This window comes from Cyprinus carpio, chromosome A21 (genome assembly GCF_018340385.1).
Source record: "Cyprinus carpio isolate SPL01 chromosome A21, ASM1834038v1, whole genome shotgun sequence".
Lineage (NCBI taxonomy): Eukaryota > Metazoa > Chordata > Actinopteri > Cypriniformes > Cyprinidae > Cyprinus > Cyprinus carpio.
The window spans coordinates 7702558-7768403 of record NC_056592.1 but is presented as its reverse complement, the minus strand read 5'-3'; the positions used below and the strand labels follow the sequence as shown (position 1 = coordinate 7768403).

Genomic DNA, 65846 nt, shown 5'->3' with positions numbered 1-65846 from the left:
AAGCATATTCAGTGTTGAAGATGAAGTGTAGAGCTGCGTTCACATTGTCTATTTTAGCAAACCTACCTTTACAATGGTTGCCATATTTTTGATGGACTCCTGGTAAAATGATCTGTTTTCTTACTTTGCTGAACCTGCAACAAATTTAATTTTTTTCTTCAACATTAATCAAAGGTGATCTCTTTTTTTTATTTGTTTTAAGCACATCCTCTGCCAGTCTTTTCTCTCAAGAACTGGTATTTGGTAACAACGGCTGAAGACAACTTGTTGTGTTCACCTGTTGCATGCCTGAAAATAGAGAAAAACATTTCTACCCTCATCATTCTCTAAAATGATAAACTTACTGCATGGAAATTACCATGTATATGCTCATTTAACTAAACAGACCTTGAATTGTTTTTGATCTTGTTTGCTTTGTCCTGTCAAAGAAAAAATAAAAGTCTAAAGTCTTTTTTATTATTATTATTTTTATTATTATTATTGCTACAAACAAGCAATATGTAATATGTTGTCTTGAGATTGATTCAGGTGATATATCAACAGAAAGTCATACTGTTGGACTGTTTTAACTTTACACAATTTGTGAATGTTCCTACACATTGCAAAGGCCATACACTTGATTTAGTTATGGCAAATTATGCTTTTGGGTCGAATATCTCCACTGTAGATGTTGGTCTCTCTGATCATCTAGCCATCCTTTTTAATTTGGAGGTATCAAACACTTTAAAGTCAGTTTACACGTACTGTCTCTTTTCGTAACTGGCAATCAGTCAACCCTGTGGCTCTTGCTAATTCTATTAATGGAAGTCTGGGTGATTTTTCTTCTGTCCCTTCTGAGCATAAAATCATTTTAACTTAATGATGCTCTTACAATTTACGTTCAAAGAAGGTGGAAATGTCGCAAACTGGAGCGTAAATGGCATGGTTCTGGTTTGTCATTTTTTTTTTATCAAGCTTGGAAAACCTGTTTGGGCCAATATAAAGCAGAAATTGACACTGCAAGGTCTTCATATTTTTCTCAGATTATTGACAATAATCATAATAACCCTAGGCAGCTTTTTCACATTATTAACAGTCCATTGAAAGTAAATGGTGCGAATACCCAATCTGCATCAGTTCAGATGTGCAATGATTTTCTTAAATTCTTCACTTTAAAAATTGATAACGTTCGCAAAGATATTCTTAGTTCTTTTAGTCATCATGCTTCTACAGTCAATCTGCCAAGTTCTTCCTGTATACCCTTCTTTAATTTTTCCTTAGTCACCTTTGAGTCTCTTTGTGCACAGGTGTCTGGTATGAAAGCTTCCACTTGCATACTTGATCCCCTGCCTTCTACTTTATTTAAATCCTGTTTTGGTTATTTGTGCCCTGCTGTTCTTACCATTATTAATGACTTCCTGGCTACTGGTGTTGTGCCAACAGCACTTAAAACTGCTGCTGTCACTCCCATGTTAAAAAAGCCAAATAGTGATTCGAACAGTCTTGGTAACTTTCGTCCAATTTCTCATCTTCCATTTATTGCTAAAATTTTAGAGGGTGTTGTCTCGTCTCAATTACACAACCATCTAACCATCAACAATATGTTTGAGCCCCTTCAGTCTGGGTTTAGGAAACTGCACAGTACTGAAACAGCCCTGGTTAAAGTTGTTAATGATTTACTCTTAGCTTCTGATTCTGGCGCTCTCTCGATTCTCATTTTTTACTCGATCTTAGTTCTGCCTTTGACACTGTTGACCATATGCTTTTACTGAATAGACTGGGAAACTGTCTTCGGTTTATCAGGAACTGGCCTTGAGTGGTTCAGGTCATATTTTACAGGTCGCACTCAATTTGTTTTTATGGATGGTTTCAGATCTGATGTGGACCCTGTCTGTACTGGTGTCCCACAGGGCTCAGTTCTTGGTCCCATGCTCTTCAGTATTTATATTTATCCTCTTGGTCAGCTATTAAGATCCCTTAACCTCAGCTATCACTTCTATGCTGACGATACTCAGATTTATATAAGTTCTCAACCTTGTCAATTTGTGGATGTCCCTCATCTTTCCAGCTGTATTTCTGAGATTAAGTGTGGATGGCTAAAAACTTTCTCTGTCTAAACAGCTCTAAAACTAAAGTTATGCTCCTTGGCTCTCCCTACCAACTGCGAAATGCTACTTCAATAGATCTTTCAGTTGATGGTGCTGCCCTAGAGCTACACAGTAAACTAAAAAATCTTGGTGTTATCTTTGACGCCACTTTGTCATTCGAGCCTTTTGTCCAGAACACACGGTAAAGACCGCATTTTTTCATCTTAGAAATATTGCACGTATTCGGCCAATGTTGTCCTTTTCTGTAGCTGAAAAATTGATTAATTCTTTTGTTTTCTCAAGAATTGACTATTGCAATGCTCTCCTTGTTGGAGTGTCCAAATCCTCTCTTAATAAATTGCAATACTTGCAGAACTCAGCAGCTAGAATTTTAACTGGGGCTAGGGCTGGCGACCATATAACTCCTGTTTTGAAGACATTGCACTGGCTGCCTGTTAAATACCGTATAGATTTTTAAAATTATAATGCTTACATATAAGGCTCTGCATGGACTCGCTCCACAGTACTTGGCAGATCTTTTAACATCTTACACGCCAACTCGGAATTTACGCTCTTCTCAGCACGGTCTCTTAGCTGTCCCCAAAACAAGGCTATGATCCAGGGGGTGACAGGGCCTTTTCTTCATATGCCCCCAAAACTGTGGAACTCTCTCCCAACTGACATAAGGGTTGCTAATTCTTTAGCTGTTTTTTAAAATCTTGCTTAAAACATTATTTTTTAGGGAAGCTTTTATTTGATTGTTTTGTACTCTATCTTCTTTTGCATTATTGCTTTGTATAATATCTTGTATTTTATTGTTGTGGTTTTTTTTTTATGTAGTTTTCCTGGACAGCGCCTTGAGAAAGTAATTTTTAAAGGCGCTATACAAAATAACTGTATTATTATTATTATTATCATTTCTCCGTTTGACCATACTGACTGGCAGGGTCTTCCGCAGAATTCTGAATGACTTAAATTTTCCTATGGCCCTTTCCACATAGATTCTTACTCGTGACATTTTTCTATGTCGAGTGTGTCACCTCTAATCCTGTCAATTGTTTTTTTTTTCCTTTTGTAGATGCTGGTACATGAAGACGACACATTTGTTGGCAAAATATTTAGGAAAATTGAATCCTCTATCAGCCATTACATGGTCTCCTTGTTCGAGAAGGTCAATCAATCCAGAATTTTTTGTTATAACTTTGTTGCTAGCACGACCACCCCAGACTTTTGATAAAAATATAATAGTTCCTGTTGGACTAATACCAACAAGGAACTTCACAATATTATTGTGATTTGTAGTGGGAGTATGTGATTGCTCGGGTTTGCAAACTAGTTGGCCTCTCAGTGAACACTTCAGTACAGTCTATTATACATCTAACTTTATTGAAACCTGTAGTCTTGAAGAGGGTGGGGAGATTTCTTCTGATTTCTTTTCTGGATGGCCACCGGACAAGGCATTGTAATTCTTTAGCCATCACATTGAGCCATTCATGAAAGATGTTTGAGACAGTTCCACAGCTCACTTTGAAGCTAAAAGCTAGGTCTTGATGAGTTAAGCCTAGACTAAGATTTATTAGGACCACAAGAAACTGCTCGGGATAAAGGGTAAGTATGGTTGATGATGCATTCCATATTGATGTCAGGTAAGTGAGGAGGGTGAAAAGCAAGTAGATGGTAGACCAGTGTAAAAAATGAGTGTGCTTGTCATCATTTAAAATAAAATTGGACATACGGACAAGCATATTGTTTTTCTTGAGATTCCAGTTTCTTCTCCAGTGAAGCCATTTTTCTTTTAATTCAATGTTTTCATTCTGTAGCTGGTTGTTTTTCTTGAGATTCAGATCTGTACCCACAGCAGTGCATCCTTCTCCAGGGTCAGCCTGTGTGACCTCTAAGGAAGGTGAATCCATGGGCTCAACCACAAATGATCTCCTCTGACTCCTCTGGTATCGCTCCAACTTCTGTGAACCATCAGTGCTGTTTTTGTGTGCGAATATTGATGGAACATAATCAGGATGGCATAGGTCCACTGATGATGCACCTAAAATAAAACAAGTGACAGGAACAGTTAGTGTTGACAGTATTGCACCTTGCTGAGCATCATACATCCTTTGCATAATCCATAAATTTTCTGGTTACATGCACATTTTTGTGTAAAAAAATATTATATGATATTGCTTAAAAATGATTCAAACATATTAGTAGCCTACTATTACAATGAAATTAGATATAAGTCAAATTTATTTGTAGCACTTTTCACAATGCACATTGTTACAAAGCAGCTTTACAGATAAAATGTATCAGTGATAATGTAGTAAAAGTCCTAATTTAGTAATTCATTTAAAGCTTCATTAGAAAAGCTATGCATTATTGTATGTGTTATGTCCCCAGGGAGCAAGCCAAAGGCGGCTGTTAAATACTTGTGTTTTTTTTGTACAGCATTGATGGAAAATCATTGTGGCTCTTATGTTTGAAAAATATCTGTCGCTTATCATGAGTTTGTTACCTGTAACGAAGTGTGTGTTACAGATCCTTGAATTCTTGTCTCTTCGCACAGCGGTTATCCGTTCTTGCCGTCTCGTCTGGTCTTTAGGAAACCGAGACATTTTTATCTTTGACAAGGTGTTTGTTCCAGATGTCAGGTTGCATCCCACAGCACAACAAGCTGAGCCCAACTTCGGTCTACTCATCACCTTAACATTAACTGCGTTTGTAGTCGGCGCCATATTACTAGTGAGACCACTGATCCATATATAATGACTATATAATATTATATAATTATATTATAATAATAATAATATATTATAATATAATTATAATTGTTATATACAGTGAGTCTGATCGATAAACAAACACAGACCGGAAGTTAACTTAGGGCCAGACGCGTGACCATGGCAACGCGCGTGCGTTTTCGATGAACCCGACTGAACCACTGATCTATTATATATATATGTATATATACTATATATATATATATATATATATCATATATATATATATATATATATATATATATTATATATATATATATATATATATATATATATATATATAGATCAGTGGTCTGAACCTTTAAGTTCAACCTTTTTGATAGCTACAAGTTCATTTTTGCACTTAAAGGTTCTTTTTTGAACTCTAAAGGTTCAATCTCTTCTAAGAGTGTAGAACTATTCGAAGCTACATTCGAATATTGTGATAACACATCAAATCAAACAGCATGACCGTTTTTGTTCATGTAAAATAACTGGAAGCGAATGACACCGGAAGTCTGGCACACTCAAGTTACAAACGGCTGCGCTCGCTCTTGTAAATCAGGATAATAAACAATAATAGATAATAATAGTTGGATAAATAGAACAATATCTGGGATTTGTGTGATACGCAAGTGTCAATTGTTATGATTGCTGTTCTTTTCTGTGTCCATTAGGGGGCGTAGTAGGCAAGTGTTTAGAACTCAGGTAACGCTTTGAATAAGCCTAGAAATGTTTCAAGTGTTACTGATTTCTCAATTTAGTTTGAAAATAACTGTATTTGTTAAAAAATAAAAAGTTTACTCAAATGTAAATAACTTTAATAATTTAATAACTTAATTTATTAATCATTATCTCAGTCTTGTTTTCCAGTAAAAATATCTAAACCAGTGCTTCCCAAACTGGAGGACCCCTTGCCCTGCCCATTTTGTATGTCTCCCTAATCAGACATCCAATGTAGTTCTTGCAGTCTCTACTAACGAGCTTTCAGGGGCGTCAGACTGGGGGGTAAAACCAGTACTGATTACCAGGGCCCCAAAGGAAGGGGGGGGGGGGGTATGGGAGATATACAAAAGGTGCAGGGCAGGCAGGCCTCCAGGACAGATTTGGGAAGCACTGATCTAAACATCCATAAAACATTATATTTAGTAAAGAATAAAATTTGATATATTCCCCCCATTTAGAATAGACCATCTTTAATACGTATGTTGCCTTATTCCATAGGAAGATTGCTTGTTTAAATCTCATAAAATGACTGTTAATTAAAGGTATTATTATCTATTATTCATTGTATTATATATTATACAATGTGTTTATAATTAAATATATTATCTGTTATTATCTTACAGCTATTCTTGCAGTGAAACTTTCTGCAGTGAAAGTCTGATGCTCAATGCGATAAATGATGTTGGTTAGCAAATAGCACACTGATTTTCTACCTCTTTCACACAAGTGTATTAGAACAAATACCAATTTTGACATAATTCTTTAAATCTCTTGTGTGACGTTAATAAAGTTGCAATTTTTTTCTGTTATGTCCACAAAGCAGACGTCTCAGAAAAAATAAATGCTGTTGTCAGCAGGCACAGGAGATGAGTTTAAAGGGGCTTCTATTTTCAGCAGATGAGTGATGTGTTGAGCACAGGAGTGTTCAGTCCCCATCATGAGGTGAATTTATTATTCCCAGAACAATGGAAGAAGGGATGTCTATTCAGTTTTATCAATGCTTGTGTCGCCAGACAGATGGAGTTATGGATTTTTGCTGATTTGGTTGGTTATGGAGAAAGTGCAGCGTGGTGCTGTTAGCACATTTACATCACAGCAGTATGTGGGTCAGTGACCTGACACTCATTATTTTGCTTTTAGTAATTCAAAAATACACAAACTCAATGCAATTCATACAGATTATTTACTGAATACATGTTTTCATATTCTAAACAAATTTGGAAATTTTTTCAACACTAGCAAATCAAATGATAAAAAATGAAATATATAAAATGAAAATCATCAGAGTAATGAATGCTTTGGATGTGCATGACAGTCTTTCAAGAATTAATGCAGTTGTAAGAATGTTGTAAGAAAAATGCCTTTGCGTTCAGTTTTTTGTAAGTTTATTAGCATTCAAAGGAAATATTAAATTATGTCATCACACGATTGTTTGAAACAACCTTGGGATCATAAAGAGCAGGGGGAGTCTGACTATCCCGATGACGTCAGCGCTCTTGGAGGGGCGGAGAGATGAGAGCCGCAGGTGGGACGTGAAACTGGCCGCGTTTACCCCTTAGTTTTACCGACGATCTGATTTTCCGTGAGTGCTTGAGTGGTGCTTCTGAACGACATGGGGAAGCTTCAGGAATTCGAGATTACTTTCACTAATAACAAAGTGGTCTACAACCCCGGGGAGTCCATATCAGGAACTGTGAGAATTAAAACAGGCCACTCCTTACAGTTTAAAGGTAAGCGACGCTGTGTATCTTACATATGCTTACAATAGGAAAAATGATTTGCATGGACAGCACAGCTGGCAGGCTTCGGGGTCTCCCCGTTCAAGTAAAATGAGGGTGTTAAAATAATGCATGTCAACATGGACGTGTCGCTATATGAACGTGTTGCATGTTTGCATGGTGACATTCAGCATCCTTTGCTGCTCCGTTTCATATACAGTGCAGTACAGATCCATATATATTTATGAGAAATAGTAGCTGTGATCAGAAGGCATCAACATCTGTTTTAATGAACGTCAGTGTACATCCTGTTTCTCCTGCGTTACTGGTTTCGGTTCGATTGCTCAATCTGGATCACATCTGGATCGTTTAAGCCTATTGCATATCGTGTGCGTTTCAACAAGTGGGTTTTGATGTTTGTCATCACTTGATTTTCATCTTTAAATGTCCACAAATGAGCGTACATTCAGAACTGACAAGCGAAAAGGTCCTATCGTTCGTTCAGGACGCGTTCTTGCGTTTAAAAACGCGTGCGGTGACCAGCTAAACGCAACTGAATGTAGGCTAAATGTAGGCTACTCCAAGCAAAAAAGCAAGAATGCTTGAACGACCGCTAATTACGCAAACCTGTTTTTCAAGAAGTTCACTGAATTATGTCAGTGGTTTGGTTATACTGATGAACATCACACATATAGGAAGATAAGTTGAAATTTTTAAAGTCGTCATAAATGTGTGATATGCATTCAAGGACGTTCAGAGTTAAATTGCCTTGTGGCACCCTTTAAACAGTTTAGCTCTTGAATCAAATGTTTTGTGATATGTGAATCTCTAATAAAGTGCTAAATAATCACAGTGTTTTGATGCTCTGTCTCAAGCGGCCCTCGTGACTAATGTAGGCTACTGTTTGCGAGCGTTTATTTAACGCACTCTAATTTATAACCAAACTTTTGTTGTTACCTAAACGAAAATAGGGTTTAAGCATTATATAATAATACATTTAATTTATAATTTATAAAATCGCCCCCTCCCCAAACCTTTGTCTTTACTTAGGGGCCTTATCAACTTTAAAACCTTAACAAGGGGTTAGGCTTTAAAGACCCAGTTGTAACAACTCCCTTAAGTTAAGAAAACGTCTAAAAGAAAAGTTCTAAAAGTGAGAAAATCAAAACCCTGGGCAACTCGCTCCCCACTAACCACAATTTAGCATATTGCTGGTCACTGGGGAAAGAGATAAGAAAGTAGGTTATACAAGGTGCTTTACACACTGAGTGAATGTGTACAAAGAATGCATTGTGTTTTCACTGAACTGTTTTAGTGTGTAGGTGAGATTCATGGAGTGACACGCGAGAAAAAAAAAAAAAAGAGATTCAGATGAAACAACTCTATAAGCTTATTTTCCTTTGCACTGTTTCTCTTATTGGGAAAACACAATTGAGACTGATCTGTTGCATGAAGTTGTTGTGCTTTTTCACTCAGTTGTAGAACCCCTCCCTTATTGTGGCACTTATGAAAAATGATCAACACTTTGCGGTCATGTTTCTGTTCCTCTCAGTTGTTCCTATCCACAGCGAGAAAACAGCTCTTCGCGTTCGATCACACTGTGGATTGGAAAATATTTTTGTCTGCTTTAGTGTCTATCAGTTGAATGCGTGACAGATGACATCACTATTATATGGGATGGTAAGGTCATGTGACCGGTGTGATTAGTAATTCTCTGCTGGCACTTTAATTTATTAGGACTTCCCGCATTGCCAGTACTTTGGGAATTGGCTCAGTGCATCCTCACCTTGACTTAATGTGGAAAAAGCTCCTCTAATGTGACAGACATTGTGTATTAGCATAACAAAACTGCTTGCTGATTTGAATCGTAGGTAACCTATATAGTCATTTTTTTTTAAAAGAATAGTTCATCCAAAATGTAGATTCTGTCATCATTTTCTTGCCTTCATCAATTTAAACCTCCATGAAAGAAAAGTAGATATGTTTCTCATCAACGTCATATTACACTACCCAGAATGGACCTGAATACTTGCTTTAGAGTCTTGCTGCGAAGTGGAGGATGTGATGTTGTTACTCCGAGAACAGCTGTGCTTTTCAATCCACATTGCTCAGTATGTTTTATTAAAAAGCAGCTGACTCATGCTTTGGCTTTCTTATCTGTCTTTTTTTTTTTTAGTCTGGCTGCTTTGATAAAAAGTCATGTCGTGGACCTGATGAGTATGAGAGACAATGGCATTTTTTTCAGCTTCCGCATAACTTATTGGATGAAAATAAAAAGCATGTTTTGAATATTAAAGTGAGTCTCTTTCAGTGCTGAGACATCCTTCTGTTGAAAGATGTTTTTTTATTTACATCACACCCTGTATTCAGTGTATAGGGTTACTAGTTAACAGACTTAACAGGCAAGACAGTCTCAGCTTTGGCAGAAGTCATGTATAATCTCTCGAAACTATGAAAGAAGGGCTTTAGCCTTAATCAGTCAGTTACAGAAACTCATCATAAAAAGATATGATTGCTTGAATCTCAAATAGAAACACTCTGTACAGTCTAGAAGTACATTAAAGGGATTGTTCTCCCAAAAACGAAAATTTTGCCATCATTCACTCACCCTCATGTCGTTCCAAACCTGTTTGAGCAACAAAACAGTTGCTGACTTCCATTGTATTTCCCCCCCTACTATGAAAGTCAATGGCTTCCTGTTTGGTTACCAGAATTCTTTTAAATATCATCATGTGTATTTAGCAGAAGAAAGCAGTTCATGCAGGTTTTGAACAGGTTGAGGGTGAGTAAATTATGACAGAATTTTAATTTTTGGATGAACTATCCAAAATTAAGATGAAGTTTTTATTTTGACGCTTTGAGACCTGTGTGATTTGTGGAGAGAAAATAGGCCTATCCTTAGTGTTTTGTTTAGGATATAAATATTGAATTTTGTCCCAAAGAAAAGTGGTTTATATGCAAAGGCTGAAATATTGAAAATACCCAAAAAGCCCCAGGAAGAAATCCATGTTTACAAGTTGCTTAAAACATACTTTTAGCTGACACAGGAAAACGGAGACTTATTTTGTTTGCAGAGGCGTATGCAAATTTCTGTCCAATCAAATTCTCTAAAATGACAACAGTAGAAAAACAGAAAAGGTTTTTGCCAGGATGTGACACAAGCTAGACTATTAGCAATTAAAAAAGGCAAGACCTTCTAACTAGGCTGTCCAACTAGGGCTGCAGAATTTTGAGAAAAAAAAATCTATTTGCTATTTTTCAGATAAAAATAAAGATTTTTTTAAAAGCTCTAGGCTTGGTATGCTGAAGGGCTTGGTACGCTGAAGAGCTTGGCAAAAAATGTTGTGTTTATATATCAATATTGACGTATAATAATAATCATCATCATTATTATTTTTATAATGTGTGCAGCATTTACTCTGAGCTAACCTGCTCTGAGACTCTGTTAATGCATGTGTGAATGAACACATAAAACAAGCAACACATATGTTAATTTCATTAAATTGAAGCCTTTGCGATTGGATAATGAGATTTGGGTTTTATTTTGATAATCATGCAGCCCTATACATCCAACTTCCTGTTTCAATAGGACAAATGTCAACAGATCATGATAGAAAGCATGTTCTCTTTATATCCAGCCTGGTATCAAATGCATACTAATGATTGTGATAAGCTTGTTTGTAATGCTTTAGAGCCTTTTGTCTCTTTGTATCTCAAGAGACGTTCACATAGACAAGCCCGTCTATTCATTAGCAGTGGACTGACTGGCCTGTAAGGCAACACCACTGATATCAGCATGATGCTATTCTGTCCCACACTGGCTCTGTGTGAGTGTTTGTGAAGAGACTCACTCCTGTCCCTCACTATAACAGGGCATTCAGCACATTTACAGGAAGTACAGTACCTACGCCCTTGTTTGTGTTGAAATATTTGACACACTATTGAACACAAACATTAAGTTCAGCCCGAAGCTGTTTGTCCCTTTAATAACGGGAATCGCAGGCCTCAAACATCATTATTTACGAATGAAGCATGCTTTTTTTTTTTGAGGAGTATTCACCCAATATGATACCTAATTACTGTTCCTAAGTATTCAGGATGAGTTTAGAGCAGGTCTCCTGAGAACCTTCTAGGGACAGAACCTGGTGTGTTTAGCTTTAAAAGAAAGTTTGAATATGTAAAGCTATTTTGGAGACGTCAACGTTTTAATTTCAGTTTCATAGTGAAAACTATTTAACAAACCCTTCTGTTGTTTAAGCAAGCCAAGTCCTTTTTGACTCCTTGTGCTTTTGAATTAAAAATTTCTGTTCATTCAAGGCCGGAAACTCTGACATAGCTGTGTCCCAGCAGGTATATAGGCATAGTAACAAGAACTCCATGACTGCATCTGCCATCTGCAAATAGCAAATGAACTGAGTCACAGTGAGAGTACGCTTAGGGCATCCAACTCCTAATGTGTCTAGACTTTAGGATGTTTTTTTCAAAATAGAACTACCTGCAAACTGCAATCATGAAGTTTCTTTTTGAACGTAAAAAAATTTGGCTTTCTGTAAAAGAGCATCACCTGAACATTTCTGGTCCTTTTCAACTGTTAATTTCTATTTTTGCTGCAGCGCAGTGTACTAAAGCAATATTTTTCCTTTAATACACTGATATAATGTTGATTACCACTAAATTTTGTTTGTACTTTTCCCACCTTTTCTTTTTTTTAAATGGTTACAGCGAGGAGTTTACAATGGAATTTAAAACAGAAAAGTGAAGCTTGTAATTTTATAAAAGTAATTGTATTAATTATTCTGTAAAAACTTCAATTAAGTCAAAATGATTAGATCTTTATTGTTTGAGCTCTAGCTCTGGAAGCTGATTTTTAATAGAATCTTAATGGGTTTATGGCATTGCGTTGTCATGGTGACAAAGTTTTAAAATGGTTAGAAAAAGTAATTTTTCATGTTAAAATCATATTTGAAAATGTACTCACCCTTATGCCTTCCAACATGAGTTAGTTTCTTCTTAGTAACAGATCTGGATACATATGACATTACATCACTTTAGGGTAGCCAGAAGCAAACATTTGAAGTTAAAAAATGTCTTGATGGATTTGTTTATTATAAACATGTAGCTTTTTGTTGTACAAGACATTAATTGATGGACTGGAGACATGTCAATTGACTCTCGTTCTGACGGCACCCATTCACTGCAGGCTGGTGAGCAAGTGATGTAATGCTAAATTTCTCCAAATCTGTTCTGATCTTGGATGGCCTGAAGGTGAGTAAATTCTAAGCAAATTTTCATTTGGGAGAACTGTTCCTTTAAAGAAAAGTAGGGATAAGTGTAAATGAATTTTTGTGGTTGTCAACATTGTCACAAATACTGTTGATTGAGCTTGACATGACCAGTATCTGGAATATTACTTTAAATCAAACTTGTGATGAATAAAAGCTCGTCTGACACTAGAGAAATTTCTTGTAAATGTTTAACCTCCGGGGTTGTTAGACCTTTAAGTGATTGTTATAGTGAGAGATGTAGATTGACACTTTATTTATCTCGCTGATGCCAGTGGCACCCATGTTGGCACCTCATACCTTGCTTTTTCCTGATTTCGCCTTCCAGCGGTCCTGCCATGCCAGCTGCCCTCGACTGGGCTCTTTTTTTTATGGTCACAGCGTCACGTGCCTGGCGAAATGCATTCTCTCATTCTCTTTATGTGTCTCTTCCTGTTTCTTTCTCTTTCTTCCCAGGAATGAGGAAGAGTGAACATGTCTATTTCTGGGTTTTAGATAAGACAGATTTGTCCACACTGTCTAGAATGAGGGATGCAGCTGTAGCATTTGAAATGGAGCTACGGATGGGATAAATTTACTCTCTTTTATGTTTGCGACTAATGACGTTCTTGATTCTTTTAGTGACTGTTTTTAAGTGTAAGCTTTCAGCTCATTCTCAAGCAGTAATGATTAATGTAGGACATGCGGTACATCTGGCCTCACTGAATGTATCTGGTGAAATATTAGAGTGCTCACATTGTCTTATTAGTTTCAAAGGGAACCAACAAACCCTTCTGTTCCATAACGGGAATATTTCATGCAACTGATCACATGTGAGAACAAAAGACTTCCAGTCTCTCAGTGTACCGTTTCCTGTTTTAGTTCCTACTGTTTTATATATACACTTCCAATTTTACATGCAATCTTCGGAAAGCATGTTCATTTAAAGGGATAGTTCACCCAAAAATGAAAATCCTGTCATTTGCTCACCCTCATGTCATTTCAAAATCTGGCTTTCTTTCTTCTTTGGAACCCAACAGAAGATATTATGACGAATGTTTCAGTTGTTGCTGACAAACAACTTTGGAGCCCACTGACTTTCATTGTATGGAAAACACACACACACACACACACACACACACACACACACACACACACACACACACACATACACACAAAACGTTCTCGTGTTCCACAGAAGGAAGTATATTATGTATCAGTAGTGGTAAAGCTTTTAGATTAAAACCTCTCGGAAATTCCACGCTTAACCTTAATGACCTTTCTTTGTCCTTTCTCTTTGTCTGAATAGCCCTCAACTCGATGACTGTAAGAGGCCACACTTACCACATTATTCCACACAGTGGAATAATGGCCTTGCATGGAGGCTGGAATGTCACACATTTCTCACAAATGGTGTTAAGAATCTTCAGATATTCTTGAACAGCACCCAACTGTCTAATCACAGCCCTTATTTACTTGCTAACCAAAAGCTTTTGTGGTGAGCTTTGGAATTTTGGAATGTCCTCTGTGATATGTTTGTTTGTTAGTGTGCGCATTGGAGCGAGAGTGTTTTATTGAGGCAAAGATGAGGATAGCCTTCACCTGGCGGCAGGTTTATGTCTGTTATCGTGCATATCTTATAAGAATGTGGTTGCTAGGCCACCGACATTCAGAAGTACTGGTCCCAGGAGACGTATGGGGTTTCCCAGCCCCGATGTCCTTTGTGTGCAGGTGCCCTCTCTATCATTCATACTCTCTCAGAGGACAAAGACGCCTTTACCTTCCTTACAGAGCGAGCTGGTTTGATTGTGAGGGAGTTTAAGAGCCCCATGGTCTTAAGTATGGACAAAATAGTTTCAGGACTTGATGTGCATGTGGTAGGGATGCATCAGTATTAAAATTCTGGCCGATTCCAGCCAGCTGATAATTATTTTATGTAATTCCTGATAGCTAATAAATGGCTGACGTAGAAATTAATGTATTAATCTTTTTAAAGACAATCTTTAAGTGAACATTAGAAGATGGAAAATGTAATAAATGTAAAAATGGGGAAAAGGGAAATTAAACATGCACAATTAAAGGGATAGTTCACCCAAAAATGAAAATGTGATGTTTATCTGCTTACCCCCAGGGCATCCAAAATGTAGGTGACTTTGTTTCTTCAGTAGAACACAAATTATGATTTTTTTTATTTATTTATTTATTTTATTATTATTTTTATTTTTTTCCATAATATGGAAGTCAATAGCTACCGTCAAATGTTTGGTTACTAACATTCTTCAAAATATCTTCTTTTGGGTTCATCAGAAGAAAGAAACTCCCAGGAGAAAACAAGTGGAGTGAGAGTAAATGATGGTAGAGTTTTCATTTTGGGATGAATTACCCCTTTAAATATCCAATATTATACAATATAAATTGGTTAGAAAAGTAATTGCACACCTCTTCTCGACAAGCTCCAAACATCTGTGTGATGTTGTTATCTGAACCATCTCAACTTGCATGTGCTCTGAAACACTCTCGTTAATTAAATCAGGTAGTTAAGAAATGCTACCTGTCCTCCCAGCCCTGAGGATATAGAGTAAAGAGAGGGGCCGATTTGTCTGTGTCATTGAGAATTTAATTACAGATCTTCCATCTGGCCGTGGCCGCCCAGAAAGGCTCTTTTTCCTTTCCTCTGAATGGAGGAGAACACTCATGATTTTCATTAGCCTATATATTGAGTACTTCGATATGCCTTCATTACGAGGCTTTTTCTGCCCGTTTAAAAAAATAAAAAATAAATCAAGAGCATTTCAAGTCCAAATACAATATTAATATATTTGAATGTCTGTTTTTTTGTTTTGTTTTTTTTGCTGAAAATCCATTTTCCATTTGGACAACATAAAATTCACGACTATATAATATACCAAAAATATCAATGATGGTGATGGTTGACATTTCAGTGCATATCCCAGAAATAAGGACACAATAGGCCTGCTTTTCCTCTGTATTTATTGAAGCTCATTAGAAGCTTATCATCCTTCAAAGGAAGGACTGTACTTCCTCTTTTTGTATGTATACTTGAACAGACCATCATGTTGTGAGCTAGACGAATGTAAATGATGTAAGATTAGTTTCTAGGCAGAATTTACCCTCCAAATGAAAATGTCCCTGCTTTCTCTGAATGAGAAACCTTGTAAATACCATTGTACTATATATGAATATATTCATCATTCTGTACAACAGTATGTATTTATTATCTGATGCCATTATTTTTGTGCCATGGAACCATCAGTACTTGCAAGAGATGGGTTTGCCACTGCCTTGCATCATAGTTGTTGCATTGTAACGGTTTAATTTTTATTTTTTATTATTATTATTTTTTTTTAAAAAATGTGTGGATATATATATATATTCATATATATTAAAATTACATTTAATATATATATATATAATATTATATATATATATTTATGTATATATAGATATATATATATATATAATATATATATATGTATGTATGTATGTATATGTGTGTGTGTGTGTGTGTAAAATATAAAAATACAAAAGAAGATATATATATATATATATATCATTTGTCATTTTATATACATACATATTACATGTAGTATAATAAATGTTTTTGTTCATCATCTGTAGCATAATTATGATTATGGATGCAGCTCTCTTCCAGTAGTATTTTGAGTGATTATGATGTAAAATAGTCGGCACGTAATCCTAATGACAGGATCCCATACAACGAGTAAACAAAGCCTGATAATTATTTCTGTCTCGTATTGAAAATATAAATTAATCCACTTACAGCTCTTACTGCAGTGCTGTTGGGGTTGTGTCTTCTGAGAACCTGGTTTTTTTTACTAAGCGCGAAAGCGTCCATAAATATAGGGAGAACAATCTGTTTAAACCAACGGGACCTGTCCTCTGTTGAAATTCTCAGTTTGCTGCACTAATCTGCCTGTTCTCTGTCAAAGCAGATGTGTTGTTACCGTCCTGGAGTAAATCTCCTTCTGAATGCGCATCCGGCTTCCCTGTGACTTAAAGCTTGCTCATAAATTCTCATGTTTATGTAAAGTTTTCATGTATGTGGTAAGCAAATATCAGTTTCTTGTTATCTTCATGACACACCCTGCTAATGCATCAGTCTTTACAGTCTGACATCTGCATTGTCTGGCCCAAAGGGTAATGTGAAATATTCTAAAGCTTGGTTACCCCGCTCAACATTTACGTTGAAAAAAGCTGTAATGTTAAATTCCCTTTAGAACTGCAAACGAAGGAGAGAATCCTTTCTCTTTCTATATTGAAGTTGGATTCATGTTCCCCCCACTTCCGTTCTGATTTGACCAAGCCAAGTCATAAAATCAGAGTATACAGATATCTTGAGTGTTTATCTTTCCCTCTCTGTGGCTTACAGCTTATTTGTCAACGGTGTTTGTGATGCGTCATTGCCATTACATTAAATAACCTAACGAAATTTAGAGTCCCTTTTCTGTGGATGCCCAGATCACTGATTTCTCTGTGCTGGCTTACGAGATCTCATTTGCTTGGTGATGTTAATAAAGCTTCAGGGAAGACTCATGGCACCGTGGATTATAGGTAGGCTCATGGGACAGGATGGCGCTCTTGTGCTGCTAATTGGTGGGAATGGTATTGGGGTTCAGTGGGGTCAGATTCCTATACCTAAATGTGATATTAAATTTCTTGCTTCTTATCTTCGCTTGTTCTATTAACTAAATTCCATAACAATGTTATTAATCATACAGTTAGGAACCTGTAATTCGTCTCCTGTCATATCATGTAAAATTACAAAATGTAGAATTTGGCAATAAACTTATAGATTTAATGTATTAATTTGTTTCATTTTGGTTGGATTTTTTTGTATCAAGAATTATTTACCAACTTGTGTTGTCAGATTATTTTTACGTGGTTAAACTAATTAGTGATTTCAATTTGGGAACACACATGCCACCCTATAAAGCTTTTTCCCTAGTAATGAACAAGAGTCTTTATTCCTTATTTACTCAATCATATTTGAACACATTTTAGATTATGTTTTGGGACTACAAATCATCAGGCTTATTAATGACTGTTATGCCATGGTGTATTATCCGGTAGCGTAAACCAAAACTAAAAAACGATTGCAACATACTGTTTAACTAAGCAACTTATTTTGTATTGCAAGGTCAACATTTTTCTCATTTTAGTTTCAAGTTTGAAAGTAATCTAAATAAGAAATAAAAACAAGTAAATACACTACCTCAAAAATTGTTGACTATTATAGTCATTAAAAATAAAAATGTCACGAAACAAACTGCGCACACAAAATTACTAAACCTTAAAAAAATTGAAACCAAACTTAAAATGAAAACATAATCATACAAAAATAAAATTTAATTGCAAATATTAACAAAACTGTATCAATGATCTTAACTTCCCCCACTTGCTTTAAGGTAATTAGAACATACATACACGACACATTCCTTTACAAACAACATCGTTAAGGTTTAAATAGAACTGACCAAGAAATATATTATTTGAAAATGGCAATATTTACATACCTCCCCATTAAGCAATCGCCTATGGGTTTTCTGTTGATTTCTCTGTCCTACTAGATATGAGGCCTGTGCCAACCATACCGCTTTCGTGGGTCCATTCTTTACCATGCATTTGAAACGTTTGACCAAGGATTGTGGATGGCCGCATGTAGTAGAGTCGGTCTTTAGTGGCTTGGTGAACTGGCTATGTAGCTCTTGGGTGCCAGTGGTGATTTAATGCGGGTAGTAATCTTATAAAGGGAGTCGTGACGGGGTCAGTGGCGAGGCTAGACTGTAAGAGGGTAAAGCCAAGAGTTTCTACTTTGCTCGCTGAAGTTTCTTTATGATGACATAGGTAGGTGAGGTTTTAGCCAATCCAAACCCCTCAAAGACGCATCAGGGATGATGCGAGGCGCCTCCTCATTATTCCAGTGCGTTAGTGATTAAAATGTGGTTTTTAGGTTTGCGGAGTCCATCAGTACATTCAGTTTTTTTTTGGTAGTTCTTTCGAAAAAGGCAAAATATCTGCCATCACTTTGTATCTGATCCATTATGATTTGATTCTCTTGTGAGGATTGCGTCTCTAACGTTCTTTTGCTTCATTGTTGTCGAATGTTGCCCTTCTATCATGATTTGGTGGATTGGTGAAAGGCAGAATCAATCTGTGGTTAACTTTGACACGTTACCATGAGACACATAATGTTTTTCACTTAATGGTCATCCATTGCTGTGCTGGTGTTTGGAATGTATTTTTGTCGAAGTTGGTTTTTCCCCAAGTAGTATAACCCCCGTTCAGTGCTTTTCCTCGGGTTGAAACCAAACACTCGTATCCAAGTCTGACTTCTCAAACATACAGTTTGACTGGGTTCTATTGTATCTTCTCCCCTGCACGTCATCTCACCATGACGCTTTCTTCTTTTTGAATGAAGCATAGAACTGTCCTTCCTCTGCTGCCTTCCAGTTAATTGCCTGTGACCCAGTCCTGACCAATTGTGTTTGACCCTAAGCTTGCTGTTTCAAGGATCTTCTTGCCGTGGTTGACCTATGGGTTATCTAGGGATGTTCCAAATATACCGTTGAGCGAAACACCCAGACCAGAGACCAACACACTGTGGGCTCTTTGGTGCTGTCTCCACTGCCTATCTGCGGCTGTATCCAGCCCCAGAACCAGGAAAGTATCAGTCTCTACCCAAACCCAGGTGTCCATTTGCTATGCCAGTGCCAGTCGGCCCTATCATTGCTGCTGCGACTCAACTGGCTGCTTTTGCTCCCATGTCCACAGGTATCCAATTCTCTCATACGAGTTTCAGAATTCTGGCTTTGTTTTTTTTTTTTTTGTTTGGATTTGTTTTTTGTTTTTGTTTGTTCTGTGTTGTTCTGTTTTGTTGTGTTTTTGTTTTGTTTTTGTTTTTTTGTTTTGTTTTGTTTGTGTTTTGTGTCAATTCTATTAATTTGTTTACATTTTAATGCCCAACAAAAGTGTTTACATTTATGAATCCAATAAAATGAATATCATAAAACAATACATAAAGAAAATAATTTTATTTTAAATAACAGAACGCCCATCAAGAAATTTTACATTTCGTAACTAAATTAAAACAGATAAATCAATAATAAATCTTTTCTTATTCTTATTAATTGTTTTTAAGACATAAGGCCCAATGCGATTTTTAACCTTGCTGAATAATAAATCATATAGATATTTTTCTTTGTTATTTAGAAAATGTGAAAATCTAATTGGGGTACTTCTTGGTACAAATGTCATCTGTTTTTAATGTATGTTTGAAATGTGTGCCTACAGTTAAAACAAAGGAGTCAGTTATGCAGAACTTAGTTTTCCTTGTAGTATAGAGATTAAAGAAGATTTAGGGTTTAAAACATTGCAGAGAAGGCTTTCAAAGGCCATTTATGCATATAACCGCCGAAAAAAAAAAACTTTATAATTGTATTTCAAACAGAAAAGAAATCGTTCTGTAGAGAGATTTTTTAGGAGACTTTCTTTTGGTTGGTTATTAACAATTAGTATTGGTGTGTGGAAGAGTACCAGAATAGTTCTTTAACTATAGTATTCTTAGATATAAATTCATGATATAGACGGGGTGCGCAGTTTCTCACAGTCGTCTGATGACTGGCAACAGTGGTTGCTTACCGCTTGCATGTGTTAGAAGCAGGTTCAGCCAATGCTGTCCTTCCCCTGTGGAAGGGTTGTGATAAACACACAAGACCGCTCTGGACGCCCACTGCAGTGTTTCTCTGACACATGCCCTGAACTGTATAAGCTGCCAATAGGGCTGGATAAGGCTCCAGCATGTCCCCTCTGAGTCAGATCGCCAGCACACAGAGTACATCTGTCGAAAATGATTTTCAATCCAGAAATTACTTTTCTGTCATCATTGGAAAAAGAATCAGGGTATGATTTTCTGCTCCTCAGATAAAAACACAAAGGACTGAATTTTTATAAGATTCCTGTGTTGCTCTTTTCTATGCAGGTCTTGGCCATGCATGGGAACTAAAGCCGTTTTGAAAGCTTCACAAAAAACAATGCAAAAGCATCATATAGAATATCGTAATAAGTGATCTATAAGATACCATGGAGAAAATTACGGAATTGTTGGAGTTGGCAATTTCTACTTCGTGATTTCCGTTATCTTAAACTTTGTATATCCCATTAAAGAAAAATAATTCTGGAATTGGTCAAGAGATATGGTAATTTCACAAACGTGTCCATTTGGAATGCTTGGGGGGTGGAGTCATGGCGGTGGAATGGAAGGGGGGCTGGCCGGTCGGTTGGAATGTAGTTTGGTGGGTGTTTCTCACTGCAAAGCTATAATTATACAGCATAAGTCATATATGGACTCTACTTTTGTTACGGTTTTAAAGGGGTTGTTCCAATCCGTAATGAATCTTGAAATCCCAGTGACCATTCATGTAATAAATTCTTCAATTACACTTGTGTTCCTCAGAGGACTGAAAACAAAGATTAGTTTGGCAAATTGATGCTAAAATAAGACAAAGTGAACGCTGAACATTAACTGACGAGCTTGTGAGAATGTCAGCGGCGGACAATATTCAGTGTACGATAGAATACTGAGAGATATGTTTAAGAGTAACACCATAAACCACACATGTCCAATCTCTCCTTATATAATCTGTCACTCTTATTTCAATGTCATAAAGCTTAATTTCCTTCTTGCTCTTTTGTCCGTAAATGTTTTACAGGGGAAATCCATCTGGCCTCACCATGTTTGGTCATTTTAATGGCCGTGTTCCCTGTCATCGGGGGGGGTGAACTTTTTGTTTATACTACTTCAAACCAGAAGTAAATCTGTGTCACATCCTCTCGTTAGTTTTTCAGTCATGGCTGATACAGTAACACTTGTCAGTTGTCATTCCTCTGTTTTACCGACAGTTAGCTGTAATGCCCATTTGTTAAAAAAGACAGCAAAAAGATTTGGCAATGCAATCTGTTTCACATATTTTATACTTCATATATTCTTTCTTTGTAAGCATGTTAGCTTTTCCATGGTCATAGAAAATCAGAAAATAATTATTTTTAAAAATACATTATTTTCTAGGTCTGCAAAAATCTGCTTTCCAGATGAAGCAATCTTTAACAGACATCATGCAGACGTACGTGTGCTATCTGTGTAGAAACATGCTAAAACACGCTAGCAACACTTAGCTAAGTGCTAAAGCATGCTATTAATGCAAATGAAACAGGAAGTTGCTGTAACTCAGACATACAGTGTCCAAATCTGCCCCAAACGTAACATGCAACATGTTAGAATCATGGTAAGGCATGCCAATATTCCAATATTCAGTTATACTCATAGCACCACCTACTATCAACAGGGAATGACATGTTTAATACTGTGATGCTCTATTAGCAACACACTAAAATAAGCCATTGAGTGCTAAACATGCTAAAGCATGCTATTAATGCCATGAAAATGTCAACAGAAAATGTCATGTTTTTCTCTAACTAAAACATGCAATGTCCAATCTGCCCCAAATTTTTTGTTTGATAAGAGTCCTGGCCGGAAAACACCTTCTTCTTCTTCTTTTGAATTTGCGGCAGCATAGACGCATCACCAGCGTATTACTGCCCTCCTCAGGTCATTTGAGGACTCGGTTTATCCTTTAAATCCTTGCGTAAAGTCCAGTCTTGTGCAAAAAACTTCATAAAAATCTTTGTAGACTCATAGTCCTTTGGGTTAAGAATAGTCTGAACAGATATATTAGAGACTCCACATTCTAATAACTCTGAAATCATGTGACGTCTTGCTGTATGATGGTTGGAGCACTCCATTATTACATGATTCACCGTTTCTTCTTGTCCACATCTACATCTGCCGGAAAACACCTAAAGGCCAATATTCAGTTATAATCATAGCGCCACCTGTTGGCAACAGGAAGTTTGGCGCACATAAACGATTTAGACATATTCCTCCTATATTTACCACTTTAAATGCATATTGCCCACTGTTCACTGTTTTCCTAAGGCCAGCAGGCGGAGGTGGCTCCAGGTGCGAGGGCCCTTTTAACACTGCTTGCAGCTTTAATCATTACTATCATTTTTTAGTACGTAGTGGTAGAATATATTCAGCATAAAGTTTCCTTATTCCAGCAGAAGTGCCCAGATGGTACACAGCAGATGGCACTGGTGCTTTAATGCCTATTTATTCGTTCATGAATCGTCTGATACTCTTATGCTCCCATGTCACAGGGTCAAATTCTCTCTGACGAGTTTCAGAATTCATCACTGATTGGATATAAAGCTGCCAGGGCTGTTTTTTTTTGTTTTGTTTTGTTTTGGTTTTTTTTGTTTTGTTTTGTTTTGTTTTGTTTTTTGTTTTGTTTTGTTTTGTTTTGTTTCAATTCTATTAATTTGTTTATTTTAATGCCCAACAAAAGTTTTACATTTATGAATCCAATAAAATAATATAATAAAACAATACATAAATAAAATATTTTATTTTAAAGACAGAATGCCCATCAAGATTTTTACATTTCTAAATAAATAAAACAGTTAAATAAATAAATAAATCATTTCTTATTTTATTGTTTTAAGACAGAATGCTAATCACGATTTTTACATTTCTGAATAAAAATAAAATAAAATAGTTTCTTTTTATTTAGAAATGTGAAAATCTAATTGGGTATTCTGGTTAAAAAAAAATGTCATTGTTTTTAATGTATGTTTGAAATGTATGCTTAAAGTTAAAACAAGGAAGTCAGTTATACAGACTTGTTGTCTTGTAGTATAAGATAAAGAAGATTTATGGTTTAAAACATTGCAGAGAAGGGCTTTCAAAGCCAGTTATGCATATAACCGAAACTTAGAATTGTATTTCAAACAGAAAATAAATCTTTCTGTAGAGAGATTTTTAGGAGAATTCTTTTTGTTTGGTTATTAACAATTAGGATTGTGTGTTGGAAGAGTACAAGAATAGGTCTTTAACTATAGTATTCTTAGATATAAATTCATTGATAATAGATGGGTGCGCAGTTTCTCACAGTCGTCTGATGACTGGCAACAGTGTTGCTTACGCTGCGTGTTAGGAAGCAGGTTCGTAGCCCATGCTGTCTTCCCATGTGGAAGGGTTGTGATAAACACAAAAGACGCTCTGGACGCCCAATGCAGTGTTTTCTCTGACACATGCCCTGAACTGTATAAGCTGCCAAGAGGGCTGGATCAAATCCAGCATGTCCCCTCTGAGTCAGATCCCAGCACACAGAGTACAGCTCGAAATGAATTTTCATCCAGAAATTAATTTTCTGTCATCATTGGAAAAACATCAGGGGTATGATTTTCTGTCCTCGATAAAAACACAAAGAGGAGTTTTTTTATAATATGCTTGTTGCTCTTTTCTATGCAGTTGCAATGAATGGGAACTAAAGCTTTGAAAGCTTCAAAAACAATGCAAAAGCATCATAAGAATATCGTAAAAGTGATCTATATGATACAATGGAGAAAAATAACTGGAATTTGAGTCAATATTCACTTCTTGATTCAGATCAACTTCTTCTTTTGAATTTGCGGCAGCATAGACGCATCACCAGCGTATTACTGCCCTCCTCAGGTCATTTGAGGACTCGGTTTATCCTTTAAATCCTTGCGTAAAGTCCAGTCTTGTGCAAAAACTTCATAAAAATCTTTGTAGACTCATAGTCCTTTGGGTTAAGAATAGTCTGAACAGATATAGTAGAGACTCCACATTCTAATAACTCTGAAATCATGTGACGATCTTGCTGTATGATGGTTGAGCACTCCATTATTACATGATTCCACCGTTTCTTCTTGTCCACATCTACATCTGCCGGAAAACACCTAAAGGCCAATATTCAGTTATAATCATCAAGCCACCTGTTGGCAACAGGAAGTTTGGCGACATAAACGATTTAGACATATTCCTCCTATATTTACCACTTTAAATGCATATTGCCCACCGTTCACTGTTTTCCTAAGGCCAGCAGGCGGAGGTGGCTCCAGGTGCAGGTGTGAGCTAAGTTTTATCAGTGAACTGGTTTTAGTTATTATATTTTTTTTTTTTGTGTAGTCAGGTAATATATTCAGCATAAAGTTTCCTTTATTCCAGCAGAAGTGCCCAGATGGTACACAGCCAGATGGCACTGGTGCTTTAATGCCTATTTATCTGTTCATGAATCGTCTGATACTCTGAGGACCGTCTCTCCTTTGAATTTAGTTGTTTTATTTGTGCTAGAGATGGAAGGGATTCTCATGCCAATGTGCCAGGGAGGGCAACTCCCTTGTCCAGTGATATGCTGCCATCTGCCACCAATGTTTTGTGTCTGTGGTGCTGATTTAGACAGTGCCGGCCACACACAAACAGGCTTGCCCTGATTCGAACCCCACTTCTGCCTGAAAATGCAAACTGACATTTTTTTCTCTGTGAAAATTATGCCCGGTTTCATTTAGATGGGACTCCTGGGGCCACACTTTCCTTAGCATTTTATCGTCGGTCTGAAGTGGCGTGGAGGCTCTTTGACTTGAATATACCTGAAGTAATCTACGCCAGGACAGATTCAAAAATTACTTCAATTTTAAAACCGTACAAATACCTTTGTTTTTGGAGCTTTTTAATTTAATATTTTTCAATTATTGTTTAGGCATTTTTGTTATATGCAAATCTAACATATTTGAATCTGTCTTTTTTTATCATGTACAATACACATACCCAGAAGCTGTTTGTTACAACCAAGCTTAATGTGGTATTGCTGCTAACCCCTGCCTAAGAAGTGCCACTAAAGCTGTATCTGTTCATCTCTTACAGTCTGCTGTATTTCAAATAGTCTCACACTTGTTCCTTTTTCTACCAGTATGTACCACAGGGACTGCATGCATGCAGAAAACCATGATGGCATTTTTAAATGTTTTGCAGAAGGTTGCTTTCCTGAATTTCTGTATATTATGAGTGTGAAGCTGTATGTGTGTTTGCGTTTGCCCTGGCTGTGTTTTGAGTCCAATCCAATTGAGATTTCTTGGCTTTGCCCACCACTGGCCCCATTACATAATCAGATCAGGGCTTGCGGTCACATGGCCGATGGTCAGTTTGTGCATGTTTTCACTGCAAATTCATATTTGTGCACACTGTATATTTGTGTGAACTGCCTGAACAGGTCATGTAATATGTGTTTGTCTAAGTGTTTCATTTTGTCCTGCTTCAAAGTCACAAAATGTGTAAACGTTCATCTCTAACAGCCTATTAGATCACATATTTGGGGCAAAAAACACCAATGGCTACAGTCCATACACATGCACATATCGTTGTCTGTCTCTGTTGTTATCTTGGTGACCCGTGACCGCTAAGCTGAAGAGGTTCTGGATTTTTAAAACCTAAATTTTGTCTCTTTGAAGGAGGGTCCTGACAGTTGGGCTGATCCCCCCCCTGGTGTGGGTTTTGTAACGTTTCAGAGTGTTTTATTGTTTTGGGGGGGTACCCCCTGATAACGCCTGTGTGGAGAGCTTAGCATCACGCAATTTATTACATGCAAATAAGGTATGGCTTGTTTTCTTCTTTCTCGACGCGCCAGACAAAAAGGGTGCTTGTTCTGTCTGGTTGAATGTTTTCATTCATACGGAACTCTGTTGTGTGGATCGGTAGAATCAGACAGGTTTTTCGAAGAACGGATAACATTTCAACATTCTCCTACTTAGGCATATGGTTGTTTGCTCTAGCCAGCAAGAAATGACATCAGAAATCTGTTAACCGTGGAAATCAAAGACGATTACTTATCAGACCTGTCCTTGTGGTGCATTTCCTGGAATGGTGGAGGGGTCAAAAGAAGTCAGATAATTTTATGAAGGTGCGGAGGAAAGGTTCGCCAACATGTTTTTCTCAAACAACCTTAATCGTGGTTTCGAATGGAATGACAAGGTGTGTCAGATATTATAGATATTGTTTTTTTTTTTTGACAGGAAAGGTATTGAATACTATACAGGACATTATATATAGATATTTAAACGGTTCATTTAAATAATACAGAATTAACTGCATAGCAATAAATATTAAAAATAATACATTTCCAATACTAAAACATTATGTTTGTTCATCAAACAGAAGAATTTTTTATTATTATATTATTATTAAATATATTATATGACTAAATAAGATAAATCTTAAACGTTTTGATTAGTTTGGCTTTTTAAAACCTTTTGCATTTAAAACTTTGAACCAAAAAATGATGAATTGTGTCTTTTTGTGTTGGGCCTGTTACAGCGATTAAAGTCAACTGATGTGGGGTCGTGTGGGCATTTCGTCCAAGCTGAATGAGGCGTCGTGGATGCTTGAGGAGAAGTACTTGAGCAGCAAGGCTGTCTGTGGCCGGAAAAGGTAAGGAGCCACTGTCCATTCGCACCATATCATTCAGTTTCTGCTGCTTTCCTTTAGTTTCAGAATACCTTCCTTCATATCTTAATACTTTTAGTCAAAATATCCTTTAACTGGTCTTTTGAATAGAGCCACTCTACAATAAAACCTTGCTCACCTTTGAAGTACTTTTGGTTTACTTCTCAATTCCGGTTTATCTTGATCAGCTGTTGGTGTCGAAAGAGTTTCCTGTTTTCTTAGAATGTGTCCTTTCTGGTTGTTTTCCTGTCGGTCCGACTGTGGTCAAGTATCACATAACCCTTTAAAAACTAGTTTCATTTTGCGATACCCCTTTGAACAGGAAATCTTTCATTAGTCTGCAAGCAGTCCACGATAATGCATAACCATCCTGGTCAGCTTTGCATAGAAATAATGTTTTTAAGAGCTGTTATTTTCTGATAAACGGATGGTTGTTATGTCCCAAAAAATCCTGATCCTTCTAGCGAATCAGGCGGTGTATGCCTACCTATGAATGAAATGTGAGCAAGTTCCCAACTTCTGGTGTCCACGACTGTGCACGGTCACAAGCCAATGCAGAAGTTTACTTGAGGTTCTGGACCATTAAGATTTCACAGTGGAATACCACAACTGCAAAAGCCTCCCGTCCACTGTTTTCATTGGCCGTCAATTATGAAAGTATTTTTTTCCCATTAGCCAGGACAAAACCAATAAGCCAGTTTACAAGTTGAAATCACAACAAAATGAACCCTGGTATGAAGCTAAAGAATTGTGGGAAAATTGAATAAAAAGACAAAGGACAAGCCTTCTGTATCTTAGAACTTTGAATGAAGAATAGAACTAACATCCCATGAAGCATTGGCAATTTACATAAATTCAAAAATGAGGCTAGAAATAGACAACTGTTGATTTCAAGATGTTGTATTATATTAGATATGTTTTTTTTCTAGCTGTGCTTCATTGAAGTAGACTGGTTATTTTGGTGCGATATGCGTGTCACGATTCTAATTGTTGGAGGTTTTCGTTGTAGAATCATGGGTAGTGGTGTTCTTCATCTAATTCCACTGTTAAACATATATTCAAGAATAAGTTGAAATTATTGGTTGCTGATTACTTTAAAAAACAAAAACTAATAAATTGGGTGATTATTACCTTCATAGCGCACAGTAGGTCTTGCTTTATAACGTTTTATAAGTTATCCATTAAAAATCGTTGTTTCCCCATGCATAGAAATAAATGGGATGTTTATTTCCTATAACGTGGAACTGTTGCACCAATTTAAAACCAACCGATTTTTCCTCTCTTTACAGTAGCAGCTGGCTAGAACAATCAAAAATGAATATTTACATGAAAGTGTTATTGCATGATGCCTAATTAGAAAGAGTATTAGGCGTTTTTTACAAATTGGACAAATTTTATTCGAAAATGCCATATTTCTTGCTCACCTTCTTCTGCACTCTCTCTCTTCTCCCAACTCGGTGTTGAGGTCACACAGAGTCATTATTGTTTTGCCAGAAGTGAAGTGTGAGCTCGTGTCATATGTGGTCCCGGGCAGCCTTTTACTGTGATAGTGCTTGTTATTTCACATGCCTAGGGCCCTGGCCTAGCTACCCCTTTCCAGGAGAACGCTTTTTAGCAGCCTGGCCGTCTGAATCAGCAGCGCGGTCTCTCCAGATGTGCTGGTAACGGTGCTTCTACTGACGCCCCCGCCCCAGGCTGACAAAAATGCTGAATGTCCTCTTATACTGGCTGGCAGGAACTATTCTTGTTCTGCCCATTATGAGTTTCATTTCCCACTCTTCATTGCTCATCAACACGGATAGACAATGCTGTGGTGGTGGATTGAGAATGCTTTTAGTTCTCAGGGTATTGAAAATTTTTGTGTTGTACTGTTGTAAATGAGATAGCTGGATGTGTGTGGATAGTCGGGTGAAGGTGGGTGGGTTGTTTTTACTAACCTCAACGGAATTTCCTTTTATCGATACAAACAGTCCACATCATTGTTCAAAATAATGTGTGTTCCTTCAGAAGAAGTAGAAATTCATAAGGGTTTTGGATGGAATGACATGAGGTGTGAATAAATGATTTCAGAAATTTTCCTTTGTTTTTGTTGGTGTTTTATACCTCTCCTTTTGACACAGCACTTTCATGAAGGCGCTCTAAGCGCTTAAAATATGTCCCCCTTTGACCCTCTTGCTGCTGAGCGAACATGGATATCTGTCACTTTAGATTTTCTATTAACTATTTGAAGGCAACATGACGGAGCAAGAAAAAGTTGACGTTTCCTTACACACTGGATCGGTTAAACACATGGTGCCACCTCCGTCACAACACATTCTTGGCTATTTGAACATCTTGAGCTGTTCACTACCCATAACCAAAAAAAAAACATTTTTTTATCATTTAGAACAGGTTTCGCTTCTCGAATTAAGATATGCCATTGTGTTAATAGCATCAAAGCAGTACCCTGTTCACATGCAACAACAATCAACTGATAACATCAGAATGGTATTATGATTTATGCCAAATCATAACACTAAACTTCATTTTTGCCATTGGAATGGGGTGTAGTTCCGTAAAGAGATGTATATAAGCTGCGTAGCCTAGGCTAGTGTTTGTTTAATCACCCCATTCCTGAAATACATGCCTTTTATTTTTGAGGACTTCGTTCCTTACAAACACTGTAAGTATTGCTCAAACCGAAAATAAAGCTCAGACCCATTATTTTCATCTCTAGAGAGCCATTTTCTGTCTTAAAGGACGCACTCCCACTATTTTTAAAAAATAGGCTCCTTTTTCCATCTCCCCTACTCTACCACAACTGTAGTTACATTGTGCACTAAAACCGACGGAAATGAAAAGTTGCAATTTTTCTGGGCCCATATGGCTAGGAAACTATACTCTCATTCCGGCGTAATAATCAAAAAACCTAGTGCAGCAAAGTACACAATGGTAATCGGTTTTAGTACCACGGATGTAAACTACAGAAGAGTCAAAATTTTAAATAGGGTAAATCATCCGAAACTCTTTGGTAATTTTTTAAGCGAGATGCTAACGGTCTATCATCGTGTTTCAATGTCTATGCTAAGCTAAGTTAAAAGTGCTACTGCCAGTCCCAGAGATCGGCTGAATGGATTCGAAACCGGAAAAACTCAACTGTTTTAACTCTAGGGGAGTTGGAAAATTAGTCTATTTTCTAAAACAGTGGAGTGTGTCCTTTAAGTGACTGTGACGAGAACAGATTTATACAGTTATGATATGAATGTTTTGTTTTAAACTCGTTACCTCGTTTACACACTTACTCATGTAAAACTTACAATGTGATTTTACTGCCAAATGATGAAGTTTTGATAAACAAAACTGTTTTTTTTAAGTGTCATCAGAGGGGCACACATGTACAGTGCTTTATTCAAGACATATATACACTTCCAGATCTTTGAATAACCTCTGAGGCTGTGGAAATCCCCAGTTAGAAAGCACAGGAGAGGGCGTTGTTACAGCTGTCAGGGCGCTTATCTACCCAGATATGCCGTCCTGTTTGAGTCACTCTGACTTAACAGACTTCATACTTCCCAGAATACACTGTTTTTCCTCATGATAGGAAGTAGTTTAGGACGTCTGCTGTGCTTATGTGTTATATTTAGTATATTAAATATATGCACTTTTGGCTAGACTTAATAAAAATAATAGCATGATCAGTCATTAATACATCATATAATACATTCACTAGTTAATGTACATACACAATTAAAAGTTAAAAATGCCAAAAAACATATCATCATTGCCAAATATTTTTACAATGCAATTATAAGAAATATTGTATATATACTTTAGTTTTGTTTTTTATTTTTGTGTTTATATGTATGTATATCATTATCAATCATTAATGCATTAATTCCCTTTTTAATGTACATATATAGAAATGTCACAAAACCATTTAATTAAGCTTTATATATAATTGTAAGAAATATTGTAAAATATGTATTTTTTTATTATTATGTATACTTTTGTAAAACTTAAACACACACATATATTTATTTATCATTAGTTTTATTAATATATATATATTGTGTGTGTGTGTGTGTGTGTGTTGTGTGTGTGTGTGTGTGTGTGTGTGTGTGTGTGTATATATATGATTTATATGTAATTAATGTTTCTAGTTTATTATTTTTTTAATAAGATGCATATGTATTTATGTACGTTAATTCTTTTTTTTTTCTTTCTCTCTGTATTTACAGGTACTCTGTCAGCTGGTGAGCCCAGCTTTCCCTCTTCCAGTTTCTCATTCCAGGTAATTTTTACAATTAACATTTCAAAGCCGTTAAAGCGCATTTTTCATTCAGAGCAACTTAATGGTAGTCATTAAATGAGGATGTGTTATCCACCGTAGAAGGAGAGCACTCAGGTGTGAGGTTAAACTATGCTGAGTGCTCTGAAGCATGATGAGAGGGTGGAAGAAGAGTTTAATTTAAACCACGTTTTGTTATGGGCCCGCCCCTTTCTGCACAAACACATGTCCCATCATGAGCTATTAGGGGAAGATATGGCAGCACATTCCTGGCTGCTTAATTAGTGGCTGGTGGCAGCCTACAGCTGCGCCCCCTGCTGACAGACTGTATGAACAGCTATTAAAGATTAACCTCAAAGGATTTAATCAATCTGAAGAGACTTTCCACCGTAAGATACCATGAATCAGGAATGCATACAAATGTGAAGATATAGAGGGGTTAAAGCTAGTAAATATCTGTGGACTGTTTTCAGTTGAATTTCACAGTCGTTTGCTATTATTTATTTCTTCATTTTTCAGAGCTCCTGAGTCTTCGGCTTATGTTTTGCTTTTAAAACAGATTCACAATGAAAGCACTTAGGGTTGTATTGATTCACTTTATTGATTGTGAGCTCTAACATCATCTTGTCATCAGCCAATATCCTGGTCCTTGAACGATAGCGTTGTTCTGTCAAAGACATGATTATTTTATAAGGTAGCTTGAATAGGAAAGCTTTTGACAAATCCAAAATAACATATTCTTTATGTCTCTTGTAGCATCCGTTCCAACCTCGTTCGAAGGCCCCATTTGGGAAGAGTTTTGGTACCAAATTAGAGTCATTTATTGACACGCCACGTTTTCTCAAAGGACTACAAGACCCAGCGACCCTTCTACCCTCTCAATGTGCTCAACCTCAATGAGTTGCCAGATGTAGGAGGTGAATTTGGCTATACTTAAAAAAAAATAAAAAAACACCTAATCATAATATTATTATTCACACTATATACATATTATTAGGGATGTAATGATTCACTCACTCAATTAGACTGTATAATTTTCAAAATCAAAAGCAAAAACAGAATGGTCTCACTTTAGTTTTGTGAAGTACTACATAAAACATATCGAATGAAAGAGCAGACGGGCTGAATGAGATGCCATTCACTCTCTGACTGCAGGTGGCGCTTATGACAGCAGTGATACAGTGTTTCCTGGGTTACCGTTGTTAACAAAGCACAGCTGCATAACACTACTTTAATATGCAAAGTTCAGAGGCAAGATGAAAAGAAAATACAACGTAAACTTGTCTAAAGATAGTCAGTTCCCTCCAGAGATACAGTTATATAACTCCTTCTCCAATTGTGTCATGATTTGTTTGGCATCTCAACCGATTTGAATCATCACATATTTGAATCTATTTTTGACCAACTCGCGGTTAATCATTACATCCCTACATACTATATTATACTTGCTTTCCATTTCCTAATGTCTGCCCTTCTTTTCCCAGCAACCCAGCTGTGCTGTGACAACAAAAAAGTTTAACTACCTCCTGGTAAGAACAGGCACGCTCATGCTAAAGGCCAGCAGTGATCTAAGAGGATACACTCCCGGACAGGTTATCAAACTATCCACTGAGATCCATAACAAGTCTGGGAAAGACACTGGCTATGTGATGGCCAGCCTAATTCAGGTGAGAAGAAAATAAAAAAATAGACTCTGCTGATATTTAAATTCATTAAAATACATTTCTGCAGCACTTTGGTTGACAATAGGTGATGTACTTGTAGATGCAATTATCAGAAAATGCAACTCATTTCAACTGTGTATATCTGTGCAGAGAGTGTCGTATAAAACAAAGCGGCCAGTGTTTGATCTGCGGCCCATAGCACAGGTCGAGGGTGCCGGGGTGAAGGCTGGTAAACATGCAGAGTGGAAAGAAAAGATCATTGTACCCTCCCTCCTCTTCCTCAAATCAGGCCTCACTGGCTGCAGCCTCATAGATATTTGAGTATTTTATCCAGGTATGGGACAGGAAATCTAACCTTACTATTACATGAGGTAAAAACCTTCTTTTTGTGAACTGAATCAACCAATTAATTTAAAATATCAGACACATTGAGTTGAAATAGAGAAACGAATCAGTCTGATTCATTAAAGAATCATTCCAGTTGTTGAATCAGATCAACTAATTCACTGAAAATATCTGACTTGGTGAGTTGAATTAAACTCAAGTGAGCTTTCTTGTCATTCTGCTGTATGTGAAACATTCAAAGGAATTAAAAGCTGTACCTCACAGGATCGGCCAATGCACTGAAAAGATAAACCAAATAAGTGTGACCCATAAAATAATCATTCAGATCATTTTTCTGAACAGGACTGAGCAGTGCACTTGAAAACAAATCAAATCATGTGAACAGATTTAGAATACCAAGTAAGTTGATTGATGATAGGACTTAACACCTAGTCATATAATGCAAACAAATTAAAGAATCATTCAGCGGGCAGTTTTTGTTAACTGGATCAACTGATTCCATTGAAAATATCTGACTCCAGTGAGTTGAATTAAAAACTGAATCAGTCTGATGAATGAAAAAAATAATTCAGAACACTTTTGTGACCTGGCTCAACTAGTTCATATAAAAAAACAAAAAAAAAAAACAAAACAAAAAAAAGTCTCAAAACTGTTCATTTCAAAAACTGATTCAGTCTGAATTCATGAATGAATCATTCAGAGCAGTTTTGGGACCTGGAACAACCAGTTTATAGAAAAGATTGGACTCACTTTTATTTTTGACTAACCAAATCAGTCTGATTCAGACAAAACATTCAGGTCAGTTTTGTCAACACATCTACTGATTCATTGTAAAGATTCATTCCAACCCTCAAAAGAATGATTTTGTTCACAAATCTCATGAACATGTGATTTTTATTTTTTGCATGTTCTATTCTTTTGAAGGTTTTTTTCTTGGATGCACTGCTGAAGTCTTTAAAATTAAGATTTATCTAGAAACATAGCTTCATGTCATGAAGTGTGTCTCCTTCTCACAGGTTTCACTAAAATCTCCAGAGGCTGTGGTCACGTTACCCATCTACATTGGAACATTGCTGTAAACTTTGACTCCCTCCATTCCTCACCCCATCGCCCAAGGTGCACCAGTGGCCTGCCATGCCAAGCCTCAGCCCTGTGCCCGTAGTCCCTAGTGCACCTCCTGCAGAGGACGATCTGGAGGGTGAGCTGGGTGCAGGAGGAGTAGACAGCGAGGAGATCCCCACCAAGAGTCATTCTCAGCAGGATTCGTCCGGCGTTCCTCTCTCCATGTCTCCCAGCGTGGTTTCGGGTCAAGCGTCCCGGTCCGCTCCCGATGCAGAGCCAGCAGCCCACCCAATTACTCCGACGGCTCTGCTCCTCTGTTTTCTGTCTGTCCACAGGGGCCACCATACCTTTCTTCACAGATGGTAATACAACACCAGTGCCCACTTCCTGTCCCCTCATCCTGCCCCCTGAATACAGCACCTGGGAATACCCACATGGTGAGTGATCTAGTTGAGAATTAGTACCCTGTACAGGTTTGTGTCTCAGTGGTTACCCTTATTTTCCAAAATGTTTTGCAGGATTTACATGCAGTATGTTTATTTGCTAGTTGACGGATCAGTGTTTAAACTACTGTATGTAAATGGCTAGTGCAAAGCTTTGGAACTACAAAGCAAAAAACTCTAACTCATACTGTAGGTCATAAACTCTTTATAAAATAATGTGTAGTTGCAGTAAAAATATGCCTCTTTTTGATTCAATTAGCAGCATTCAGATTTGTAAACTGAGTGTTGAAAGGCTAAATATGTCAGTTTATCTGGTTACAGATGACATTTCTAAATTATTTTTCTTATTTATTGAATGTTGTATCGATGTATGCATGTGAAGCAATAAACATAAATACAACAACACCACTGAAATATGTAAATAATAAATCTAGGAACTGTATCTAAGATCAATACAACAAACTGGAAAATTTGACATTTGTCTGTCTGTCTGTCTTTCAATCGTTCATTCTATCATTCTATTGTTCTGTCATTCTATCTATATTAAGTTTAAAACATTAAAACTCTTGCATGCAAGTAACTCAACGACACACGTATAGTTCAGATCAGTTTTGCTTGAAAACCATTTATGCTTACAATGTTCTCTCCTCTAAAATGTAATCAAGCATAAATGTCATCATCATAACCATCTACAGTAAAAGATCAAAACGAAACATCACTAGTCTTTGTAATCCAATCGGTTTGCCATTTTATTCTAGACGTTACTTCTGGTAGGAGGCTTTTGTTAATATTTAGTTTATGTATGGGGTTACATTACAGCAAAGGATAAAGTTACAGCCATCAAATAATTAAGAGTGTGCAACAAGCTGTAACTTGTCACCATGTCAACGCACATTCAATAATTTAAACTGTTCGATGCTGATCCAAAATATCATTTAGTGGCAGAACTAATCAACTAGTCATCGAAACCCTAACCTTGGTAGCAGCAAATCGGAAGCTTGTATATTTATAAAAGAGGTTTGCCATGTAGACATGACCCTGTCTTGATTGTGTACTCATATTAAATGCAGATTTATTTAAATATGTTTTTTTTTTTTCACTCTTTTCAGAGCCACCTCCCACTTATGAGGAAAGCTGCAGTAGCAACAACTCCAGCTTCAACAGTAGCATGAGGTAGACCCATTAGAGGTCTTGCTTCTTCATCATGCCATTCATCTGCTGCCCTCTGCTGGACGGTACAGGCATTGCTGCCAGCCCATAAACCTGGCCCTTCTTCTTCATGAACCAAATATGTTTAAAAACATATAAAGGATTGTTTCCTTATTTTTTGTTAATCCCCTCAGATTACCATTTCAACATTAAAGAAAACAACCTTGAAACTGTACAGGGAGAATGTTTCAGTTCCTAAGAAGATGTAGCACTCTTGAGCATCCCCAAGATGAGACACACTCAAGAGTTCTAGAGAGAAAAAAAACCAGCATCTGTAAACATTATGAAAGTGAAAGTTACACTGAAAATACTTTTTCATTCAACCAAGCCTGGCCTTATGTAAATCTCATCACAACACATGCTCTGTAAAATCTGACTTAACGCAGAAATATATTGCTGCCTGACTGAAAGTCTTGTTGAGGAAAAAATATTTCTTTCCATTATGAATTATTCCTGCTTATGCCAGCAGCAATGGCTCTTGACGGAGACACCGGGCCACAGAGAAAGTGACTCTGGAAAGAACAAGTTTTATTTATTGATCATGATTGATGTTGTAAGTTTTCATTTGACTTTTAAAATCCATCTCATCACCCAATGGACACTGTCTGGATACAGCTTTGGAATACCAGTATAGTCAGTATGTCATTATCACTTGGCCAAATGGTAGCCAGTGTCCCTTGAATGGTTAAGGGAACAACATATTACATATCATTTTTTAAATGAAAACTATTTATACGTTCATTTTGTTTCACAGGCTGTCAAGATTTTAGGATGACACTTATGACTTCTGACACTGTATTTTTGTTACCTTGTTTTACATTAACAAAGCAAAATAATCCTTTTTTTTTTTCTCTCTCTCTCTGGGGTCCACCGTCTCACCCTAGAATTATTCTTTCAAATTATTTCAAAGAACTGACGTTCAGAGTGTAATAGATTTTATCGTTTTTTTCAGACTGTGCGTAATATCAGTGCTGGTAATATGTTAGATTTTGGAAATTTCTGATATGCATCATTGGAAATCTGATTCGAACTGTACATGTCTTTGTATGTGACTTGTTTGGTCTTATGCATTAATATTTCTCATACTAACCCACAGCAATTGGAGATTTATGATGGCCTTAGGCTGTACTTGGATTGTTGTGTACAGTCCTTTAATATGGCAAACACTTTTTCCAAAACACTTGTCCAGACCCTTGAACTGTTGAAGAAATTGAAAAATTGAAGCACAAAAGGCACTTTTATGTGTGTGTGTGTGTGTGTGTGTGTGTGTGTGTGTTGTGTGTGTGTGTTTGGGTGTGTGTGTGTGTGTGTAAGAATGTTTTCTCAATTCCTTCTCCAAAATCTAAATGATCAATTTCCATTTTGAGGTTGAGTGTTGTACTGAGTTTAGTACTTGATTCAGTCAGCAAACGAAGTGTGATTCAGGACAGCCCTACAGAACAGACCACCTATATAATGTTTTACATCATTTTGTATGAAACAAATTTAGAAGACATGTTTTCAGTACTAAATCCTGTGATATTCTATATCTTTTCCATCTGTCTCTGAGTATCTGTTTAAAATTTATGTTGCACTATGTACCATTTACAGTGCTGACAGAGAAAAATCTTTTGGGTCATTCTACAAAAAGGGTGCCATTTTGCGTCCTTTTATACAGTATATAAAAAATTAACAGTGAAAAGGTGATGCATTCATGTGATAATGTGTGTATTTCTTAAAAGGAATGAACAAAAATCCAGTAACTTTATTTTATTTTCATCAAGTGGATTGAATTTCTGGCCTGTGTACTATTTGATGAAAACAAAAAATAGAGACATAAAAACTAGCATTTATTCTCTCTTTATATTTATGGACATAAAAATGATTTATTGTGCAAAGGTTATTGAAAGAATAAGTGAAAGAGTTAGTGAAAAAACTGAACTATTCCATAACGCAGAAAAACTTTGTCATAACAACATTATAATCTTTTCAAAATGCAAATACTTTAATGAAAAGTCTACAGTTTTTTTTTAATCACTTTGTCTTATATTCTGTTAAAATTGTCAGTAGGGGAAACTTGTGTAAATTGAAAGTCTGATTGTTAAAATTGTATTTTAAAACATTTATATTTGTAGCATGAAATGAATCAATGCGATTTACTAACAGTTAAACATTATACAAATTATATAATGTTTAAAGTCTTTCAAAAATGTACTTTTGAATCATGTTGTTAGACTGCAGAAGGGTACAGATTATATAGAATGACCCATTCATATTCATAACAAGGGATCTCTTGACTTTGCAGGTTTTATCGCAGGAGGCCACTGTGACTTCTAACAGTGCAGCTAAAATTCTGATTGTTTCTTCACTGTGAGCAGCACTATGTTGAAATTGCATAAATTTTAAAAACATTCAAACAAAAATAAGAAATTTCAAATTGATTTATTTGAATTTGTTAATGTTTATAATCGAAATCAAGTAAAGAAACCCCAGACTTGAACACCTATTCTGTATTTTAAACCACATTTGCCTTAAATGTGAATCTGATGCGTCCCTGGTGCCATCGTAATTGTTAAAAGACAAATACTTTGAGATAACATTGCATCGCTTTAGATATTATATTAGATATTATTAAAATGTGCAAGTCCTCCATTTTTGGAAATGGTGACACTGCAGTATGGACAAACACTTAGTTGTTTTTTATTTACATGTGCTATGTTCAGTCTTTTCCTTTTCACCAAAGGTTCAACAGCTTTATCATGTTTCATTTCATCATTGTCTGATACTTTCCTTTCCCTGGATTTTCAGGCAGGTTTTGAAATAAAGAAGCATGATTGTTGATCAGTGTTCTATGTTTAGATGTGACAGAATGAAACTTGTACAGAAAATAAAATAACTTACATTCTCAGGTCCAGCCCCCAAGATGTTGCTCATTTAAATTTCTCATTTTTAAAATTACTTGTGCTTGCTTACTCATAAAAAGTGATTAAAATGCATGAAAGTATTTATTTGTTCATTTATCAGTTCAGTTCCTATTTACTTTCTTAAAAGAATATTTCACCTAAAAATGACAATTTCCACAAAATGATTCATAATTTAGCCAGAAGCAACAGTTAAAGGATGTTTTTTTTCTTAATTGTTTATTTCTTAAAAATAAAAGATTTTAGCTTCACACAGTATTAACTGATGGACTGGATTTTGTGTGGATTATTATTATTATGTTTCTATCAGCTGCTGTTTGGATGCTCATTCTGACGGCACCCATTCACTGCAGAGGATCCATTGGTGAGCAAGTGATGTAATGCTAAATTTCTCCAAATATGTTCCAGGGAAGAAATAAACTCATCTACATCTAGGATGGCTTGAGGGTGAATGCATTATCAGCAAATTTTCCTTTTTGTGTGAACTTTTCCTTTAATATATGTTAATAGGTAATTGATAAAAAAAGAGAGATATGTTCCCTTGAAACAGTCATTTTAAATTATAAACACTGACAAAAATAACATTCGTAATGGTTATGAAACAGTTTGTTGTATCGCATTATGTAGATGTAGTCCTAAATAAATTCACCAAAATAAACATAATTTAGAATAGCAATTGATTGCCTGGTTTTCAATGATACTCACTCGTACACTGTTTTCTGGATGGCAGCACAAGGAAATAGGAGGTAAATGATTAAGGTGTCAGCACTGCCTGGTGCCTCTTTCCAGTTGCCATAGAAACTGATCCCAATCCATCATTATCACAGTGCCACATGAGGACATGGACAATGGTGTGTAGTCAGCATGGATGGTAGACACTCTGAAAGCCAGAGAAAGATGGAGTGACGAACCCCAAAAGAAATGTGCATGGAGAATATTAAATGGGTGGTCAGAAATAAATGAATTCACTGCTAAGTAAATCTTGTGATCTCGTTGGCCTGTTGGCTGTTGTCAGAGAGGTTTTAGGAAGTTTTCAGCTCGGCTAGGCTGGTTTTAAAATGGTTTGGTTAGAACTCAGTACAAAAAATATATTTCCTTATTGGTTGTTACTCAGTAAATTAATAATATTTTCTTATGTACATGTCGGTTTTGAGAACAGATGAGTGAGCTGATATTTGAAGTGAACCCATTATTTGACTGATGAGGGAAAAAAATTAAAACATAAATTTTTACAAATTAAACATAGCCTACTGGAAATACGAGTTTAATCGACATATATTTTCAGCCAAGAGACGTTAATGAACGTCACATAGGCTAATATTTATATTTTAAATGGGTATCAGCTGCATCATGACTGCAACAAGTTGAACTGGGACATATAGTAGGAATAAAACTTAATTAAAAACGTATAAACAGGAACTTTTAGCGGAGTTCACGTCAACGAAAGCAACAGAAAGCCTATACGCTGCATTTTATTGCTATTTTGAAGAACAAAGACAGCAACAGGAGAGAGCGGCATTCAGATGTGATGTGTGTGTTGAGCGACTGCGACTTATTAATTTCAATTTCATTTGCTGCAGTTAGCCTGTCGGCTAGACGAAGAGATACTCAGCTGCTCAACTGCGGCGATAGATTGCACTAGCGCTGTCAAATCCAGGGGGGCCCTTAGCTAGTGGTCCCGTGGGGGCCCCCCTCGGTTCCGCATTGCGTGGGTTGCGTGGTGCCTAAACATGCTACTGGTCATAATAACTGGCTATAACACGTTTATATATTTATTTATTGACATTTTGAGAGGAGTAAAACTTACATAGGCTATGTGGTTTCAACACCCAGATGCATTTACACCTGTCCAGTTTCGTCTGGAATGGGTCCCAGACCACCTGAAGTGGTTTGAGCGATCGGATTTAAATCTGTCTCGAAAGCGTTTCAGAGGGCATCTGGTCTTTTCAATATCGGATAGTTTACAAAACTATTTTAATGTTTAAAACTTAATATTGTTTTTAGGTGTTATTGAATTTCTGAATCTCTTAACAGAATTCTGACCAAAACAAGTTGAATGAGGACCACTCCAAAATAGCTAAAAGCTTGCTGCTGCACGTATGGCATCCAGTTACTTAAAGGAACACAGAAAGACCTGTTCTGTGAAATCATTTGAAAGAACCGATTCTCAGAAATGAATTGGACTTGACTACTTCACACACAGCTGAAAGAAAGTAAATCCGTGACGTAAGCATAAGTGGGCGGGGTCTCGGGGTGAGGAGCCATGGCTTCAATGAAAACTGAGGTAAGAGCAGAACAACGATTCTACGTTGAACCTTTGTTTATCTGTGTAGTCGTGCGGGTTTGGTCAGTTTGACTCAACGACTGATTGACAGACCGTTTGAGGCATACTGAGCGGCCGGTTGAAGGTTTCAGCGGCTATCCCCAGCACGTTTCCTCACGGGTCTTTCAAAGAGCCCGCCTGACGGTCTGTTTCACTGTGAAAACTCGGTGCCTTTCTGCGAGTGAGTGCTCGTGAAGCTTTGTGAAGAGAAATAATGGGGCGGCCTCCCCTTTTGGGGTACGGCTGCTGTTGCCTGGAAACCTGAATACAGTTCGCCTGTGCTCTTTGTACACGGCAAGGTGATTGTTGTTATGCTGGTTCCAGGGCACTATCCGGCTTCAGATGCTCGGTGTTGCTATTGTAAATACAGCGACAGTGCATATTGTTATATTATCGTACCTTATCCACAAACGCTTCCCTTCGTACCTCAGCCAAGCATCCAGTGGCCTTCCCCTTGTGTTTGGGAATATTTTAGTAAAATCAGTAGTTTGTACCGTCTTTCATGCAGGAAGCTGTAGCTAAGAGCTACTTGGCGCTAAAGCACTTGTCAGCATTAGTGTTGTGTGGTTAAAATGAATTTACATTGGTCTCATGTAAAAGTATTTTAGATACGTGTTTGCTGTTTGGAGAGTTGTTATGTTCCTAGGCAAAATTCCCTAGGGAATCCATTTGGAATTTCTGTGATAATCTTGACTATCCTAAAGATTCTAATGTACTTTGTTTTCAAGATTCAAACTTAAGATTAAGAATTAGTTCCAAATTAGGATAGAAATTCCAAATAAAATCCTGTAACGTTATACGTTCCTTTAGGTGTTTGTGACGGGTCACTGTTAAGTCATATTCATAGGAAAAGGTATTGAGGAATGTTTTAGTCGTTTCTTCATGACTCAGATATTTTGTATATTGGATAAAACTTGATGCATCGCAGTTTTATTAATGACAGCCAGATCAGTATTAACATAAATAATAAAAATATACATTTATTACTGACAGCCATATCTGCTCACTATACGGAGTACTATGAGGAAATCAAACACACTACCATGTGTTTATCCACTGGAGAGAACTTGCACTTGTTCACCGACAGGTGGAGCCCTGTGATTGGGTCGTTTCAGCAGTTTCAAGTGTCTCTTGTAGGAGGCACGGTATGAGAAAACAAGTTCATGAAGGTGCATGACAGTATGGTCTTTAATGCAAGCCTTTGTTGATGGAATGTTCCATACGAGACATCGAGCAGAAGGGCCAGTTGATGGTTTCTCCTTTTAAGAGAACAAAAAAGATGAAGCCATACCTAATTTAGTGTGGAAGTTTCAGGTAGATATTGTTATCTGAGTTTTCACTGCATCCAGTGATTAAGTCAAGCTGACTTTGTTGTTTCTAAATGTTTTTATGTCTTGTGAAATGGATCTACATGGGTGTCTTTGGCATAAAGTCAAGGAAGGTGGGCATGGTTAACAATTTTCAGTGGAAAAAAAAAATTGTTTGGCTAGGCTGAAACCTCATGAGAAGGGGTGGCAATCTTTAGACACCTAACAATTTGATTTTCAATTAAAGGGGTAGTTCACCCAAAAGTGAAAGTTCTGTCATCATTTGTTTTGTCCACAAAATGAAAGTCAGTGTGGTCTAATGTTTGGCCCCCAACATTCATAAAAAATCTCCTTCCGAGTTCAACAGAACACAGAAAGTCATACAGGTTTGGAACAACATTATGATGACATAACTTTTTTGTTGTTGTTGTTGGGGGGGGCGGGCTGGGTTATCACTTTATTTTATTACATAATTTTACATAAAACCTTGAATAAAGTTGAGTTGAGTTCTCTTTTGCATCTTCTTGCACTTGAATGGACAAATACACACACATTAATGTATGTCAAATACCGAAACTAAAACTTGAGTGTAGGTGGCAGTAAATGTCATTCATTCAAACAGCTGATTCATTCAGGAATGAACGGGTCATTGAATCATTTGTTCAAAACGTGGATTCATTCAGAAATTGTGTGTTGCTTGAAGATGCATAACAGTACTGCTGTGGCTTTAATAGGTAATATTTGTGTTGGCAAAACTGAGCAAAAACAGACAATATTGTGTCTAAAATATAACACAATGTTAAGTTCTTATTTATTGAACTGTTGTGTAAAATATTACATGTGCACTTGTGCTATTTGGGACAAAAACAGCACTCATGTGACACTGCACTCATTGCACATGTGATATTGCTTAACTGTATCATATTATATAAATATGAGACATAAACTCATACAGGGGTGTTTTTTCCCAATATCTTGAATTTTAAGGCATATAACTGCATTTTATAGGTTCTATCATGCAGTGAGTTGTCACAAATCAGCTGTATAGGTGCTCGCCAATTTTTTTCCAGCATAGTGTAGTCCAAACATGGGGCAAGTCCAATGTAATGTGGAAGAATCTTTGATGAATCTAAATGCAAAACACTGACTCTAGTTAGATCAGGCCATCCTTCCAAATTAGCAATCAAAAAAGAAGGGGAGTTTTCAGAGAAAGTTACAAAGAGGACATATGTCTAACGTTTAGTCATGTCTAGATTGATAGAAGCCTTGTTATAGTTTAAGTGATGGAGTGAGACTGAAATTGAACTCTTTGGCCTGAATGGAAGGTGTTATCTTAGTATGTTTGGTGACGACTAGTAAGTTTGACTACCAGCACTGTTATCTTGTTGTGGCCAGGAATCACCCATGTGGCAGTCGCAATCCGGGTTTTTTTTTTTTTTTTTTTTTTTTTTTTTTTTTTTTTTTTTGTTTTATGTTTATCTGTAGATAGATCTAAATTAGAGAAAAATTCGAGACTTGAAAAATTGTGTGAGATTCTGGTTAGGCCTGTCGCGATAGTTAAATAACCGTCTAATCACGATTATTTGATCTAACCGATTATTGTGCTTTTTATATAGCACAAGGGGGAATCATACACCAAAAGAAACAGAAGAGCACAAGTTTGCTTTTCATGCACTGTATAGCCTATATCATCTGAAGCCATTTCAATATCTTAATGTAAGTGACAGAATTATATTTACATTGTTAAATCTAAGTTTACAGAAATTGATCTTTTTTCTGCTGCAGCTGTCTCCGCTCAGCATTCAAACAACACTTCACGTTCAGTTATGACAGTCAGCAAGGTAAAGCTCTCTCTCCAAGATGATATATTCCCATTAGAATACTTGATGTGTTGATAAAAGGTCTGGGGATTTGCATAAAATTACATCTTGCTAGAGTTCATTGCTCTTTCATTTCTCTTCTCTTTATTTGTACCGTGTTGCTTCAAGCGCATCATTCTGCACCCTGGTTGTGCATAAGAGCTTTGTGCCACTCTGTTTGAAGCGTTTCAAATTATAAAAGTTTTGCACACAGAAAGATTATTAGAAGGTTTTATTTTTCTCATGATTTCTAACTTATTTTCATGAATGTATTTTGAAGGAATACAAATGGGTAACAGAATAAACATGTTTAAATTGTATAATGTGCACCAAATATTTTTTTCTTCTCAAAATATAGTTTTTGCTGCTAAATTATACAGTCAGCTAGTTTAATTTCATAGCTTATATATTTTTATTCAAAATTAGTTTTTCTCTGTAATGAGGAAGTGAGTATTTAGTGGATTATGTTTAACAAAGGGTTTGAAAAAAGAGTTACCATTAGTTCCACAAACACAGTGATATTTTGTAGTGGTGTAGAAAAAAAAAACATTAGCGCTGGTGCTAGATTGGTATTGGTCAATTCTTAGAATTTGGAATACTCTATGTAATCTTACACTGCAAAATAATAACTAAGAAAAGATTAAAAGATAACATCATAATTATTTACTGAACCCTTAAATAAGTCACAATTATATAATGAAAGCTATAAAAAATGGAAAATTAATTGTGATAATCGGCATAATCATCATTGTTGAAGAAGTAATTGTTGTTATTTTTTTTAGATTATTAATCATCAGAATTTTTTAATAGTGGTGGCAGTAATTTTGGTGTGATATTTTAATAAACTGTATCATTATTAATTTAAGAACTAAATTCTGCTGGACAATAGTAATATATTTCTGCCAGAATTTCTTCAAGTTAAACCAAGCTTTTATTTTGGTGGGTTGTAGTGAAGACATTTGATTTTCTCTGTGTATGTCACATTAGTTTTTATCAAATTCAGTAGTGAAGTCGTAAGAAACTTCGTGTAAAACAAAAAAAGAAAGAAAGTCTTTCTCTTTATTTAATCCTTCTCTCGCTAGCTTGTACTTATTTGGACAATGCCTAAAACATGGTATTACAAGCACTTCCTGTGTCTGTTTGCCTCTTTAAGAAGAATTGCTTATGTATTCCTCAATTGTATGTCACTTTGGATAAAAGCGTCTGCAAAATGACTAAATGTCTAAATGTCTTAGCGGAAGTTGGCTAAGTGGAAGCGCGCTATTTGATCCAACTAGGGATGCACTGAAAATTCTTTACCGAAGCCAAACAAAATGAAACACTGGGCCGAAGGCCGAATACAAAACATGGTTTTTCGCATTTTTCCACCCATTTTGCCAATTTTTTTTCAACATTGCATAAATTAAATAGCCAAAATGTGCTATTTATAATATAATAAAATAATAATTTTTGGCCATTTTTGAGAACCACTTCTTGAATCAGGCATGCATTTTTTACTGTACAAATAAATGCAGTCTTGCTGAGCAGAAGAGAAATATTATAAAATATTACAGATCCCAGTCTGAACACTATTTGTGAATGCTATAATAAATGTATTAATAGAGCTGTTGTAATTATTATTATCCTTATTAATTGTCTTTTTTATTTTATTTTACATAACAGTAAAATTACAATAATAACATTTATTAATGTTGATGGAGTTCTTGCTTTTTCTCAGCTTTTATTTTGGCAGAAACCCACAGGAAGACCACAGTGCTTCTTTTTGTTGACAATAGTAGATTTATAAATGATTCTCATTACGAATTTGGGAAGACGTTTGATGCACGTATCACATTGTCACATGCCTTCATAGAATTCAATCCATAAAAATGTTACTAAGCAACTGACGAGTAACACTATTTCAGATTTCCTGGCACTTTGAACCCTGCCGCAGCGAGCTCATGCAGCACTGTTTGAATTTGTGCAATTAGTGTATCAGAAAACACAACGTTCTGCAGTTTATTTAATTGTTTAATTGATTTCAGTCGTCATACAGTAACCAGCAACAACCACTCCTTCCTCTTTTCATTGAAGACATGCGATGCAGTGCTAAACAGTCTCTCGCTGTCGGTGCTTGTAATGATTTTTGCATCTTTCTCAAACAGTTTTAAATGATTCCACGCTGCTGACATGTTGGCTGCGTATACACTTGGCATTAACGTGTGATCACCGTGATCCGATCAATGGCTTCAGATCATCAGTCAATCAGAACATGGCGCGTTTTAAACTTGGCAACATCAACAGACTTTTCTATCTGGATAACCGATCGAATCTGTCTTTCCTGCGCAATATTTAAATAAGTCTGCAGAGAATGGCCCAGTGCAAAGTCAACCTAGAGTGGTGGGTTTTCTTTTGAAAAGCATTTTCAGTCACGGGACATTTTACAAATCGGAAAGACAGATCTGATCGGTTATCCAGAAAGAAAAGTCAGTTGATGTTGCCAAGTGTAAACGCACCGTGTTCTGATTGACTGATGATCCGATCACGCATGTTAATGCCAAGTGTAAACGCAGCCAATGCGTCCGCGACTACCTCTGGACCAGGACACACTGATCGGATAACATTCTGATCAGAAGTGCATTTACACTTGTCTTTTCAATGTGTTTGTGGACAACATCTGGGTACAGGTCGCATGTTAATGCCAAGTGTAAATAGGGCTGTTGAGGTGAGGGAATTTCCCTTGCGGTAAAATTTGATTGGCACAATATCGCGGTATGCGGTATTATCGCCACACAAAAAATAAAACCTGCAAAAATCGCGGTTGCTGTGGTTCTTTCATTCCTCTGTGGTTTGCTCATCAATAGTGCGATATTGCAGTTATCGTGATTTATTTATTTATTTATATATATATATATATATATGTATATAATCTGTGTTTATATGTTACTATATAACTAACAAGGTCATATTCAGTAACCAATAAAACCGAAACCAAATAGCATTGAAGCAGGAAGTGAAGATAACATAACAGAACATAAACCTGACAGTAAGATCGTTAGCCTATGTATAACTGTTAGTTCTGATCTAATCTTCTGATCTGACTGGACAAAATACTTCTATTGATATTTCCACCTGCGCGTTCTAGCCTGTCAGTCAGTGCAGTTAGATTGTTGTGCCACAAGGTGGTGTCTTTGAGTGAGTCTTTAATCTGTCCATTCAACTACACGTTCAAAAATGCTGATTCATTCACACTGTTGAAATCATTTTAACTTTGAGCACCACTTTAGAAGTCTCAGCTGACCAGCTATGTGTCGATGCTAAGACTTCGCTAAGATTTTGCTTTCCTTGGACATGACAACCTATTTTCACAAATATATATGACTCGGCGTGGAGGACAGACGCAAGTAATCGCATGCTTTCAGACGATCTCTCTCTCATTCACTGTCTGTTTAGGCTTAAGTGCAAATTTACGGAGCCTCTGTACAAATCAGCATGGTACACATTATGTTATCATTGCTAACTTGTTTAATATTCAGTCCATATGCATGGTGTACAATGAGAAGGGCATAACCTTACGAAAAAATAAAACCAGCAAAAAACGCGGTTGCTGTGGTTCTTTCATTCCTCTGTGGTTTGCTCATCAATAGCGCAATATTGCGGTTATCGCAACAGTGCTAACGGATAACATTCTGATCAGAAGTGCATTTACACTTGTCTTTTCAATGTGTATGTGATTTCATAATAGGGGTGGAACGGTTCGCGAAAAAAATGGAACCGTACGGTTCTCCACACACGTTCGGCACATGCTAGGACCGTGGTTCAACTTAAATCTGACAATGCATCTGTAATATGGTTTCTTATAAATAACACGTAAAATGTATGTTTCTGTTGATGGATGCGCATTCTGGCTTCCCAGTACATTACAACAACAGCGTTGAGAAGAAAAAAAAAATGTGGACAAACCATTCACTCTTGTTCAATGCGAATGCTGTATGCTGGAATACGAGCAGTTATTTATTTTCTTTATCACCTGGGCGCACAGGAGAGAACAGCACACGTTGATTTCTGTGTTGAAACTAAACTCATTTAAGTTTTGCCAGTTTAACCCTTTAACTGTCACCCCCCATTTTTTAAAATAGCTATTAAAGTGCACTATCCAAACTTAGATTGTTGTAATTTATAATCACTTTGGAATATAAACCTAAGGTTGGTCTCTTTTTATAGAAGAAGTGGCAAAAGTGGAATTTTTTCAAAAAATTAAAGTATCAAAAAGTTATAGAAGTTTAAATGTACTGTAAATAAAAATATATTTTTATTTTACTTTATTTATTATAAATATTTTAATTAACAGGTTTTACTCTAAAATTGGTATAAAATTAAAGCCTTGTGTCTAAATAAGTTATGTTCCAAATTCGAAGTTGATATGAAAAAAAACTGAGGTTCCTGTGAGATTTTATTTAGGGCGTCATACCACAAACAGCCACTAGGAGCCATCAAAACTACTTTGAATTTTGCTTAATGAATTTTTCTCTAGATTTCTCTGTCAATTTTTCTTTCTATCTCAAAATAACCACCAAATATGGAATCCTGAGACTCAGACCTTTCCAATGATATGTTTGTTGCCAAGATTATAAAAAGTTTTGATTCTAAAAGACCGTAACGCAATTACGTTTTGTAATATGACACTTGACACTTCCCACTAAGGGGGAGTAGACCGCCATAAGATTTTAAAGTACCATTTCCATGGTAAGGCAATGTCCGATTTCAAAATGGTTTTCACAGGATGAATCTTGGGCTTCTAAGAAGAATATATTCAAATGATATATAATTTATGATGATTAATAAAAGATTTTATAGAGAAAAAGTACAACAAAAAAAGAGCGCCAAGCACAGGTGGGACGGTGACAGTTAAGGGTTTAAACATTTAAGAGCCAGAGGAGTGCGAGCAGTGAGAAGATTTGTGCATGCGCTCATCCGAAGCACGCAAACCCACGTCCCGCAACACGCGCAAATATTAAGCTCTGTCTGAAGTATTGCCCGCGTCTCGAAGTACAAGAAAATATTAAGATCTCGCTGAAGTATTGTGTTTGAATGGACAAGTTCACACAAAAATTATGTCCAAATGTCCTTCTTGGTAAGTAGGCCTAAGTATCCTATAGCAGATATAGCCGTCTGAACATACTGTATACTTAATGTGACAGTCTTAATATTAATCGAACAGCAACAACAAATAAATCATTTACTGCTTTTGATTGGATAGCTTTTGTGACTTGGCTAAATATTAATATTTAATTTATACAGTCAAATATGCAGTGTTGTATTACATTTGATTACTTCAATTTCTGTACCTAAAAACTAATGCTAGACCTACCTACTAAAAATTATTTTATTTGTATCTTTACTCTTTTGTATTCATTTGTGCTGTTGCTGGTAGTTAGGTAGAATATTCTTATTTTATTTATTTTTATTCGAAAGTATAGTTTTCCCATAAACGCAACACTGAAACCTTGACTCTAAAATGTGAAAAAAAAAAACGAACCGTGAAAAAGTCGAATCGTTCCACCCCTAGTATGTGAACAACATCTGGATATGGTCGCATGTTAATGCCAAGTGTAAACGCAGCATTTGCTGCATTAGTGCGCCCTCTATTTGATCATTGTTCGGTACAATTTAGTAGGTCTTTTTTGTTTTATTCGGCCGAACACCGAAATTCACTGCTGAATAATTTCGGTTGCCGAACATTCGGTGCATTCCAAGATCAAACAACGAAGTAAACGAATAATTTCGGTTGCCGAACATTCGGTGCGAAAAATGTCTGAGACAGTTTGGTCTGTAGAGGAAATATTTGCGCTTATTGCGCTTATTCTGTTTATTTTATTTTTCACATTGAGTTGTCCTTTTTCTGTTCTTTACCGAAGTAAATATAAAATAAAAAAGGAGTCCCAAAAACAGAAATATCTGATCATCGTCCATATCGCTGTTTACATTACACTGTGTTACCAAGGCAATGAAGGAATTTTTTGTACATTCCAAAGTGCTCCATTGTTATCAGCACTACAGTGGAAAATTAAATCATATCCGTGCTGACTGGCCCGGATTGGCACAGAATGGAATGGTTAAGCAAAGAGAACCGTTCGGCCGGATAGTGGAAAAGTTGATTATGAGTGATGCATACCTGCGTAGCAGACGAAACTGCGTCGCTTATTCATACAGAACAAGCAGATATTTAGATAGAAATATTTTTAGCGTTTAAGGGTATATTTACTAATAATGCACTAAAACTTAAGTTTTTCCTTTGTTTTTGTTTTTTTTAAGTTTTACATACAGAACAATCCCCGTTCATGGCAGGCCAGTAGTTGGCGAATGCGATGTCACTTTCTAAAGAAACTTGCACTGTAGAGTGATCACTTAACATGCATATGCATGACATCACCATTTTTACATTTACAGAAAGAAAAACTTAAAAATGCAATGCATTTTTCTTTTCCAGTATTGTAAAATGCAAAAGCCAGACAAAGGCTAAACGAGGCTTTCAACTAAACGATGCTCATCTTTGGTTAAAATGGGGCAGTTATTCATACTTTCATACTCTTTGGCCTGAATGGAATTAATTTGTATTTTTGAAAAGTTTCGCATATCTGTATGCTGATCTGTATAAAAACGCTGTGTTATGCATGCCAGGCCAGTAGATGGCAATGTCACCTTCTAAAGAAACTCGCGCATCCCTCTAGAGACTAGACTGATCACATCATACACATGTGCATGGCATCACTGTTTTCACAAATACAGAAAAGAAAACAAATGTTTACTATGCTGATTTTTTTTCCCAGTATTGTGTCGCCCTTATCTGGAATGTATCTTAAACTTGCAACTGAAAATCCACTGAAAAATTGTCTAGAAAAATTGGCATCCTTGCAAATTATCAAACAAACGTCTTTGGTTTAAATGGGACAGTTTTTCATACTACATTTCATACTTCCATTCTCTTTTTTGCTGAATGGAATTAATTTGCGTTTTTGTAAAGTTTCACATGCAAAATGATCCCCATTCACACAGAATTGTGAAAACAACTAAAAATGCTGTATTTAACATGCCAGGCCAGTAGATGGCGATGTCACTTTGTAAAGAAACTTGTGGACGCCTATAGACTGATCATGTACAAAATTAGTGTTGCATATTTTCATATTCCCACTCCCTATTAAGTCCTATTGTACCGAATTTTGGTTGCAGTTCCACTGGGGGCGATCGCCACGAGTGCAAAATGAATGGGAGTCTATGGGGCTAGACAGATAAATTTGTCCCTTTCACCCGATTGCCGTTGAGAAATCTCAGATCTGATTGTAGGTTTTGCAAGTTCAACATGGGTTATAGGTCGGAAGTTGAATGAACGAGAACTTATGTCCTTTCGATTTCTTACAGGTTGAGTTGTTGTTGCCCATAACACGCTACCATTCTGCTAATGAACGTATAACGTATGACGTCATTGACATTTTAAAAGACTTTTAAAGCAAATAAGTGACTCTAAAAAATCTAACACCCAGCAATGTGTAATTTCTTTGCATCTCCTTTCGAATACAACATTCAAATTACTAGACAAAAAATTATATCCTGAGAAAAGTGGATTTTGAGGGGCATACCGCCATTGACCTCCATTCATTCTGCACTCGTCCTGTGAGCGCCCTCATATGGAATCAGAGTGGAAATTGCAACCAGTTCAGAAGCCGGAAGTGTAGTGAGAGTGAAACTTCTCGCCATATTAGATGTTCTCTGGTAATACACATATGCGTGACATCCCCGTTGTCACAAATACGTGCTTTTTTTTTTTGTTTACATGGAGACGATAACGGTATTGTTTTTTCAAAAAATTGCACTTTGAAACCTGTTTTCAAAAGCTTGTGTTTTTAGGCCCCAAAATGCCTTTGTGGTGTATTTAAAAAATTTCCATTTTTAGTTGATAATGGCGTTGTTTCAACGCCCCCTAATATTCACAGAAAGTCTACAGCAGTACTTTTGATTTATTCATCCAAATTTTGCCAAATTCCATGACGTTCCACATTACATTATAAATTCCATATTAATAATTGGATTCCATGTGTGCATGAAATAGACACTGCACAGTCAAAATGTGTTGTCAGAGGAGCTCTTGTATTTATTTATTTATTTTGCTGTTTTATGCTCTGCTTATAGTTAAGACTTCATGTTTTATTTTGTAGATCTGTTCAAGCCACTTGTTTTTGGGAGATCAAAGGGAACTACATTAGAAAATGGTCTCATCCTCGTTTTCCCTGCTTGAAAACATATATCTAGCTTAACTAACTGATTATTTTTTTAGTGGTTTTCATATACAAATGTTTATAAATAATAATTTCCAGATACTGTGCATTTTAATGATTTCTGATTTACAACTCATGTTGACATTCAAATTCTAAAGCAGCTGGATATTTGTTACAAAAAAAATGTTAGATACATGAAACCCATTTTAAAAGGCAAATGATTCAGCCAATTTTCTTTTGCATTTTTTAAAAAACTAATTGTTTCAGTTATAGCTCAAGGATGTGTTTTGCTTAAATCTAAACCAGATGGCTTGAAATTGCCCTTTTGTTTTTTTATATTGTAGGAAGCAAAGTTTGATGCTTAATAATTCATGTTTATGTGGAAATGCACAGGTTTGACACTACAAATCCCAATGAAACATTGATAAATATGCCCATTCAAAATGTACTGTTAATGTATTGCTTTTCATTCTATTCAGAAACCTTCGAAATATCAAAAGGGTGTTAGATTGAGCAACAGTAATGGTGTTAAACACACCAAAGAGCCCATTGATTGTAGCTAGAGCCCGTTCCATGAAATGGCTGCAGTGTTGTTTTTTTCTGCTCTTCCTTCTTCGTGAAGAACAGTAGAGCTCCATCTGAGCATGCTCAGTGTGGGCCATGTCAGAGCTTTTTACAGAGAGCTGGTCATGTGACCTGTGCTCAGGGACGGTGCATATGTGGGAAGATAGCTAGTCATTTGGAGAGTAAATTTGTTTCCTCCTCCCACATGAATGAAGACCACTGCTTTAGGCAGGTACAGCCATGTTGCTGGAGGGTTTGACCTCTGATGAAGCAGGATTATTTCCATCTCCATTTTTGCTTTTGTGGTCACAGGAACAAGTATTTCTGCTCCCAAGTAGGTGCAAGTAGCTGCTCCCAACTGGTATGTTTTTTGAAAGAAATGGACTTGGTACTCAAACAATCCACTGTTTTGCAGTTTGGAAATTCGTTTTCCTTCTTGTTCTGGATATCATATGATTCATCTGTCATCTTTCTGATGAACTGATTAAGCTCATGTTCCAGGATCTGAAGAGCGGGCCTGCTTGAAGTTGGACAGGATCTTGTAGCAATCTTGGATCTGCAAGAGTTGGTCCTGCACTCATCCCAAATCTGAACTCTGAACACTTTCCTTGGGAAGATTTTTCAGGGGTAGCTGTACCCCAAAACCATATTTAATTAGCCTACCATGCTTCTTCATCAACTTTGATGTTTCTAAATCTATTTATAGGAAAAAAGGGTAGATTTTTTTCAACACCCTTACGAGTCGTCAACTTAGAAAGCCTATCAAAGCCTCTCAAAAAAATCCAACACAAGTCCCTGTAAAGTCTTAGACGAGAACTTTATTGGCATTAATAGATGGTTTACTACAGTGTTTTTGCATTTGTCTTCAGTGGCAGAAAAAGAGAACTTGCAAATGGGATAAACTTGAGTAGCCAAGCAAATCGAGCCAATTATGTGGGCAATCCTTGCTGACATCGACCACCTATAATCAGCAGTGCAAAACATAAACTGGCTGCTCCTCTTGCTGGCAATGAGCTTGGTTTCGTTGGCTGGTCCTGTTGTAGATTCCTTGGAGGTGAATACTAGGATCCCTCTGCATTTGTAAGAAGCTCGTTTGCATGCCTGGAGCCGTCTGGATTTATATTCTCAAAACACAACTCTGCGTGTGTGTGTGTGTATGTATGTTTGTGCTATATTGCAATTTCTTTTGTGATAGGGTGATAAAAACCAAGCTGTAGAGAAATGCAAAGAAGAGATAGGCCATCCAAACGGGTAGTGAATAGCCACACTGTCGCTCTCTTTTCTATATGTTTGTAACTCTCCCTCCTTCCCTCTCATTGTTTTCCTTAACTGTGCTGTAGAAAACCAGGAAAGCATAGCTCTTAGCCATTTCCCAGCTGGAGAATGTGAAACTACGTTATCACTCTTTGAAATCTTGAGGGCCCTCAATATGATAATTATGGCTACTGGGAAATCAGTTTATCTGACTATCAGTGTCAGTGGTATGAAGTGACTACGAAATGGCAAAAAAATGGTGAAACTCCTAGTATGCTATGCAGGGTTCAGTTGTGAAACTTTGTTCAGTGGTGGTTTCAGTAGTGCAGTATTTTGGCAGAATGACAATCAAGAGACTTTTCTGCCTCTGCCAAGGTTGTAAGACTAGGCCTTGACATGTGGTGAGAAATGATTCTTGCGAAATCAAAAGGAACTTTGTGCTTAAGATCTATTTCATTGCTACAAGAGTTTAGCTTATTGTGCAGAGTATTCATAGTCCTCATTTTTAATGTATTCATAACACTATATTGCATCTGTGTAGAAGAAATGCATTAGGACTGTGGAAGAATTTAGAGCAGTGGAACAGCTGTGTATACCCAAAGAATCTGCTATAATATCAGTACTGGTTAGTATGAGAGCACTAGATTTCTTTCAGAGAGCAATCTACAGGTTACAAAGCTAAGTTATATGAACTGAATAGCCTCCTGCTTTGTGTTGCTCTGATAAATGGAGATAAAGGCAAGATTTGTGTCATGAAGTTGAGGCTCTCTGTTGTTTTTTACAGTTTGGAAGAGAAACACTACATGGTTCTTGGCAATACTGGAGGACATTTACACCGTTCAAAAGTTGGGGTCACATTTTTTTTAAATAATGATGCAAGGACACATTAAATTGATCAAAAGTGACAGTACAGACATTAACATTGTTCCATTTTCCAAAAAAGAGAATAAAAATTGATGTGGTAAATTAAAAATAAGTGAATAAATCAAACAAAAAGGACATAACATAGGCTTTTTTTTTTATTTGATATATACATTTTCATTTGAAACAGCAAAATGAAATTTTAATTTTGTCTTGAGCTAGTTGAAATATTCAATTGAAATATACAAGATTGTACTGTTGAAACTGTATCTGTGAAATATGCCATTCCTCAAGTATCTTTTGATGGAGTCAATTTACGTTCATGGACTCCAGTGCACGTTCCTCGTTTAATGTAAATGATTTCAGTTTTTTTGAGAAATTGAAACTGATCCGTGAAGACTATATCAAATCATCATTGATTTTTATTAGCCTGTGCTAGCATTTACTCGATCACTAACCCATATGAAGCAGCATGTTGATTTCTGCATCCGATTAAAATACAAATGTACCAAACAGCTTGTTTTCAGACAGCTTTGATTTGACTACTAACATTAAGAAATGTTTTTGCAACTGGTTTCTCTGGGCCTTGTGTCTCTTGTGACATCTGTGCCCTACTAAGGGACTCAGAAGAGATAAAGACCTCTTGAGAGACGACAGCAGATAAAGGATAACACAGTCTTGCTCCTGATCCCTGTGGTAGCCAGCAGAGCTTCATGTTTCTATGGCTTCACTATACATTTCCTGCTCCTTTCTAGCAATGAAATGGCTGCCTGAATTCGTTGTTGCCCTGCTCTCAGGAGAAAAAAAAAAAAACGGAAATTTGAACTGGCTGGGCATGCTCAGTGTGAGCTTTAGCTAGCTTAACCGACAGAGGGAGCCTCTGGGTCACATGATCAACAAGCCGGTTGAATGCTTGCATGCGGGAGGAGAAAGAAAAGAGAAGCAGTCAGCTCGAAGCTCTTTCTCCCTCAGTGGAGGCCATCGTTGTGAAAGCAGGTATGAAACCAATGGAGGAACCTTCAGTTACTCAGTGCTTGGGTTCTTCATCATGCTGGTTCTGAATGTGCATCATTTGAGACTCGTCATCTTGTTTCCTCGTGTTTTGTCATCACTTACTCATCTCATCTCATCACTTTCAGTCCATTGATGTTCAGAGGAGAGGAACGCTCTGAGAAATGACTGAAATATGGCATCCAGTCTTCCTCTTAAGCTTTCAGCCAGTGTTGTAGTCAACGGCCCTCTCAGCTGAAACAAGAGAGTGTCAAAATCCGTTTGAGCTTGAAACCTTCAACAGTGGCTTTTCCTTCCTTCACAGAGGTCTGAGTCAATGTTTGAAGTTTTGAGAAAAAATCCTGGGGATTAATAGCGTTTGTGGTCAGATGGTTGCTGCTTCTGTTGGCACAAATCTATAGAGAAATATTAAGCAAGGGAAGAGGATTGGTTTCTGAATATTGGGCAGCAAGCAAGAGGTGGGTTCAGTTTTTATATGCTCGCATCTCATTTTGAATCATCTCTTTTGACATCCTGGGCCTTTTAGTTTGCATTTGCTCATTCTGCCTGTTTTGAAGACTTCATTGATCTGGATCCAGAGAATTTTAGATGCCTTTAAACAGTGGAGACCTAGCAGGCATCCCAAAACGTTTTGTGCGCTGTTTTTGTTTTATTCTTTAATTCTTAAATTTTCGGTTCTTATTTTTTTTTATGGAATGTTGCAGTTATCATAAATGATTCATCTGTGCATGTTGTTATGTGTTTTTAAATTCCTGTGCCTTTGTCATTTTTAATCAAAAATCGCCTTCATAATGATATCTCTTCTTCAATGGCGTATTGCACCGGTTCAATGATGTGAATAGTCCAAACAATACTAGATCGGCAAAATCAAAAAAAAATTCTCATTCGAGAAGCTGTTTCACTGGGATATACATCACAGGAAGACGATTACAGTTTCTGCTTCATGTTGACTTTGATAAGCATTTGAAACTGTAGACATTATACAACTATAAACGCTTCAATCTTTAGTATGTTACATTGTCAAACTTCACACACATTTTTAATGAAACTAGTGCCGTACAGTTTTGAAAATAAATATGGTTATTTTGCAGTTTAAATCTGAATTGGTCTAAAAAAAAATGTACTTTTTGGCAGTCAGATCAAATTTTTGATGTTTACTTTTGGTTGATTCGTCACACTGGAAAAGGCAGGTTGTCAGTTGTAGAGGCATTGGATTGTGGGATACAGTATTTCTCATTGTTTGCTGTGTTGTATTTGCACATTTTGCCAAAAATTGTTGGTAATTTTATTTCATGAATAATTTTTGTGGTATGCATACCATATACTGCAGAAATGGTAAGAGTTGTGTGGTAGTATTCTCTTCCAAACATAGTCATATTGTTCAGGAAGAAAAAAAAAATTGCAGGCCCGGGCCTGTTGTGAGATCCTAGGCTGCCAGTACGAGGAGACTACAGTAAATCTGAAAACTTGCTTTTTGTATGTTTCCTAAGAGAACTATTTGAAACCGTCCAGTTGCAGAGAGGCTTTAACAAGAAACAGTCTGTGTGACAAGACTGATGACACAGTTTATTGGTAAGTCTTTGCTGTAGAACTAAAGAATGAGGCCTGTTGTGTTTTTCCAACCTTCCCCAAATGTGAATTGACCAAACAGGCATAAAGTCTTGAGTTTCATTTTGTTTGTTGCTACATGCATTTTAGCCATATTTTGTAGTGTATGATGAAATCCTTCTGTGTGTTTGTGTGGCAAACTGATTTGTTACATTTGAATGGATTGGTCACCTGTGCCTTGGCTTGTATTTTGGTATCTTCATTGATTGCCATTCATGCGTGAGTCACAGCCACAGCTGACACACTGTACGGTCACTTTGACTCTGACGTTTGCTTGCACACACATTAAACTGAAATGAAGGTGTGATTCATTTTAAGCACTCTCATTATTTCATACGTCCTCATTAAGAAATTGTGCTCTCGGCTTGCGGTGTGTGTTGAAACTATTAGAAAGGTGAGGTCAACAAAATCCTCATGGGGTTTTGTTGTTTGCTCTTTGATCTCTGCCACCGAATGGTATGATACAAACCCGGGTCACCATTTACCTCTGAATCCACAGCTCAGATTAATTAAGTCTTAAAAATCCCACCGGGTGGCTGATTAATTCTTAGCAGATACCAGAGAAGCTGATCGTACGCATGTGGAATGGAAGAACCTGTTTATTGGTGGAGGGTTGAAAAGTAATGCTGTAATTACAAAAATATTGCGGTTCTCTATAGACTCCAAAATAGGTCATTAAAGGGACAATTATATAAAGTGGGTGATATCCAGATAATTATTGAGAATTTATTTTTTACGAACCCCGGTATAGTCTTATATGTGCATATATACTTTCTAGCAGCATAATATTTATTTATTTGATATAGATTCAGTTTTCAATCATATATTATATCTCGTTTTTTATTTTTTTTTATTTAAACTCTAAATGTGTTGCTCGCCACACAAAGCTGTTTGTCTGCTATCCCCAATCCACCCAAATCCCAATCCAGTACCCCATATCCAGTGGAAAACATTCCCTGTCTGGCTCGTTGTATCAGTAACACTGTGGTTACAAAATGGTGGAAAGGAGCAGAAGGCCCTTCCCTCCTCTTTCCTCTACTGAGCATGTTCCCTCTTTGGCCTGTAGGGGGAGATCCAGGGAAACAACTGGATAATCGCAGTCAAATGCTTTTCTCTCAATGAGAGGAATGTTGGAGCTGATATCTGGGATCCATTTCAGCTGGTCTGCTTGGAAAATGTTTTGGCGATGAAAAGATCACTGGAGTTAATATTCAAGGTGATGGTTTACAGTATATTGATAACATAAAAGGGCTTGACATGATTTTGAGAGATTCTGTGATTGGAAAATGTTTTGGAGTTGAGCTTTTTTGGTTGTTGATCATTTTTAATATGGCTGTGCCAAGTTGTTCTTCCTGTGAAACTGTGAATGGTAGCACTGAAAACCGCCACGCATGCTAGAAATGCCAAGAGAGTGGGATATACTAGCTGTGGTTAGGTCAGAGCATCTGTGACATTTGGGCAACATGGTGATGGTGCAAATATTCTTGAAATCAGCTGCATATTTGCATTTGCTCATATTCTTGCATGTAGGCCTCTGAAATGCCAGTCTAGACTGGTTTTAGTTTTGGATGTTGAAGGGAATTTGGTGTGCTCATAAGTTCCCTTTAACATCTGAAGCTAGTGCACACTTTTTGTGTCTGAATTTCTCCCAAAATGAAGTGGAATGTCTTACAGAGGGAGATTGAGTGAGAGGTCGTATTAATCACTCTCATAACAGTTTTCCATGAGTGAACTTTTACTCTCTGAAAGCTAAGAATAGCTGACTAATTAAATTTAAAAGAAAATAAGAAAAAAAAAATAGGATTATCTAGTCAACCTAGCTAATGGTCAACCTGGCTAGTCTTCTGTTATTAGTTGACAATTGAGACCCACTAGACAACACTGTGTCAGTCTATATATTATGGATTCTTATACTATTGTTAGATATTTGAAACCATTTATCTTTGTAACTTAGTCTTTTGCTAAAATGTGAGTTGTTTTGTGCAACTATTTCTTTTCAAGAGACTATTTTTCTCATGTGCCAAGAATGTCTCTTCAGCTCTTCTCTGTTTGCTTTAAGAATGTTTTTCTAAGATAAGGAACATAATGCTCTGAGCTAATTTTTGAAGAAAACCAGTGATCCAAACCAGGTTCTAGGGGGCACCTGAAGGATTTAGATTTTGCTGTATTAAACCTATTAAACAAACATTATGACTTCAAATAGAAACATTATGACTGTCAATTGATTTAAATAATATGATAAATCTTCTTATTTATTTGTTAGTAATTGGTTAATGCATTGTTACTTATTAAAGCAGTGTAATTAAGTAGTAAGGTATTTCGTAGACAGACTTCAGATTTCTTTACTCATCTTCTCATTAATGTTTTTACTAATGACCGTGTGATTTGCTTGTATAAATTCAGCTTTGATGCTAATTATATGCAAAGACTATACAAAGACTGCAAATGACTTGTTAATCTGGATTCCGTTCATGAATAAATTTGCTGTTACTGTGGATGGAGGGGTGCTTGAGCCTTACTGATAGGGCAGTTGAGGCACAGAAGACAAAAACGGTTGGGACACACAGCTCAATTTCAAGGATTTGTCTTAGAAATTGTTGCTTAAAAAGGGTACTCTCATAACAAGAGACATTTTGTAATAACCAAGGTATGACTTCATCAGAGATGCAGCTGAATGCTGGTAAGACAGAATGATCCCAACGTGGCAGACCTCGGAGTTTAACCACAATCTGTTTGGGCTGGTTTGATAAGGTGTGATGGGGTCTTTGTAGTGTCAGTGGGGCAGATCTTCCCTGGTTTGGGCAGGGAAAGGGGGGGACTCTTATTATGAAGTGGCTCCCCTGGTGGTGAGAGAGAGGAACAGAAAGCCACACAACCTCCTTTGTTGCAAGAGCAGCTCCAACGAGCGGCAGACATTTTCTGGCTGTGCAACGGAAGGCAGCCGGTGTGTCTGCCAATCAGATGAGGTCTGGGGATCGAGGCTGGGGTGGGGGAGGGGACAAACGGTGGGAGAAAGCTCGGATTTGCTTGTAATTACTGCACCCTCTGACCTACCTCTTCCTTTTTGAGCCTGGCTGCAGAGATTCACTCCAGTAGTTGGTATGTGAGTAAGACTGGATGCACTACTTAAGTTGCATGGCTCGAGGACATATGCTTCCAGACAAAAAAATCAACAAGTATATCTCATCACCTCATGCCTTGCTGTTTGTTTCCTGTTCAGGGTTTATTATAAACATGCTTCTTCAGTGACAAGAGAATTGGGTGAAGCTGAAATCCTTGATGCAGGTGATCACCTGACTTTATTGCAGGTTTCTCCTGGCTTCTTGGGATGTGGTAGTAAGTTGAGTAGTAGCTCAAAGGATTACACATGATCTCAGGTGTTTTCCTAGGCCAAAGCTTGATCTGCTTTGTTAGACTGTATGGGAGTCCTGTAGAGGTACATTGTCTTTTGGAGTGAGACCTCTAGACATTAGGACACTCTTTCTAGAGTTGCGTTTTCTTGTGATTTTGTTAGATCTCAAGGATGTGACACATCTGATGGTACCAGCATGATGATGTTGTTGTATCCATTGAGGGCAGTTTGGACTCTCGATGCACCATTAGAGAGGACTTTCCATGAAGTCTCAGCACTTTCCCAAATTTGTCTTTGAATCTACTTACTGAAACAGGGATTTTTTTTGTTGTGGCTTGTTTTGTTTCACTTACCGTAGCAGGAGGGGTGTTCCACATGGACTTTATCAAGATATGGATCAAGCCGTCTACTTCTGGTGGACCGTTAGCCAAGAACGAAAGTGACCAATTCAACCACAACATGTAAATGAAAGAGAGAGAGAGAAAAATTTGTGCAATTAGGGAACAAGAGCATGCTGGACCTCAGTGTCCACTCTCTTCCTGTTAATTCTTTCTGTTGTTGTTATAAACGTCATGATATTATTGGGCCTGGTCATGACTGGTTCATTTTAAATAAAGACATGTTTTTTTGTTTGTTTTTTTGATTATTGGATTTAAAAAAAAAAAAAAAAATTTTTTTTTTTTAGGTATAATGAACCTGTAGGATTTGGTTGAAACCAGTCATGGCTTAAAGCATTGGGAGATATTGAATCTCTTGAAAATATAACCTTGACTCAGGAGTGATTGACAGCTCAAAGCCCAGCCAATCAAAGCCTTTGTTATTCAGATGTTGTTTAGACTGAAGCTTTGGGATAAGCCTCTCATATTCCCAAGGGAAGTCTCCATGTTTTTTTGTTTTGTTTTGTTGGCAGTGGCCATAATGATTATCTGCTATTTTTAGAAACAGGGGTTCATTTAATTTCGATTCAAACTCTAATTTGATCCGCTTTCATTCTCATTACCGCTTTAATTGTTTTAGACAAGTTATTCCTGCCATCAGCCTGGCTTGGACATTGTAAAGTTTCCTCTCTCTTTAAGAGACATATTATTCATTACTGCTTTGATACTCATAGTTTGCACATACAAATTTTTTCACATGGTATTACATATGTTATGGAAACCCAGTAATTCAACTGTGTGCTTGTTTTCAGCCCTCCAGTTTGGCCAATGGGAATTCAGGGAAGAGGGAGACCATGAAGTCCGAGGGGACAAAAGAGTCTCGCAGTGATCAAGAAGAGGGTAAATACTGAATTTATTTTGATTCATGAGCATTTATTATATAATGTTCATGGCAACATTTTGACTCGTTTCACTCTTGATAGCCATGTCTTAACACATTTTGACTCATTCTTTAGTGTTTTATTTAAAAAATGTTGTTTATTTGAAAAAACTATTACATTTAATTTTGAACATTTTATTTTACTTTTTTATTTTTATTTGTATTTTTGTTTTTAAATAGAATAATTAATTTAAGTGCTTTAACAAAATATTTCTTTCTGGTCTCTGGCATTATTTACTTCCATTGTGAGTGTCTTCTATTCTAAGCACAAATTTTGCTTCATTTTTAACAATATGATGCCAACTTGTTTTGAACCTGGAACAACCTCTTAACTCTTAAGACTGTGAAATCAAATAATCTTTTTCTGTTCTGTTTCTTTTAGGAGGAGATGAAGATCACTCGAACGGGCAAGCCGACCCTCTCAGAGAGGCCACTGAGCTGAATGGGACCTATGAAAATATGGACACAAAGAGAACTGAACAGAACCAGTCTGCACAAGGGTCACCAGCCCGATCCTCAACCATGGAGAACGGACTGTCAGAGACTGTGCCGCCCCACGGCTCTACAGTGGGCAGTAATGGATATATTCTAAGCAAACAGCAGGAAGACACAATGTCAGCCCCACACAGGACTAACTGGTCTCCCATAGGGGGTTCCACACTGGGGCATGGGACTAAAAGCTCGCCAACTTCAGCTTCTACATTGCGACCCCCAGAACAGGGTTCTTCAAACAGTCCTGCAAGCCCAGGACCGAGCCCAACAGAGATGCGAGCAGAAACAGAGACTAAAAATGGCATAGTATCAAATACGCCCCCACCAACTATACATCGCGCACGCAAAACTATGTCAAGGCCGGCTTCAAACCAGACACTAAAGGTAATGAAGATTTACCACAATGAAAAATTCTGCGTCAGCTGCACTAGTCATGACTGCAGTGCATTCAGCACTGAACATCCCACAATGTTGTTTTGGTCTTTTTTTTTAGGTCTCATGAATCATGGTCATGGATACATATAATAGCATTTCTGTTCCTCCTTCAGTTTTTGAATAGGGAAAATAAGGAGCCAGTCATGGTGAAAGATGACAGTCTGGGTAAACTAGAGGCAGTGCAGCCTCAGCCATCTCCAATCCAGAATCAGCTACCTCAAAGCCAAATTGACGCCACATCTGTACTGAACACCACACCAGCCAAGCCACAAAACAGGTTATACACTGTACTTACTTTCTTTGTTTCCAACAAACCTTGTCTCTCTAAAGTTTTTTTTTGATGTGGTATTCCATTGACATTTTATTTACATATATCTATGAAAAAAGTTTGGGATGGGCAATATAACGGTAAATTTATATTAATTTTTTTTTTATATATATATATATATATATATATATATATACTGGCCATTGTTGGTTATTCCATTGTGCTAATTTCCCACATTTTTTTTTTCTTAATGTTATGTTTTAATATTAAATAACTGAATCTTAAGTTTGTTTTAGTATTTTTCAAAAAATCATTTTATTAAAATTAAATAAAGTTCCTGCATTTTAAAATTAAGTATGCAGTATACATATACATATGCATTTACATAAGCTGTATATACCAGAATTCTCTCTTTATGCATCGACAGTTGAACCCAGACCTGTCTCTCCCTCAGTAGCAGCCGTGTCAAGGAAGAAGAAAAGAAAGATGGGAATGTATAGTCTTGTGCCCAAGAAGAAAAATAAAGTTTTGAAACAACGCACAGTTCTGGAGATGTTTCAGCGTATGTCCCAGTCTCCACCCAACCCTCAGGTCAGAGATCGGACCATCAGATTCACACCTAAAGAGCGAAAAACTATCATTGTGTTGTTAAAGTATTCTTTGAGTAGTTGCTTAAATTGTTAGACTTAGACTTGACCATTAGTATTCTTATCTTAATATTTTTGCATTGCTAATAGGTTGAATCTTTCTGTACTTCTTAAAACCAAGACATGTGAACGTTGATATCTAATGCCAGTCTTTTTATTCCTTGGCTTCGCAGCAGTCAAAAGAAGCCGTGCATGTGAATGGCGAGAGAATAGAGAATGAGTCTGATGAAGAAGAGTCAGAGGACGGAGAAGACACAGAGGAGGATGAGGAGCTGGTCAGAGTGGATGGAGCGAAACCCTCTCAGGAGGGACCCAAGATAGATCCAGTCTCTCAGGTGGGAATTTCAGCAACAAAGCTCATGAGCCAATGGAAAAATGGTCTCATCCATTCTTCTTTTTTTTTTTCCCATCTTGTTGGTTATTTCCCAGATTTTTTGTCCAAATGGCTTGTTCACTGTACCTGTGAACAAGTTGAGTAGCATCTAGTCATTACATTCCTTTGAAAGGATGTTTATTTGTTCATTTTTCATTCAAAACCTCTTGAAGAAGAACAGGAGTCTGAGGAGTCACCGGAGGGTGAAGGCGAAGAGGAAGGGGATGAATCAGACTTGGTGAGTTCACAAACATTCTATCAGAAGACACAGCATAACCAAGAGTTATTTGGACACAATGCTTTGAGACCAGTGAGTTTCACAGATCTGATTTGAGGTTCCTGAGATAATGCTTTGTTTCAGTTTGCGGACTGTAAGTTCCTTCTGTCCTCCTCAGAGTTCAGAGTCCAGCTTGAAAAAGAAATGGAAAAAGAAAGTCAAAGGGGACCATGCCTGGCTCCGACCATCAAGGAAACGCAAGAGGAAATTGAAAGCGAAAACAGAAGGACTATCAGGTACAGTAAATGTTAAAATGCCTGTTTTCCTGGAATATCTGCTGTAGGGCAACACCTCAGCTGCCAATGACTTTCATTTACAAATCTGTCCCATCATAACTTCAGGAATAGAGTCCCAGTCTCAGTCTGAGAGCCAGAGCTCCCCATCAGCTCCTTCTGACAACAGGAAAGAGTATAAAGAAGTCCCACTAGACTCCCTAAACCTAGCAGCACAGGAAGCCTTACTGACATCTCAGAGTACAGGTGAAATGATATCCTGAATTATTATTATTATATACATTTTTGAGTATTTAACATGGGATAGCAGTGAATGATCTTATAGATGAAAACGATGGTTTGCTTTTTCACTATATGATGAAGTGCAATGAGAAGTCTGTTTCTTGTTTAATGCTATATAAATTTGTTTTCTCTTCAAGTTGCAATCTTTTAAGTTCTTCAAGTTTAGAGTAGAAACTGGTTGCTTCATCTAGTTACAAATACATTTTTTATGTCTTAGGCTTAACCATCTGACTGGTTTCGATCTCAGACACGTGTAAATTTGTATAGTAAGGACTTTGTGGTGGCCTCCATCTTGGAAAAAATTAGTCATCAAGAC

General features: G+C 36.9%; 1 protein-coding gene and 1 pseudogene across 1 annotated transcript in view; both read left to right on the top strand.

Annotated features, from left to right (window-relative positions):
- The first annotated feature begins 6995 nt into the window (after positions 1 to 6995).
- On the top strand, positions 6996 to 37450 carry LOC109046034 (annotated as a pseudogene).
- Positions 37451 to 53309: 15859 nt separating this feature from the next.
- The window catches only part of LOC122149283 (histone-lysine N-methyltransferase EHMT1-like), a 22350-nt gene continuing 9813 nt past the window's right edge, over positions 53310 to 65846 (top strand). Inside the window, exons 1-9 of the mRNA XM_042778830.1 lie at positions 53310 to 54174; positions 62396 to 62483; positions 62906 to 63399; positions 63564 to 63730; positions 64144 to 64309; positions 64542 to 64700; positions 64902 to 64976; positions 65134 to 65251; positions 65357 to 65494. Of these exons, the coding sequence (XP_042634764.1) occupies positions 54130 to 54174; positions 62396 to 62483; positions 62906 to 63399; positions 63564 to 63730; positions 64144 to 64309; positions 64542 to 64700; positions 64902 to 64976; positions 65134 to 65251; positions 65357 to 65494 (1450 nt within the window). The 5' untranslated portion in view covers positions 53310 to 54129. The remainder of the gene's footprint in view (positions 54175 to 62395; positions 62484 to 62905; positions 63400 to 63563; positions 63731 to 64143; positions 64310 to 64541; positions 64701 to 64901; positions 64977 to 65133; positions 65252 to 65356; positions 65495 to 65846) is intronic.